Source organism: Miscanthus floridulus, chromosome 8 (genome assembly GCF_019320115.1).
Source record: "Miscanthus floridulus cultivar M001 chromosome 8, ASM1932011v1, whole genome shotgun sequence".
NCBI classification, from domain to species: domain Eukaryota; kingdom Viridiplantae; phylum Streptophyta; class Magnoliopsida; order Poales; family Poaceae; genus Miscanthus; species Miscanthus floridulus.
The window spans coordinates 26,025,832-26,097,920 of NC_089587.1; the positions used below are offsets into that span (position 1 = coordinate 26,025,832).

General features: G+C 44.4%; 2 protein-coding genes across 2 annotated transcripts; both read left to right on the forward strand.

Moving 5' to 3' along the window:
- Positions 1 to 20,827: 20,827 nt before the first annotated feature.
- On the forward strand, positions 20,828 to 28,467 carry LOC136476028 (aminopeptidase M1-A-like). Its single transcript, XM_066473693.1, is given in 21 exon segments — positions 20,828 to 21,184; positions 21,936 to 22,081; positions 22,155 to 22,257; positions 22,799 to 22,840; positions 22,842 to 22,986; positions 23,078 to 23,171; positions 23,732 to 23,885; positions 24,175 to 24,279; positions 24,361 to 24,477; positions 25,253 to 25,366; positions 25,749 to 25,931; positions 26,066 to 26,351; positions 26,441 to 26,562; positions 26,645 to 26,742; positions 26,827 to 26,977; positions 26,979 to 27,005; positions 27,079 to 27,193; positions 27,274 to 27,341; positions 27,523 to 27,600; positions 27,693 to 27,767; positions 27,859 to 28,467. Coding segments are annotated over 21 exon segments (2,640 nt in total). The 5' UTR covers positions 20,828 to 20,950; the 3' UTR covers positions 28,042 to 28,467.
- A 42,237-nt stretch (positions 28,468 to 70,704) lies between these two features.
- LOC136468741 (uncharacterized) lies at positions 70,705 to 71,415 on the forward strand. The gene has a single exon (XM_066467196.1). It carries the CDS (start codon positions 70,705 to 70,707, stop codon positions 71,413 to 71,415), a length of 711 nt encoding a protein of 236 aa, XP_066323293.1.
- Positions 71,416 to 72,089: the final 674 nt, after the last annotated feature.

Here is a 72,089-nt window from a genome sequence, read left to right on the forward strand (position 1 = left end):
CTCTAGGAGTCTTGGAGCATCCTTCAGCGAGTTGATAGGGATACCTACACTGCTACATATGCATGCCCCAGGTCCTTCTACAGTAGCTCCCATTGCCGTGACTACTCAGAGGCTCCCTTCTTCTGTTGCATCTTTAGATCCTACGACAGACATACCAGTAGCATCATAGGCTGCACCTGCCCCAGCTCAGACCTAGACCACTTCAGCGATGCTTCCTACCATAGAGGGTCAGTCAGTACAGAGCTCAGGGTCAGATGATGATGGCGCCCAGTTCTAGCTTGCTCCTCATACCTCAGCGCCTGGCTCGTCCGCTGTAGCCCCACCGACCGACCCTTAGGTTTTGGTGTTTGACGCCAAAGGGGGAGAGGGTTTGAGTATGTAGACTCAGGGGGAGCAACTTTTAGGGGGAGCCTAGTTAGCTATTAGTCTATTATAGACATTTGGAGTTTTACTTGTGTGATACACTATTACTATTATGCATTCGTGTCTTTACCTTCATGCATTAAACTATATCTATGTGATAGTGATATCTACGTGATTGTGATATATGACATGTGTGCTCTCTACTTCATAACTACTTATATGTCATATCACTTGTGTTATGCTCATTTGCCTTGCTTCCGCATTTATACTCCGATGCAAATGAGCTTTATTACTTGTACTCATGCTTATTTCATATCCTTTGAGTACATTATGTTGGCTTGGGTCATATAAGCTTGCCTAACTCTCTTGTTCTTATTGACAAAAGCTTATATGATCCAAGCATGATAAAAACCTCACTCTTTCACATACTCGAGGTGGTATTGTCATCAATCACTAAAAAGGGGGAGATTGAAAGCATCTAGGCCCCTAGTTGGATTTCGATGATCAATGACAATACAAGATTACTATGACTAACGTGTGTTTTGTAGAAGCAATTAAGTTAGGTCATGGTAATGGAGATCAATTGGGTAATCAAGGTGGTCATGCCCCTACGATGGAAATCATTTTAGTTTTCAAAGGATGGACGATAAGGTTAAGGATGACTAGTTCTAAGTGTCGATTGGAGTTGGAGAGACACTTAGAGTAGTTTAGGACTTTGTTTTTCCTTTGGCCATACTATTAAGGGGGGTATGAATAGGTAGCTTGACCTAAGTGAGTCTAGTGAGTTAGGTGCGGTGCACACTTGTTAAAACTAGCACTAGGTAGCTCTGTAATAGCCCTATGATCCTATGGATCAAACTTCATTCATATATAATCAAGAGTTGGAAGCGAATGGAGGGTCAAATGCTGACCGGACGCTGGCTTCGGTCGGATCGGACGCTGGCTGCAGGGTCTGGTCAGTTCATTTGACCAAGGAGATTGCGTCTGGCGCAACTGGACGCTGAGGGCCAGCATTCGGTCGACTCCAGTAAGGTTCTAGAAGAGAAAATCTATGACCGGACGCGTCCGATTAGTACTGACCGGACCCTAGGGGTTCAGCATCCGATCGAGTATAGTAAGGTTCCAGTGAGGGTTAAATGTGATTGAACGTGTCCGGTCAGTGATGATCGGATGCTGCCAGCATCCCGTCAACACTTAAATCACTGGTGTGTGGATTGAACTGACCAGAGTGTCTGGTCAAGTTGACCAAAGAGTCCGGTCACCCCGCAGAGGCACATAACGGTTCGTTTTTTAGCCCATGTTATAAATAGAAGCTCCACTCATGTGTGGAGTCACTTTTGCTCATTCCAACAGCTGAGAAACATGTTTGTGAGTGCCAAGAAGAGCAAGGTCCTAGTGAGGTGATTGAGATTTGAGAATCCAAGATAGTAGCCTCATTAGTGAATCAAGAGTAGCAAAGTGTGCATCCACCATTCTCATTAGGCTTCACGTGGTGAAGTGAGAGTTTATGCTTATTACTCTTGGTGATCGCCATCACCTAGAGGGCTTGGTGGTGATTAGGAGCTTGGTGATCACCCGGCAGAGCTTGTGGGTGACCCAACTCAAGTTGTGAGTGATTGTGGGTGATTCACCGCGATGGAGTGTCGAAGAATCAACCCATAGAGAGCACTTGATCCTTGCGCGGATCAAGGGGGAGCTACACCCTTGCGTGGGTGCTCCAACGAGGACTAGTGGGGAGTGGCGACTCTCCGATACCTCAGCAAAACATCGTCGTGTTCCTCTCTCTCTCTCTATTTACTTTGAGCATTTACTTTGAGCAATTCAATACTTGTTTTTACATTCATAAGATTGCCATGCTAGAGTAAGTTTGGAACATAGGTTGCAAGTCCTTTGTGCGTTAGATTAATAGAAACACTTTTTTAGGCACAAGGGGTTAATTGGGCTAACTGTAGGATTTAATTATTGCAAGAAAATTTAGAATTAGCCCAATTCACCCCCCTCTTGGGCATCTTGATCCTTTCAGTTAGAACACCTACCATCCAACAGAATTCAGAGTTGAGCGGACCTAAAGGAGATATTTGTGGGGAACTTCCAGGGCACATACAAGCGCCCTAGAAGCTCGTGGGACCTCAAAAACTACCGGCAGAAGGTCAGAGAAACCCTTCATGGGTACATCCAACGTTTCTCCTAGCAATGCATTGAGCTACCTAATGTCACCAATGTCGATGCTATAGGAGCTTTCCTATCTGGGACTACCTGTGAGTCTCTAGTCCATAAGCTTGGACGTAAGGGCCCATGAACCACCAAGGAACTCCTGGACATCACCACCAGCCATGCCTCTAGAGAAGAAGCGGTTAGAGCGATCTTTGATCATCTTGATGGCAAGGCGAGGTGGGACAAGGACATCGGCGAAGGTGCCTCCAATCATCCCGCAAAAAAGAAGAACAAAAAGCAATGGCACGAGGGCTCGCTTGTGGCCATCGCTGATCGAAAGGGTGGTCGGAAGCCCACGAAGGGCACTTTGAACCATTTCGAAAAGCTACTCGAGGGGCCATGCCCAAACCATGCTTTCCTGGTCAAGCATCTATACAAGGACTACAGCCTCATGTGGTGGTTCTTATCCGAAGGCTCCAACAAAGGGGACCACAGAAAGGACCCTGCCCCCACCACGGATGACGCTGAGGAGAAGGACGATGGTTTTCCGACATCTGATGGCTGCCTCATGATCTTCGAAGGATCGGAGGCCTACGACTCCAAGCACCACCAGAAGATCGCCCGCCGCAAGGTTTATACGACCAAACCGGCCACGCCGACCTTTCTCCGGTGGTCAGAATCCACCATAACCTTCGATCAGACCGACCACCTGGATGGTGTCCCGCATCTAGGGAGATATCCACTCGTGGTCGACCCGATCGTCAGCACGAAGCGGCTCACCAAAATACTGATGGATGGAGGCAGCGACCTCAACATCATGTATGTCAAGACGCACGACAAAATGAGCATCGATTGGACACGTGTCCACCCAACCAGAGCACCTTTCCACGACATCGTGCCCGGAAAGCAGGCCATGCCACTTGAGCAGATTGATCTGTCTGTTACCTTCGGGGATTCATCCAATTATAGGACGGAAACCCTCACCTTTGAGGTGGTCAGGTTCCCTAGAACCTACCATGCCATCCTAGGACGACCATGCTACATGAAGTTCATGGCCGTCCCCAACTATACCTACCTCAAGCTAAAGATACCGGGCCCCAACAGGGTCATCATTGTCAGCACCTCCTTCCAACGTGCCTATGAGTGTGAGATCGAATGCTGTGATCATGCCGCAATAATCGTCGCCTCCGGAGAGCTCGTTGCCATCAAGAAGGAGGTCACCAAAGAAGCACCCGACCCTAAGAAATCAACTGGGTCTTTCGAGCCTGCAGAGGGCTCTAAAGAAGTCCTCATAGATCCCGGGAGCACCAAGGGAAAAAATGGTGCGCATTGGTACCATGCTCTCCTTCAAATAGGAAAGCGCGCTCGTCGGCTTCCTCCACGCCAACAGAGACATCTTTGCTTGGAAACCCTCAAACATGCCTAGAATTTTGAGGGAAGTCACCAAGCACACCTTGAAGATCCACCCAGGCTCCAAACTGGTGAAACAACGACTGCATTGCTTCGACGAGGGGAAACACAGGACCATCGGTGAGAAAATCGCAAAGCTTTTGGCGGCTGAATTCATCAAGTGTACCACCCAGAGTGGTTAGCCATTCCTGTTCTTATACGAAAGAAGAGTGGGAAATGGAGGATGTGTATTAACTATACAGGTCTTAATAAGGCATGCCCAAAGGATCAGTTTCCTTTGTCGCGAATAGATCAAATAGTTAACTCTACCCCGGGATGCGAAACCCTCTACTTTCTTAATGCGTACTCTGGGTACCATCAAATCATGATGAAAGAGTCTGACCGGCTCACGACATCTTTCATCACCCCCTTTGGATCATTCTGCTACATCTCAATGTCGTTCGGTCTAAAGAACGCTGGGGCTACACACCAGCGTTGTATGCTCAAATGTTTTGGGGACCTCATTGGGCGGACCATTGAGGCCTATGTTGACGACATCGTGGTAAAGTCCAAACGGGCTAAGCATCTCGTTACTGATCTTGAGCAGACCTTTGCAAAACTCTGAGCAAATGACATCAAACTCAATCCTGAGAAGTGTGTTTTGGGGGTCCCAAGGGGCATGCTACTCGGTTTTGCTATGTTGTCTGCAATCTGGTGACTAACAAATGGTGGTTACTGTCAGATAACAACCATTCTTTTGGTTCAGCTCACTTGGGGTTCGATCCGACAGCCTCCTCGCACTTCCATGTGATTGAATATGGGAAGAAGAGGGCCGGTGAGTCCGTAGGTGTGAGCATCTACTCATCTAAGAGTGCAACATAGATGTTTAAGGAATCTGAATGGGGTGAGGGTATTGTACGCACATATTCGACAAGTGTGTTTCTTAATGGTTTTATGCACTGGCTGGAGTTGTCCCAGATAGTTGCTGTTGATAAGTAGGGAAAGACATGGAGGAAAATTCATAGGCCATGTGGTGAAGCAATCTCCATCCATGAAGCTCACGGTCAGTTGTGTTTTATGTACTGTTAGTTTGTTCAGGAAGTATCAACTTTCATTCTGGATCCTAGAAGACTATGTACTGATAACTAGATACTGAAGCATACGGTGACCATGCTAGAGATATTTGGACGGGACAATATTCAATTTGGTTACGTTGTTTGCGATGAGGACTGTAGAGTGATTGTAGTTCACCTATAATGGAATTTGATTTTCCTTGTTGGCGAGGACAAAAAACTGATCGCATATGACATGAACCTCAGAAAAGTTCTTGTCCTCCCTGCCTAGGTCGTGCGGCATTGTAGACCTACCTAGAGACTACATCCGAAAGGACCTCACTATCTTCCTTATGTTCCCTTGTTCATGGAGTCAGTAGGAGAGCAGTAAAGTTGCATATGCTATTCTTTCTTCAGGTAGAGAGTTGTTTTGATTCTATATATAGTCCAATTTTGCCTTGGTAACCAAAGCAATTGTATGTTGAATATTATTAATGTTGTTGCTTTTGTGCAGGTTGTGGAGTCTTAGTGCTTTTGAACAATTTTCCTGCAATGGCTAAGGGAGGAAGAAGAGGGGTTTCCATGGTGCACTGGCTACCAAGCTGAAGGAAGCTTTGCTTTGCAAGTAGGAGTGACAATCTAAAGGAATGGAGCACATCTACCTCATTTTTGTTATGTAAGTCTGTTGGGAGCAGAACGTTTATTCTCCTATCTATGTACCGCTTGTGTTAATTCTTGAGTTGACACAGTTGTTATGTTAGTGTCGCTTCTTATTATAAAAAGTAGTTCTTGTTGTGGACATGATGAATGGCGTGTAATGATTATATTTATATGGTGTGTGTTCAGTAAGTTATTAAAGCCCATCTGAATTAGTAAATAAATTGTGAAAATCGGATACAATTTTGTCACCGTCGGATGTAAGGGCCATTATTTATTTTGTCATCACCGCCGTAACACTCGCCGTTGGTGAAGCAGACGGACAACACCGCCGCTATTCGTCTCATTTTGCAGGGGTCAATAGTGTATCACCGTCGAATCGTACTGCAATGCGACGGTGACCATTACCAATGACTAGACAATTCATACGCTGAAGTGATGATGATGTCCACTGCGACACAGATGTGTCGGTCGCCAAAGCGATGGTGAACACACACTACACACAATCGGGTCATTGTGCAAGGCGACTATGATCCTGATCATTGGTCAAAACAGCGATGTTAGTGTACACCCACACAGGTGGGTCGTGGTACAATGTGACAGAAACAATGACCTGATCATGGACGGATCATAAGCCAACATGATGGTGTTAGTGTACACCAACATAGGTGGGTCATGCTCTAATGCGATAGAAACAACGACCTGATCACGGACGGATCATAAGCCAACACGACGGTGTTAGTGTATATCAACACAGCCAAGTCATGCTCTAATGCGACAGAAGTAAGGACCTTATCACGGACGGATCATAAACCAATACGATGGTGTAAGTGTACATCGTAGACGGTCTCAGATAGGGACGGTGATGACTACGACTATCACTATCGATAGCTTACTGCCGAGGTTGAAATTAGACTGCGATGGGGGTTACGACGTGGCTGTAAAAAGTGCGAGTGTAGTAGTGGGACGTCGTAGTCTCCCCTGTAAGTTCTACATACTGTAAGTACATAGTGAGCATCATCGGGTGCCAAAGTATTGAGCAGTGCAGCTAGACATTCCCAAGTATTGGGGGACCAGTATGTTACTGTTCGAGTACCAAGAGCATTTCTCGGGTAACGAGAATCTTCTTCAAGCATCAAGTGCGATGGTGGTACACCGTACATCAAGGGACATTGCCCCTAGCAACTATAAGTGCCTGACTCAGGTGGTACACCCCATATCGGGAAACGTAGTTTCCTGGGCGTAGCCCTCGGGATGTTGTTAACGCTGTGTTTGGGTGGTGTACCCAATAACCGGAAGCGTAGCTTCTAGGACATCATAGATGCCATGTTAGGGTAGAAATACCACTGTACTCGAGAAGTTGGTTCCCGACGTATTTCGATGTGTAAAAAGTGGTTGCGCATCATTAAGTCCTAGTCGTAAAACAATAATGAGGATGGGGTAGGTGCACCTCCATCGCCCGTGCGTCACTAAGCCAGATGATTTTTAGGGTGATCTGTCGCAGGTCGTTTGAGCACTAAGGTTGTCATGTTTTTCCTCAAGATCCGTCAATCAATGTGATACGAATTTTCATGAACCTAGTTAGTGCTAGAGTGAGGACGTTGTCCCAGAGCCCTGAGGCCAATATAGCAGTGTCTCGGTTCAGGGCACCACTGTGGGCGAGTAATGAACATGTGAGCAGCTGTCGGCAGTTGTGTGTTACTCTTTGAGCTAGTAACGGGTAGAATGAGTGAACGTCCGCTTCGCTGAAAGGAAGCGGCAGGGCAAAGCCAGACCAGTGGGGGCACATTATAAAACTCTTTTTCTAGATTTTAGGAGCTCGTACTTTGGTTACAGCCATGAGCCAACCATTTTTCTGGTTTCCCCTGAATAGGCACACATCCACTGAAATAAAGGTACTTCGAGCTCGTCCGGGTATTGGGAGATTTACATGACACCGAGTGTCAGAGGTTTTAGGATCAAACTGGTGACCCTCCCAAATACCCCCTGGCTCTAGAGGGGCAGGGTCGATAGCGAATGAATCGCTACCGCTTAGACCTATTGAGGGGGTGAGCCGGGCCGAGTACCCGATCCGAGTATCAGATCACTCGCCTGCACCGGCTTGAGTGATGGTACATCGAATTTTGGACCATGAGGCCCCACAATTTCTATGATTACGAAGATGGGTTCCTTCTCAGTGAAGCTGAAGTGTTGGTTTCGGTGGCCCATTTCCCCATGTATCTCTTAGGAGGCGTCCCTCTGGAAATTATGGGGACATGGCGTGGCCTCAACGATAGCACTGCCTAGAGAGATTATTGGAATTCCATTAGCCATGTGCATCCCCGGCCTATAAAAATAGAGGAAGTAGAGGAGGGTTAGTAAGCCTATATTGTAGATTTTATATTCTTACCTTCCGTCATCTGCCGTGGTTTCCCTCAAGCTTTTGTTCGTCATCCATGGCCGGCGACAGACATGCAAGGGTGGAGGCGAAGGAGGAAACCACTAGGAAGCGTGTGTTCTAGGGTCCCGTTCTTCTCCGCGAGGGCAGCGCTTAACGTCACAAATGAGGAGGCCGACGAGGCTAAGGCCATGACTACGAAGACTCAAGCAGAGCTCACCGGTAAGTTGGATTCCACCTTCGGGATTTACCTGATTTAGATGGGAGTGGTTCTGAGTCTTTCCTTTTTTTTCTCCCCAGGTGCTAGGGAGCAACTGGCTGCCACGCAAGCCAAGGTTGCGAAGTTGTGGTGGGCCCATGAAGATCTGGCTAGGCAGTTGGTGGAGGCTGCCCATGAGCGAGATACTATGGTTGCCTGGGCGCGTTCCTCCGCTGCCCTAGCATAGTCTAGCAGTGAGCGTCACTCAGCGCTTCATGACACAGCGATCGTCGCCATTATGATGGTGTTGTCGGCGAGGACAGACGTTCCTGATCGGCTCCGATGTCTCCCAACGCAGATCCAGAAGGTGGTGGCTCATGGAGTCCACCATGGGGGCACATGAGCCTTGATCATGGCTCATCTCCGTCTTAGTCATAAGACAGATCTGTGCGAGATGGTGCCTAGGTTCCCGATGGTAGACGAGATTCCCGACTTGCGTGGTCATAAGCCTTGATCACAATTATGCTGAGGTGATTGCCGCTATTGTCGATGTGGAGCAGGTCATCAGGGACGCCCCCTTTAGGAGTAGATTCTATACCTCTTTGTAACAGGTGTAACAAAGTTTAGATTTTGCAGTTATTCAATGTCTCTGCTAATCGGATTCTCTGTGCATGGCGATTGCGTGTGATAGTATGTAGCCCCCAAACTCTCGGGTGGGTCGGTGTGGCGCACCTGGGGGTTGGAGTCTCATCATAATCGTCATGAACCTAAGGGCTAGTTGGTGTCCTGAGACCGTCTTTTGACTCTGTGACAAGTATTGTCGTGCACGTATATCCCCCGAGCGGTTCGCTCAGGCATCATTTGACTAATTATTGTTGAACTCCAAGTGGCATGCTGATTGGTTAGCATAGCTGTGCCGTTATTGGCATCATGACCCATAGATATCTCATGATACTTTTAGGGTCGAGATGCTTGAAGGTGTTTGTCACGTAGGACCAAGGCTTTACTAAATCTTGGGAGAGAGCGTGAAGCTTTGGTTCATAGTGAGTTTCGACCAAATTCGGGTGGTTCACCTGACTTGTTTGGGGCAAAACAATATTGCCTGGAGCAAGTTCTTGTTCGGCATAGATTGCGCACCTTTTCATTTTCCGTTTTTCTTTGTCTTTAGCGTTTGATGCTAGTTTGAGCTTTTAGATTGACTACTTGGGGATTATTCAACCCGAACAAAATGTCCTGGTTGAGTCCACACAAGGTCTTGTTAAGTCACTTATACCATTTCAAGGCCTATAAGACTTTGATCAGTGGAAGAAAAGGGGAACATGTGTGCGGTCTATAGGATGGCCTCTGTAGTTCCACGATCATAACAACAGGTCAGTGTAACCTTTTATCATAACAACTACAGATGTTTGTAACCAGGTCAGTCTGATACAACCAGCCCCCGAGTCGTTTGGGGGTATCCTCCTCGAGGTGCCCGGGAGGTATCAATATACATTTGCATCAAATGGATATATGTGAATTCTCGTAGAATGTAATGCGACAAGAAAAACATGAAACAATAAAGGTGAATCAGACATAACTGATAGTTGTCGACTGTTGTCCTGATGCTTGCTGAGTTCTTGCTACCAGGGTGTGTCCTCAGGGGTAAGAGTCGCCATTGGACCCATCCTTGTGACCCTTCACCGTCCGTCTCGCTTGAGGGTAGCCTCTTTGTCGATGAGGGGAATCTGTTTAGGTTCCCTATCTCGAACAATGGATGAGTCAGGAGCGATCGGATCCTTCGATGGGCAAGAACATACCAAGACGACTGGTGCAGTCGTGCAGTTATGCGTGTAGGCTGGCTCATAGAGCCTTCTGATAGAGCTAGAGTACCCGATCTTTCAGTGAGTGGAGGATAACTACGATTTGGTGGGTGTCGACCCTCGCGATCCGACTACGACGAACAAGTCCATGGCGCCTTAGCAATCGCTGAACCAACTCCCGATGGTTATTGACCTTGCTGGTGCGAGATCAACCTGATCACGAAGATCAATTCCTGCATGCAATCGAAGAACAAGCAAGAATTTGAGGCGAGCAACCCTGAATATTACTCGAAGGTGGGGTTCTGAATTACACGAAGACGAAGCTTCGGAAGTAGCAATGGCTAACTTAAGCAAAACAAAACCCAAGCCAAAGAGGGGGCGCAGCCCTTGGCTAAATAGGGGGAGGAGGGAGGAAGGAGGACGCCCAGCCTGCCCACAAGGCAGGGAATAGGCGCCCAAACAGCCACACACCATCTCCTTGATTCCCTTTCCTGATTTAGATGGTGCAGCACCTTCCTAGTTATTTCTTGACAAAACTAAAAACACATAGGTGGCGCAGCACCTAGACATTATTCTGGGTAGGTTCATCATGAGCATAGATGGCGCATGCACTTAGGAAACTTCTGGTCCTTCATTCTTCAAAATCATCACGAAGTTTAATTCACGTGCACGAGCTCGAGTGATGGGTCCTGGTGGCGTGATGGGTCCTGGTGGCGCCTGTGCTGGTTCAGTTGGAGTAGCCATTCCCATGTCGGTATTGATGTCCTCATCATCCTCCCCTTCTTGAATCAAAGTCATCCTCGACGGCATCTCCTCACCCTCGCCCGCATATGGTTTCAAATCTGCAACATTAAAACTAGAGGAAACACCATAGTCTGCAGGCAGGTCAAGTATATAAGCATTATCATTGATTTTCTTTAACACCTTGAAGGGACCAGCAGCACGGGGCATCAGCTTAGACCTGCGCAAACTAGGAAAGCGATCCTTGCGCAAATGCAACCAAACCAAGTCACCAGGTTCAAAAGTAACAAGTTTACGTCCTTTACTACCAACAGCCTGATTTTTAGCATTAGTGTGCGCAATGTTCTGCTGTGTTTGCTCATGGATGTCCAACATTTGTTGAACACGTGCAATAGCATCGACATGTGGGGTGTCCAAAGGGTTAAAGGACAGCAAGTCAATTGGCGCCCGTGGAATGTAACCATAGACAACCTGAAAAGGGCACATTTTCGTGGAGGAATGTGTAGCACGATTGTAAGCAAACTCGACATGGGGCAAACAATCCTCCCAAAGTTTCAGATTCTTGTCTAACACAGCCCTAAGCATGGTAGATAAGGTTCTGTTCACAACCTCAGTTTGCCCATCTGTTTGTGGGTGACAAGTGGTGCTGAAAAGCAATTTAGTTCCTAGTTTATTCCAAAGAGATCTCCAAAAATGACTTAGGAACTTAGCATCGCGATCTAAGACTATTGTATTTGGAACACCATGTAAACGAATAATCTCGTGAAAGAACAACTCAGCAACGCTGCTAGCATCATCAGTTTTATGACATGGTATGAAGTGAGCCATTTTAGAGAATCGATCAACAACCACAAAGATACTATCCCTCCCCTTCTTAGTTCGAGGTAAGCCCAAAACAAAATCCATAGAAATATCTAGCCAAGGAGAAGTAGGGACAAGTAACGGCATATACAAACCGTGGTTGTTCAGGTGTGACTTAGCTTTCTGGCACGTGGTGCAGCGTGCAACAAAACGCTCCACGTCACGGAGCATCTGGGGCCAAAAGAAGTGCGCGGCCAAAATCTCCTGTGTCTTGTAAACGCCAAAGTGTCCCATGAGGCCGCCACCATGCGCTTCCTGCAACAGCAAAAGATGAACCGAGCTTGCGGGAATACATAGCTTGTTAGCGCGGAACAAAAACCCATCGGTTACATGGAATTTACCCCATGGTTTACCATCCTTGCAATGCAGCATGATGTCCTTAAAGCCAGGATCATCGGCGTATTGTTCTTTCACAGTTTGTAAACCAAAAATTTTAAAGTCTAACTGGGACAGCATGGTGTATCTACGCGACAAAGCATCAGCAATAATGTTGTCTTTCCCGTTCTTGTGTTTGATGATGTAAGGAAAAGACTCTATGAATTCGATCCACTTAGCATGCCGACGGTTCAGATTAGTTTGGCTACGAATATGTTTTAATGCCTCATGATCAGAATGAATTATAAACTCGCGAGGCCAAAGATAGTGCTGCCATGTTTGAAGTGTGCAAACCAAAGCAAAAAGCTCCTTATCATAAGTGGAATAATTCAGACTAGCACCGCTTAATTTTTCACTAAAGTAAGCAACTGGCTTGCCCGCTTGCAGCAAAACACCGCCTAACCCAATACCACTAGCATCGCATTCAAGTTCAAACATCTTATTGAAATCAGGTAGCTGTAGTAAGGGGGCATGTGTCAACTTATCTTTTAGAATGGTGAATGCCTCATCCTGTGCCACACCCCAGGAGAAAGGAACACCCTTCTTGGTGAGCTCATGCAACGGGGCGGCAATGGAGCTGAAGTCACGCACGAACCGTCGGTAGAAACCTACAAGCCCAAGAAAACTCCGAATCTGCGTAACTGTCGTTGGCGTGGGCCAGCTCTGGATGGCGTCAATCTTGCTGCTATCCACCTCAATGCCCTGCGGAGTAACAACATAGCCAAGAAACGAAACACGTTGTGTGCAGAAGTCGCACTTGTCCAAGTTACCAAACAAGCGGGCAGCGCGCAAAGCATCAAAAATAGCATGCAAATGTTCCAAATGCTCTTCCCTAGACTTGCTGTAAATCAGAATATCATCAAAATAAACAACCACAAACAAGCCTATGAAAGGCCTCAAAACTTCATTCATTAAGCGCATAAACGTGCTGGGAGCATTAGTCAGTCCAAACGGCATAACTAACCATTCATATAAGCCAAATTTTGTTTTAAAAGCCGTCTTCCATTCGTCCCCAAGTTTCATTCTAATCTGATGGTACCCGCTACGCAAATCTACCTTGGAGAATATAACAGCACCGCTAAGCTCGTCAAGCATATCATCAAGGCGAGGTATAGGATAACGATAATGAATTGTGATATTGTTAATCGCTCGACAATCTACACACATGCGCCAGGTACCATCTTTCTTTGGGACAAGTAGCACAGGAATAGAGCAAGGGCTAAGAGACTCACGAATGTAGCCTTTATCAAGTAGTGCTTGGACTTGGCGCTGAATCTCCTTTGTCTCATCAGGATTGGTACGGTACGGGGCGCGGTTTGGAAGCTGGGCGCCCGGGATGAGGTCGATCTGGTGCTCAATGCCACGAATGGGAGGAAGACCTGGTGGTAAGTCCTTCGGAAACACATCGGCAAAGTCCTACAAAAGCTTAGTAACAACAGGGGGTATATCCAAAGATGGTGCATCATCGAGTGAAACCAGCACATGAGAACATACAAGCGCATAGCAAGGCATCTTATCAACATGTAGTTCATCAAAATCAGCACGCGTAGCAAGTAAAACAGGAGCATGTAGCTTAATTTCTTTAGACGTGGCTGGTTGTTGTTGGCATTGTTTTAATGCTTTAGTAGCCCTAGCAATGTCATCTTTCACAATCTGTTCAGGGGTCATTGGATGAAGAATAATTTTCTTGCCCTTAAACAGTAATGAATAATGATTTGTGCGACCATGATGTAAACAATCAGTATCATATTGCCACGGCCTACCAAGCAACAATGAACATGCTTCCATAGGAACAACATCGCAATCAGTATAATCAGAATAAGAACCCATGGAGAAGTGAACACGAACCGAGCGTGTTACCTTGAGTTTGCCACCCTGGTTGAGCCATTGAATGTGGTAGGGATGTGGATGTGGACACGTTTGGAGAGACAACTTCTCCACCAGATCCAAACTTGCCAAATTGTTGCAACTACCGCCGTCAATGATGATGCGAATGGATTGTTCTTGCACAACGCCTTTGGTGTGGAACAAAGTGTGGCGCTGGTTCTGCTCAGGCTGTGCAACTTGTGTACTGAGGATTCGCTGCACAACAAGACTCTCATACTTGTCGGCGTCAGTGGCAGCCACGTGTTCTTCCACATGTCCTGAAACGTCAGCAGCAAGCATAGCATATATAGTTTCATCGGAATCACTAGCGGAAGAATACTCACCATCATCACATATAATCAACGTACGCTTGTTGGGGCAGTCCCGTATCATATGCCCATAACCTTTGCAACGATGGCATTGAATGTCCTTTGTGCGGTTAGTGGAAGAGGAGGCGCTCTTATTAACTGAAGGGGGCGCTGGAGGTGGAGCTGCTGCCTTGTGACGTGACGTACTACTAGGTGTATAGGGCGTCGTAGGGGTTGAATGGGTCAAAGTAGTGCGACCTGCAAAAGAGTTAGAATGGGTCCTTGCTCGTCGTCCCTGCACTTCACGTTCAGCTTTGCAAGCAAATGCAAACAAAGTAGTAATATCATCGTAGTGCTTATAATCAAGAATATCCTGAATTTCACGGTTCAAACCACCACGAAATCGTGCCATCGCAGCATCATTAGTCTCAACTAAACCACAACGAATCATGCCGGTTTGCAACTCCTGATAATACTCTTCTACAGATTTGGTTCCTTGCTGAAAACGCTGCATTTTATTAAGCAAGTCTCGGGCATAATAGGAAGGAACAAATCGGTGTCGCATGACAGTTTTTAATTGCTCCCAAGTTGTGGGAATGTTATTAGGGTGTTTGCTGCGATGCTCACGCCACCAAATTGATGCGAAATCTGTAAACTCACTAGTAGCAGCCCTAACTTGATATTGTGCAGGAACATCATGACAATGAAATTTCTGATCTACCGCAAGTTCCCAATCAAGATACGCACCCGGATCACATTTGCCATTAAATGAAGGAATTGTGAACTTAATCTTAGTAAATGAGTCATTTCGATTACGTACCACGCGCTCACCACAGCGGTTGCGGTGGCGCCCTCCATGGCGGTCCTGGTCGTCGATCTCGGTATCACCACCATAATCAAAGTCCGCACGTTGATCAGCAAGTTGTTGTACCAACTCATCAAGGCGTGTAGTGAGCGTGGCAAGGCTGGTGGCGTGGGCAGCTTGTGCTTGCTGCATCTCTGCAAGCGTAGCATTTGTGGCCATTTGAGCGTCCTGAAATTGACCCACTTACTCGTTGGCGATCCTAATCTCCTCTGCCAAGCCCTCCACATGCTCGTTCATCTTGCGATTAAAGTGGTGAATGATGCCTTTAGTGCGTGGGGAGTGAGGCATGGTGTCCTGGTCAGCTGGCTCCCCTGACATTGTTAGTGGAAAAGCAACGAACACAAAAACAAGTATGTGTCCTAAAGCTAATAGGAAGTGGTGCTGATCAAGGCACTCAAACTAAAGCTGTTATCAAACTCTTACCCGTTCTTACCAAGCTCGCAGGGGTGACTTGCAACCAGCGGTACAACCTTCCAAAGATTGAATGGAGCGATTGCCAGAGGACACAGAGCTTGATCGCTGTAGAAAATTTGTGGAGCTATGGGAAGGCTTCAATTTGTAGCAAGGAGTAGCACAAGCATTCAACAAAGGCAAAGTTGAATAATCACTCAAAGCTGGTGTTGTGCTGGTCCTAGGCTAGACCGTACTAGAGATGTGAGCCCACGCACAAAGATAGACACAGAATTGCAAGAACAAAGAGTAAAAGACAGCGAGTACACACCCTTGGCATCTCTTGTTTTTTTGTTGTTTTTTTTGTGTGCGGCTCTTTTTGCACCTTTTGCCTTTTGTTTTTTTTTGGTGCGGCTCTTGTTTTTGTTTTATGCACCTCTGGCCTTTTTCAGTTTGATGACACTGCCAACACGTTGCACAACTCAAAAAGGAAAACAAAAGGAAATCAGGAACTCTTTCCTTTCGTGTAGCCACAGACTGCCTGATCTCGCATGATCTCCTGTGATACGCCCAAAATGAATCGCAAGGCAAGTGAGTATCCGTTGGAAAGGGCACGAAATATGCTTTCCAAATTGTACCTAAACTTCCCAAACGGACTACGGATGCAACAACTAATGCCTGTGTCCTTGCCGAGATAAATCAAGACCCGAAATAAATTACTTTCCTTGTGTAGGTGGGAAATTGGCGTGCACAAGGGGGTCTATGACATGGGAAAGATTACAGGAGCATGGAGGACAAAGGAAAAGGAGGATCAAGTGCAAAGATGTGAACTAATACGTGACAGGAACTCAAAACTCTAATGGACTAGACGCCAAGACCAGCAACACGACACAGCGATGCAACCAAAAACTCAACAAAGCAGTAAACTGAATGAAAGATGCAAAGGCTCAAAAGGTCTTGGACAGTGGTTCTAACCTGAAACGTTTTTTGTTGGCTTTTCTGGTGGATGATAGGACGATGAACAAAACTACAAATAAAGGGATAGATCTCACCGAGCAACCTGAAATTTGATACCACTTGATAGAGCTGGAGTACCCGATCTTTCGGTGAGTGGAGGATAACTACGATTTGGTGGGTGTCGACCCTCGCGATCCGACTACGATGAACAAGTCCGTGGCGCCTTAGCAATCGTTGAACCAACTCCCGATGGTTATTGACCTTGCTGGTGTGAGATCAACCTGATCACGAAGATCAATTCCTGCATGCAATCGAAGAACAAGCAAGAATTTGAGGCGAGCAACCCTGAATATTACTCGAAGGTGGGGTTCTGAATTACACGAAGACGAAGCTTCGGAAGTAGCAATGGCTAACTTAAGCAAAACAAAACCCAAGCCAAAGAGGGGGCGCAGCCCTTGGCTAAATAGGGGGAGGAGGGAGGAAGGAGGACGCCCAGCCTGCCCACAAGGCAGGGAATAGGCGCCCAAACAGCCACACACCATCTCCTTGATTCCCTTTCCTGATTTAGATGGTGCAGCACCTTCCTGGTTATTTCTTGACAAAACTAAAAACACATAGGTGGCGCAGCACCTAGACATTATTCTGGGCAGGTTCATCATGAGCATAGATGGCGCATGCACTTAGGAAACTTCTGGTCATTCATTCTTCAAAATCATCACGAAGTTTAATTCACGTGCACGAGCTCGAGTGATGGGTCCTGGTGGCGTGATGGGTCCTGGTGGTGCCTGTGCTGGTTCAGTTGGAGTAGCCATTCCCGTGTCGGTATTGATGTCCTCATCACCTTCGACCTTGCTTGGCTTAGGGGTGCTGCCGGTTGTGCGAGCCCTCCCCTTGGGTGATCCGGCTTGACGATCTGTTGGCTAATGGGGGTTCCCTTCTCGTTGAGGGAGGGACGACAACCCCCTCTTACCCACGACCGTTGGTCGCCAGATGTGAGTGTGCAGCTTGAGTCGAGAGTAACCTGAAGTAGGGTCAGTGCTCGAGTAGTCAGCCATGCTGCCTTGTTACCCTTCCCAGTTATGGGAAAGGTCTTACCCTTTCATCGACAGAGACTATCCAAGTTTTGGCTGCTTGTCCGGTGATGATTCAGTATTGGTGTCCAACGTCTGCGGGATGGCTTCATTGCCGTCGCTGTCAGAGTCCGAGTTCTCGAGTAGCTGGTCACAGCCATAGAGAAAATGACAGAAGGCCTCAGGATTAATGGATCTAGAGACGTCGGCGTCGTCCCACCAATCTTGTTGATCGGGGGTGTCTTCAATGTTGTCACGGTCCGTCGGTTCCTACGGCTGGTGTTCCTCCATGGGAGGTTCGGTGGGTTCCACCGTAGCCTGCAAGAGTGTCTCACCGCAGGTTGTCATTGCGTGCCCCGTTCTTGTCAAAGATTGGGGGGCGTCATGTGAGGTATAGGTATCAGACCTGATGCGGAGTCGAGATCTGTGGTTTTGCTGATGTGAAAAGTGGTGACGACCTCACCTTCTCGTCCATCTTCGACGAAAAGATGAGCGTAACGCTTCAGGTATATTGCGAGGATGTCCAGTCTGGCGTCCACAGCCTCCTCTAGCCCGACGGCGAAAGCACGAATCTGGAGGGACTGCTCTCCTTCTTCGGTTGGCTCGGGTTCCTGAAGGCACAGGTCCCCGAATTGATCGGCGATGAAGTCAAGCTTGCCGAAGGTGATCCTCTTGCCCGGCTGCTCCTGCTCCGGTTTGTCGCTAATGTTGAAGATGACTCCCATATGAAAACACAACATTAGTCTGAACGCGAAAGGCCCCTACCTGGCGCGCCAACTATCGGATTGTTTTGCTCCGGCAATATCCAGCAACGTGATCATGTAGACGGAATCAGATGGTAGCACACGAGACACGGAGATTTATACTGGTTTGGAGCGTAGTGCGTGCTAAACCCTACTCCAGTGGTGCAGCTGCTCTTGTATTCGTATGCTCAATTACAGGGCTGTTGCTCCTAGCTACGAGATAGGTGAAATTGGTGGAAGATTGCATCCTGAGCCCGAGGTCCCTACCCTCCTTTATATAGGCAGGACAGGTAGGGTTAGAGAGAGGACGATCGAGCTAATAGATTGTGTTCCTAGTTTATTACAATAGATTGATCCAGTTATCGTCCAGATACACCCGTCTTGGTTTGCCTTGATCTCCACGTTGGTTGATCGCGTCAGCCCTTGTGGGCCTCCTCCTTGATGGCTGTTGGGCCGATAGTTTGGTGGTGGTCATATATACAGGCAATGCAGGTACCCCTAACCCATATCTCTGACAGCTGATAGCGGGGGCGGCTGCCCCACGTTGTCTATAGGGTGGCTGTGCCCTGACATAAGACGATTAAATATTCAACACATAGCTGGGTTACTATTGATATATTTTGCTAGCTAGCTAACGGTACATCTTTCCATAATGCTTGTTGAAGCAAAGAAACATTTAAACAAATGATGTTGTTTAGAAACTTCTCGAATTGGCGCTACTATCTCCCACTGCAACTATTAGTGTTGACAAAGCCATTTCCATAATGGGTTATGCATGTGAAGGTGAACGTACGCACCAAGGCCTTACTATGGTGATTATGGACAGGGCTGGCTCTGAGCGCGGGCGGGCCCCCGATCCCATTGGGCCCCATCCCAGGTATACCGTATATTACGTGGTTACTGCAGATAAGCACAACCTGACGGTCCTCATGCGAGCTAGTATTTTGCGAACTTGATTGGATACTGCAGATAAGCGCAACCATGCGCCTTATCCCTTGTGAGTTTTTTAGTTGTGATGCAAACATACACTAGCCCTTGTGATGCAAACGATTTAGAGACAGTAATAGTACTGGCTGTCTGGTGGGCCCTGAGCAACCATGCTAACTTGCTTTCTTCATCTTCTCCTATTAAACAAGACATGAAAGCCAGAACACTTTGCTAGCTTCCTTCACCATCTTCAAAGCGCACATGATTATGCATGCACACATAGTAAAGTAAAGCTTACCTGCTTCTTTTTTTTTTTTAAATATTTTGTACAAAATCTCATCAAACAGAGAAAAGAAAAAGTGAGCATGAGTAGATGAATTAATACAATCACGGAGAGATCTATACATAAGTTTTTTTATAAGAGTAATTCGTGATGGTTGACTGGTTGTTGTCGAGGAACTAGAGTATATACCATCATTAATGACTTCGCATCGAGAACGTTAGAATAAAATTTTAAGGTATTTTAATATATAAGAATTGTTTTTTTTTCTGAAGCGTTTATCATTAACAATGTATATACATAAGTGCTTAGTTCATGTGTACATAAGAGGCCCCTAAATTTTGGTTTTGCCCTGAGCCCCTAAAAACTCAGGGCCGGCCCTGATTATGGAGTTTTGGGGATCGATAAATACAGGTTTTACAATTAACATATCTTTTACAAAGAATAATATATTCGAGTTAGTGGCAATGATAATGGCCACAAGTGTCTTGTCTCCGAGATGTGGTTCCTTGAATACTCATAAGCATATTACTAGTCATTTTCTTTTCTAAGTCAGCAATGACAGCTATATGATACGTACATGTCTAAATATTCCACTATATTTCTAGTCAGCCATGACACTGGGGCCTGTTCGCTTGTCTGAATTCTGAAAGAATCTGGATGGTTTGGAGAAATGCTGAAAGAATTTGTCAGAAAAAACACGGTTCCAAATGAAAAAATAAGCGGATCAAGTCAGATTTAAGGACACGTGAACGGGGCTATATGTCTAAGCCCTTGTTTAGTTCGCGAAATTTGGAATTTGGAGCTACTGTAGCGCCTTCGTTTTTATTTGGCAAATAGTATCCAAACATTGACTAATTAGGCTTAAAACGTTCGTCTCGCAATTTCCCACCAAACTGCGCAATTAGTTTTTCTTTTCGTCTACATTTAATGCTCCATGTATGAGCCGCAAACATTCGATGTGACAGGTACTGTAATAACTTTTTAGACTTTGGGGTCCAACTAAACAAGACGTAAATACTAATTCATTCATTAGTTCCAAATACAAGTGGCTGGAGACAGCTGTCTATCGTGTCTCTAACAAGCCTCGGCGTAACCGGAGAAGACGTGCTTCACTAGTTGGTAGCCTCCATCCCCACGTCTCCTCCCTCAGCTCCAATCTCTATCTTCCCGCACGCGCGGCGTAGTTCAAAACAAAAATTCCCAGAAACAAGAAAATTAAAAGAAAAATCCGTTCACGACCACAGAGATCTGTTTGCTTTGCTCTCCTCTGCTGCGCGTCCGCCGCCCCCGGTCACAAGCAAATCCGTTGCGTTGCGCAGGGGTCCCCACCCCCCGAGTATAAATAAATAAAATAAAAAACATTATTATATATATAGAATCGTCCTTCCTCCGCGTAATCATCCAGATCACAGTCGCAAACCGCAAAGCGCTTAAAACCCCCCGACCCCCGTCCCCCGTTCCCTCGCCATACCGAGCGCTTCCTCAGCTTCAGTTTTATTCCTCCACTCACCTCCGAAGCTTCCATCCGAATCTCTGCCTCCTTCCTTCCTTCCGCTAGGCTGCGGCTGCGGGCGATGGCGGCGGAGCAGACCGCGGAGCAGTTCCGGGGCCAGGCGCGGCTGCCCCACTTCGCGACCCCGCGGCGGTACGACCTGCGCCTCACGCCCGACCTCGCCGCCTGCGCCTTCGCCGGCTCCGTGGCGGTGTCCCTCGCCGTCGCCGCGCCCACCCGCTTCCTCGTGCTCAACGCCGCCGAGCTCGACGTCGCGCCCGCGGGCGTCAGCTTCGCGCCGCAGGGCTCCGACCAGGTTGCGTGCTTGCTCGCTTGCCTTGCCTTTGCTCCCGCCCGCCCGTCGCTGTGCCTGTGCGCGGGTGTGTTTGATTGATCTGTTCGTGTAAGGTTAGGGGTTTAGAGAATTATTAGATGTTGTGGCGATCTTTTCGGAGGTGCCAGCTAGGATTCTTAGATGGAGTGTTTTTTTACCAGAATACCAGTCGCATAAGAACACTAAGTTTTGATCTGCTCAGAGCAATTTCACAGTTCAGCCATTGGTGACTGTCTGTTGGAGGGGGTCGGGGTTGGGGCCATGAGATCGCTGTCTTAAACTTAGTGTAGTTTTTTAGGGCTATAGCTACCTCGGAATTTCTTACAATTTGATTGATTGCAAGTTAAATCTACCTTAAAAATTGATTGAAATCCATAGATTTTGTGTTCAAACAATTTTAGATTACACTTGGAGCACGAATATAAATATAACTGTCAGTGAAGGTCTCAATACTCGTAGATGCCTCAGTGATATGGTTTAATACTTACGGCTGCTTGTATACTTGTTCAAGCATAAGAGTTTCCTGCAATCTTACAAGTATTCTCATTTTGAAACTGTACGCTGCATGTTTTAATCTCTGAGTGGGAATAGCACTTTTACACTTAGGATGGTTTGCAAAAAGGGCCATGTGTGGATGGTGATAGTCGTCTTGGAGGGTTTATGATGGTGTTTCTAACAATGCACTAGCACTTTGCTCTGCATTTATTCTAAATCATGTTATCATTTGAATCAGGTGCTGCAACCTTTGGAGGTTACCAACGTGCCAGAAGATGAGATCCTGATTATTTGCTTCAATGAGGTGCTTCCTCTTGGGGAGGGAACTTTGACCATTGCCTTCCAGGGAACTTTGAATGATAAGATGCATGGGTTCTACAGAAGGTAATCATTTTTCTAGTATTAAGTTGATTTGTAAATCAGGCGACATATTCACAATGCAACTTTTTGTTTATAGTGTGTATGAGCTCAATGGCGAGAAGAAAAACATGGCTGTAACACAGTTTGAACCAGCTGACGCAAGGCGCTGCTTCCCTTGTTGGGATGAGCCCGCTTTCAAGGTTTACTGCTTTGATCTCTTTCTCGACCAATATGTTTGCTTTTTATTTGCATTGCATGAGGAAATAGAACCCTGCATGGGGTTTATGGAGAGGCACCGTTCAAGCTTCACCACTTTGTCTTTCTATCTACTCCCTTCTATTCTTTATACTATCTTATTTTTGCTTTTGCTTCCATTGCATGAGGTAAGATGTGTATAGAGTCTTGCATGGTAATCATGAACAAGTTCAATTGATGCTAGTGTTAAGGATAAAACAGAGGTTTTATTCTCTACATGGACATATCTGTGCTCATGCAGATTGAGATTCTGTGTAGTTGTCCCTTTCATAAATTCTATAGATGATCTCAATTCATTTTAATCTGATTTGATGGTTAGGGTTATTGTATGATCTCATTCATTTTACCCTGATATCATGGTTAGGATTTAACTTAACTGGTTTAACCAGTGTTTAAAATGCGTAATTGGCACAGAAGAAACATTAATGGCTTTACATTACATGGCAAACACTATTTTATGTCTGACCTTTCCTTCTCTCCCTGCAGGCTGTGTTCAAAATTACTCTAGAAGTTCCTTCTGAGACCATTTGCTTTGTCAAATATGCCAGTCATTGAAGAGAAGATCAATGGTCCTACCAAAATAGTCTACTTCCAAGAATCTCCGATAATGTCTACATACCTAGTGGCTGTTATTGTTGGCATTTTTGACTATGTGGAAGATTTCACCACAGATGGTACTGTAACTTCTGTCACATTAACATCCAATTCCTTATCCTTCATCTTATGGCTGCCTCAAAAGTTGATTTGTTCTCCATTCCTTTGCAGGAACTAGGGTCCGTGTTTATACACAAGTTGGTAAGAGTGCGCAGGGGAAGTTTGCTCTAGAGGTTGCCTTGAAGACATTGGTCCTCTTTAAGGAGTAATTATCTCACATTCTTAGATATTTGAAAGATCGCCTACATTTTTGTTGCAGTGCTCATAGATGCATAGTTTATTTAATCCGATAATATTATTTTGGAATTTTGATACTGATCCTGGCCAAGATATTCTGCAAAGAATTGAGTTCTATAGGTTGATTGATTTGATTGCCATGTGTGTGAAATTGTGGATGCATTCCATTAGAGGCTCTATTTCTTGATGTCCAGTATAACTGTGGATGCGTTCCATTCCATTACGAGCTTAGTGAGTATTTACATGTTTCAATATTGATGATGCAGTGTAGATGTGATGTTGGCCTTCCCAAAATCAGACTGACGGTTTAAGGCCTTTCCAAATTTGTAAATGATGTTTCATGCTTTGATTATAAAAAAAATCAATGTTATGGCCCTTCCATACCCTCTCAAAGAACATCTGCTTCTTGTGAATTTGATGATCATTTGAGGCATCCGTGTCACATCCTCTGCTTGATTCACTGTCACACACAAAAGCTCTCTGTGTGGTATCAGGTAATGATGATTGATGAATTCTTTATGTTGGCAGGTATTTTGCTGTGCCATACCCCCTCCCCAAAATGGACATGATTGCTATTCCGGATTTTGCAGCTGGAGCCATGGAGAACTATGGCTTGGTTACATACCGTGAAACAGCATTGCTATTTGATGAAAGACACTCTGCAGCTGCCAATAAGCAACGGGTTGGTCACTATGAAATTGTATTTTTCAATTATTTGTACTAAGCTGGTTATGTGATTCACCATCTTAATTATGTATTTTCCCATGGTACCTGAAACCATTTGAATTGGGCAATAGTTGAGAATGCTGAACTTGATTACAGAACTAATTTCCTTTTACTAACCAATTTAATAATCATTAATGCAGAAGGATGTTATAGTATTTTGTAGTGGTTTGATTCAGATATGCAGTAGCTGTTTGATTGTCATGTGCTGTCACACCAACCTTATGATGATTTTTTTGCCTATCCAGGTTGCAGTTGTTGTAGCTCATGAATTAGCTCATCAATGGTTTGGAAATCTTGTCACAATGGAGTGGTGGACACATCTGTGGCTTAATGAGGGCTTTGCGACTTGGGTAATAAATTAGAACAAAAAAGTAATTGGAAACCTCCATATAGTTTTATGTTTCTCATATAATTTGTTCTTTCCACTGCAGGTGTCTTACTTAGCTGCAGATCAGTTCTTCCCTGAATGGAATGTTTGGACTCAGTTTCTAGAGGAATCTACAACAGGTTTCCAGTTGGATTCTCTTGCAGGTTCACATCCAATTGAGGTAACAATTTTTTTCCCTGCAATGTTATGACCATATCTGTAGGAATTTACAAATGTATATTCTACATTCTAAGTGGACTTGGAGGTCTGAGACATGGATGTGACCGTTGATTGCTTGTCTAATTTTACCAGTCCTAAATATAAATATGATTGGCTTTATATTTACTACACCTTTATTTTGTGGCAAAACATTGGTGTATCAGTGGATGCCTCTACTGACTACTGGGACTAAAGTTGGGATTACACCCATCATTATTTATGTTATAATGGATGTTTTGAATTGTGTTCTACTACCTCTTACCTGCTTGTCTCAAGGCTAACTTAGCCAAATTTTGGTTGTTATATGTTAGCAAAGTTATTAATTTGAATACGATTGAAGTATTTTGATGATGAAAATGATGTGTGGTTGTATAATGGCCAATTTTGATGCTATTGTATAATGGCCAATTTTGATGCTATTATGTAAGCTGAATATTTTTATGGGGCTGTAGCATATTTCCAATCAATCAAAATATCCTATTCTACTGGAGATGGGAGAATTGAAAAAAATGTCAACAAAGTCCCAGGTTTCTAGTGCTTTTATAAAGTGTGGTACAATATTTCTATTATCATTGTTCTAAAAATCGATAACCATTGTGGCATTGTCTGTAGAGACTTGGGGCACACTATGAAATACTGATAGTGCAGTTTAAATGGCAGAATAAAAATCAATGCATATTTAAAACTGGCACATATTGATGCACATTTCATGTGGCTTAATAATATATTATTTTCAGGTGGACATAAATCATGTTGATGAAATAGATGAGATATTTGATGCTATAAGCTATAGGAAAGGAGCTTCTGTCATTCGGATGCTGCAAAGCTATCTTGGGGCTGAGGTCTTTCAGGTTTGGTTTTCTTATTCATTACTTCTCTTCATTTTGTTTGTCAAGAAAAAAAATGCACAGTTAAAAAAAATAGTAGTATAATTGTGTGGCTGAATTATAATGTCACCTAGCCCCACTTGTGAAATGCCACTTAGTTTTTTTAATAATGGAGGCAATCTTTAGACTATGCACATAAGCTTGGGATATGTTTTTTCTTCCTAAATATATACTTAGACATTTGGGCGGCATGCTAGACATATTAATTGTACATTAATGCTATTCTTTGAGAACACATTATTGCAAAATGCACATAAATTTCATGTTGTTTGTCACTTGTCAATGAGGATATCTCAAATATATTTTCAGTGGTAACCAGAAGCTGTCCTTTTATTCTTTTTGCTAGAAATCTTTGGCCGCATACATCAAAAAATTTGCGTATTCAAATGCAAAGACAGAGGACTTATGGGCTGCCCTTGAAGAGGGGTCTGGTGAACCAGTTAGAACATTAATGCATTCATGGACAAAACAGCAAGGTTATCCTGTTGTCAGTGTGAAACTCAAGGATGGAAAGGTCCAGCTGGAGCAGGTATATTGTAGACCTTTCTGGAGACATGTTTGCGAAATCCTGTAAATTTGCAAGACCTTTTCTCCATTTGCAAAATCAAGTTTAGTTTCTGCTTTAGAGGCCTTCTGAAAATCTTTCGATCTTGTTTCTTGCAGACACAATTTCTTTCAAGTGGGTCCACAGGAGCTGGGCAATGGGTGGTTCCTGTCACACTATGTTGTTGTGCGTACTCACGCCAAGAGAAGTTCCTTTTTCATGGGAAACAAGAAGATTTTGATTTATCAGGGTTAGGGCTCACAGAATGCCAAAAGAAGTGTAGCTTCTGGATTAAACTTAATGTCAACCAGACCAGCTTCTATAGGGTGAGCTATGATGATGAACTTGCATCCCGACTTCGGTATGCAATTGAAACCAACAAATTGAGTGCAGCAGACAGATATGGTAAATTCTGCCAAAATCTTATTTCAAGTGAACCATTCTTACCCCGTCAAACTGGTCTTACATTGTTATTGTTTAAATTAAAAATACAGGTGTGCTTGATGATGCTTATGCCCTCTGTATGGCTGGCAAACAAAAGCTAGTCTCCTTGTTGCAGTTGATTTCTGTGTACAAGGATGAGACTGAGTATACTGTGCTTGCACACGTAATCACGGTAATATTCTCTCTACCTGAAAAGTCCTTTTCACATACTTAGTTTTTTTTTCCTTAGCAATTTAAACCATTTGTCTCTGTAGACGAGTCTGCACATTGCCGAGATGATGGCTGTTGCTGCTCCAGAGGAGTTGGTTAATCTGAAGAAGTTCCTAATTGATTTCCTGGAGCCATTTGCGCTGTAAGTATATTGCTCTATTTATTCTGGAATGGGAATAACATTTTATACTGAGATCTTGCCTAACATTTCAGAAATTGTTTGTAGGAAACTTGGCTGGGATGCTAAGAGTGGTGAGGGCCACCTGAATGCTTTGTTAAGAGGCACACTATTAACTGCTCTTGCAGAACTTGGCCATGAGACTACCATAAATGAAGCTTTTCGTCGATTTAATGTCTTTCTGGAAGACAGAGAGACACCAGCTCCTCCCTCCAGATGTTAGAAAGGTTAGCATCTTAACGGAATAGCTAACTACTAAATGGTCCACAGCCCAGTTATTGATCCTGTTTTGTTTTGTAGGCTGCATATGTTGCTTTGATGCAGACAGTGAGCAAATCGAACAAAACTGGCTACGAATCACTATTGAAGATATATAGAGAAACTGATCTAAGCCAGGAGAAAGTTCGTGTGTTAGGCAAGTGAACATTTTTCTTTTGCCATTCGAAGGTGAGCTTGTTTTTCTGGGATCTCATGAAATTTCTGACCCTTCTGTAGGTTCTTTGGCATCATGCCCTGACCCTGATGTTGTCCGTGAAGCATTGAATTTCATATTGTCACCTGAGGTAATAAACATGCCATAATTCTTCAATTTTACATTTATATGCTAATTATTATTTGTGCTATTGGTTTACTATTGCATGAGTTCAGGTGGCCATGTGTGTTCCACATGATATGGTTAAACTTTGTTTCATCTTACTGGTCTCATGTTGCATTGCACGGTCTCATGTTGTATTGCACACGCAGGTGAGGAATCAGGACGCAATATTTTTGCTAAGAGGGGTGAGTTCAGGGGCACACGAAGTCGCATGGCAATGGCTGAAGGTATTCACTTGTGACTTTATTCTCTCTCTCTCTCTCTCTCTCTCTATATATATATATATATATATATATATATGCTAACTCTATAATTTCAGGAAAACTGGGACTACATATTGGGAGCCTACTCTGGAACTTTGCTCACCTATTTCGTCAACATAACCGTCTCGCCAGTACGTTGCATAACCTATCTGCATCCCGTCTCGTTTATAAGCCCATTTACATTTTATTACTTTTCTGACACATCATGAAACATGGTTTCAGCTGGCCACTGATGAACATGGTGATGAGGCGGAGGAGTTCTTCAAGAGTAGGACCAAGGCGAACATTGCGAGGACTGTGAAGCAGAGCATCGAGAGAGTAAGGATCAATGCCCAATGGGTCAAGAACATCAAGGCTGAGGCTGACCTCGGCAGTGTTCTCAAGAAGCTGGCTCACAAGCACTGATCAGAGACGGTCACTTCTGTGTGCCGAGATGTAACTTGTGCTCTGGAACAAGTGGATTAATAAAGCCGAGGACCGAGCGTAGCTCGGATGGCCTGCTCGCCAGGTGTGCCAGCGGCCGGGTTGAGTTCGAACCCAGGGTTCGACACTCGCGTGTCTCACGGGGTTTTTCTCCTTTAATAAATTTGCAGGTTCTGTATCTCCAGCCTCACGTGTGGATGTGCCACAATGGTTAGGGTGACGTATCTATCACGTACAAAGTCAGATTGACTTTCGGATATCTTTTAGCCATGTGCAGTCTCTTCGTGTGGGTGTAGGTCTAGCGTACGCACTAGGTGGATGTGTGCGTGTGGTGATGTGAGTTGATGTGTACGTTCAGATACTACTCGAAGCACCAAAAAGTGAATTAATAAAGGGTACTTTCGTTTGTGTGTCGTCCTGAGCCGTAGATTCCTACAGACTATTCGGTGCGAAAGTTACCATGAGTACATGATAGATATGCGTCGACTTCATCGATTATTTCTTGATGAGGCCCGTATCGCCCATGTTGCACAGGAGCAACGATAAATTTGTTCCAATAGCTGACTGCGAGTTGACTTCCAAATGTGCACTTCGTCATTGTTTTAGGGTTTGACTCCATTATTATTTTGCAGCACAATGTATTATTTACATGTATAAAACCTTAAAATACAAATATATTTTTACAATAAACATGAATATGAAATGTACTTATAATTTCACTATGGGCTGGTCGAAATAACCAGAATTTGGATGTTTGAAAAAAAATTGCACAATAGCTGACTGCGAGTTGACTTCCAAATGTTGCACTTCGTCATTGTTTTAGGGTTTGACTCCATTATTATTTTGCAGCATAATGTATTATTTACATGTATAAAACCTTAAATGACCTTAAAATACAAATATATTTTTTACAATTCACATGAATATGAAATGTACTTATATTTTAACCAGAGTTTGGATGTTTCAAAAAAAAATGCACAATACAATTGGACGGCACTTACATGCTAAGCACGGCAGAAGGAAGCGGCATGGACACCAGGAGGCAATGTTCGTGATAACACTGTCAGGGTGCTGCACGAGCGCCACAATCGGAGAAAGAGAACGCTAGACTGTAGACATACTTCCTCTTAACATTCTCCCTCTGTTCCAAAACACGAAAATGATAGATGTTATAGGAATGTGCTCAAATAGCAATGTTGTAGCTAGAAGACCAAAGTGTCCCTATAAGAAAGAGACATAGGAATAGATATGTATTGAGAACGAGATATGTATATTGCAAAAAGAGAAAGATGTATTGAGAAGCCAGAATGTCAAGTATTTTGTTAATGCTATAATGTCAACTATTTTGAGACTGTAAGTATTTATCCATTATTTTTAGAGGAAAATGGTGTTCTTGTCCCTTACACAGATGTGCAATTGTGATTTTACTCTCGTTTTTCTAACTTTGTGATTTTGCCATTAACTGTTCACAAGTCAACGCTATTTTGCCCCTGGTCAACACGAATTTGCCCCTGTTTTTTCCGTTGACCAGGGGCAAAATCGAGTTGACTTGTGAACAGTTAAGGGCAAAATCACAAAGTTAGAAAAATGAGGGCAAAATCACAATTGCACATCAAAGTAGGGGCAAGAACACAAGAGGCCCTTATTTTTAATAGCTACTTCCTCGGTTCTAAATTATAAGTCGCTTTAACTTTTTTGATAATTCATTTTGCTATGCATCTAGATAAATAATATATCTAGATACATAGTAAAATAGATGAACACAAATAGTCAAAGCGACTTAAAATTTGGAACGGAGGGAGTAGTAATTAAAATTAACATGTGAAGATCTAAGATACGGCTAATATGACGGGCAATGGCAGAGTTGGCAAAAATCCACACCTAGAGCTACAATCTAAGCTGCCTAACTAATCTATAATAGGTCCTCATATTGATAGTTCATATAAACTGTCGGGTTCATAAACCCGGGGTCCATCGGGGATCGGCTTCCACGCCAAGGGATGGCCCAAACAGACAGCACGCAACTCATGGGCCAGCCCAAGGGTCTAAAACAATAGGCCAAAAGGGCGGTCTAGTCACCGACCGGAAGGTTTGGCCGAAAAAGAACGGTGCCCGCTCGTCGACTACTTCGGCCCACTTCTCTGACCGGAGCGCTCACGTCAGACTCTAGCCACCTCCGGACGGTCTCTCCGAATGGAAGGCCTGGCCCAAAGCACTACTTCCGACTCCGACCCCGCATCTTCGACTGGGGTTCGTAGAAACCCTGCTCACCGCTCTTCTCCGACTGGCACAGAGCCGACTGGAGCCATCCGATCGGGGACGCCCGCTCGGAAAGGACCAGGGGACAAACGGAGAAGACAAGCCAGGGTGCACAAAGTCAAACCACGATACCAGGGACCATACCCTGTACGCCTGTAGGAACAGTACTCTGCAACTGCTCTGACACAAATAGTATTGTAGGCGCCGACATTTCCCTCTACAGTATTGTAGGCGCCATTGACTCCCATACGGTAAGACCTCCCACATGCCTCCGAGCATCGATAGTGTAGTGGGCGCCAAGATTTACTGTACCAGACGAACATGGTAAGACTCCTCACATGCCTCTAGGCATCAACAGTATTTGCAGGTACCAACATCTGCCATTCCTGAAGAAGGCAATGCAACCTCCCACTTGCATCTGGCATTCTACAGTGACATCAACAGTGTTGTGGACGCCTACCATTATCTTGTACCCATCGGCGTGGGCAACAAGGCTTAGAAGCGTTCGTACTCTGTCCCTCTCACCTATAAGGCCATCCCCTCCCAATAGACCAAGTTAACCCAAGTTGATTCAAGCTCAGTCCCTTCTGATTCATTAGATCGAGTTCACTAGCTCACAACCACATAACCGCCAGGTTCAAACCTCAAGCACACGCTTGAACACTTAGCTCGTAGCGGAGTTCCTGTCGCCCTCGGCCCTTCCGACCAGACCTCTTGTACACCCCATCTTTCTTTTTCTCGTTTGTAACCCCACTGCAGACTTCGAGCACCTGGGCTCAGAAATAAAATCACCGACCAACTCAAACTGGACGTAGGGCACGTTGCTTGAACTAGCATAAGCCCTGTGTCATTGAGTGCTAGGCCACCTCCGATCACAACATACAGCAAAACTATAAATATTCACTAGTTGGTCACTTTCTGTACCGATAGTTGGCGCCGTCCGTGGGGAAGACGTTGTATGTTCAACACTTTTTGATCATCGGATGGCCCACTTTTCTGCCACCCCTGCCGTGGCGGGCTCGAGTGACACAATTCGCTTCGGCTCGCTGGAGTTTCCCGCACTCTCGCCTATTGGGATGTGGGTTCCACCCGTCTTTCAGCCATCCCAGGCCTTCCTCTTCGGAAGCCTGGACTTCATCGACGACCGGCTTGGCGTACTACACCTCTGTGAGGAGGCTCATGTTCCGGCACCCATTGGAGGGGCGCCCTCCATCGACTCCGGGACGCACGACTTCAACGATGCGGCATCTGCGCTTCATTCCAAGCAAACTCTCTACTCAAACCCCACCGTAAGTAATATGTGTACTGTTATTTACTCTTTATTTACTATCTCCCACTGATCATCCAGAGGGACTGTATCACCCACACCACAAACACTGTACGATCGGTTCCCCTATGGTCTCGCGTCCTCTGTGGATGCGTACGCTCGGGGGCTCCGAAGGATGCTGGCGCCATCCCCCCTCGCATCCGAATTTGTGGGAATGGCAGGCTACGCTCCTGCCGCTTTCCACGAACTCCTAGATGACGAGGACGAGAGCGACGGTTCTAGCATCGACGACGTGGCACCCCACCACCGTCCATCCTAAGAGTACGCTATGGTGGACGCTCTGGGACAGCCACCGGTGGTTATGGAGTCTGCACAGACTCACACCCCTTCGGACCTATGTGCGGGGGCCCTCTCATCTGTGCAAGCGCACGCCGAGGAATTACGACAACGGCGGCATAATCAGCCACTGCCTATGCCGGCGCAGTCGGTACAACGCGTTGTGCCCCACGCGCATGGCCCAACGGGTGGCGCTCGGGGTCGCGCTCGCCAAGTCCAACACGACATCATGAACGAGGGGAACGATCTCCCACAATTCGCTTGGGCTGGCCAGAACATCGCTGCTGCGGCAATGCTTCTACGCGGCGTTCCCGAGCCTGTCGACCCCTAGGAGTGGGCAGTCTACCGAAACCTCTGGGTTCTAGTAGAAGCTGCCACCGTTCAATAGGCGGAAAGCTCCACGTCGCGACTCCGCGTCGCGTCCTCTCTCCCCACCGGAGGAACGAGGACGCGCCAGACGAATCGCTCCATTCGCTCACCGCTACAGCCATCAGGCGTGGCTCGGGGGGCGGCAGCCACGCCTCGGTCCGACCTGGCGCCTACTCCACACTGACCGCTGGTACATGAGCGGCCCGATCCATACTAGGACGCTCGTAGCATCGTCAGCAACCGGCATCGAGCACGACACGATGATGGTGTCCACCGTATGGCGGCAGGCGACATGGATCTCGACCGAACCATCGAGGGGAGTAGTGAAACGTGCCCCAGGTGCGGTCGCCGGCTAGATGACCGGAGCCCCAGCCCTAAGGGCCCGGGACCATGAGCCTTCAGCCGACGTATCTGGAGAGCACTGTTCCCACAGCGTTTCCAACCACCCGCCAACATCACCAAATACACTAGGGAGATAAACCCAGGCACTTGGCTTGAAGACTTCCAGCTCACCTATCGGGCCAGAGTGGATGATGACTATTTCATCATTCAGTATCTTCCCATTTGCATGGGGGAACATGTTCGGGCATGGCTTGAATTTCTCCCGCACGATAGCATCCACGACTGGGCATACCTCAAGAGGGTCTTCATCGGGAACTTCCAGGGATGTACGTCCACCCTAGAAACTCCTGGGACCTCAAGAGCTGCCAGTAGGAGCCTAGTGAGTCCGTGCGGGACTACATCCGTAGGTTCTCCCAACAATGCAACTCCCTCCCTGATGTCGTCGACGTAAACGTCATCATCACATTCCTCTTTGGGATGAACTGCGAGTCCCTGATCCACAAGCTTGGCTGTCTGAAACCCCATACCACCAGCGACCTGCTCGACGTCGCCACTAACCACGCCCCTGGCAAGGAGGCGGTCGGAGCGGTCTTCAGTGGAGGCTGGGACAAAGTGAAAGCTCTAGTTTGGTTTTGGTAAATTGATGAAACCCTATGTGCTAACCTAGTTTATCAAGTGATCATGAGATAGGTAGCACATTCCAAGTGGTGAAGCAAATGAAGATCATGACATGAAGATGGCGATGCCATGGTGATGATCAAGCGCTTGGACTTGAAAAGAAAAAAGAGAAAAACAAAAGGCTCAAGGCAAAGGTATAATTTATAGGAGCCATTTTGTTTTGGTGATCGAGACACTTAGTGAGTGTGATCACATTTAGGTTTGATAGCCATACTATTAAGAGGGGTGAAACTCATATCGAAATGCGGTTATCAAAGTGCCACTAGATGCTCTAACTCATTGCATATGTATTTAGGATCTAGTAGAGTGCTAACACCCTTGAAAATATTTGTGAAAATATGCTAACACATGTGCACAAGGTGATACACTTGGTGGTTGGCACATTTGAACAAGGGTGAAGAAGATAGAGGTGAAAAGGAGTTAGTCACACTGGTCACGCAGTGACCGGACGCTGGCCTTAGTTGGACCGGTGCGTCCGGTCAATAGAAGCTGCAAAGTTGCTGGCGTCGGTCTTTGACCGGACGCTGGGATACTGAGTGACCGGACGCTGAAGGGGTGCATCCAGTCCTGCTGATGTGGTAACACATAGAGTTGAAGGTGACTGACCGAACACTGGCTGTGTCCGGTCGTGAAAAGTCGTCTCTAGATGCTTACTGGAAACGACCGGACACTGGGTTCAACGTCCGGTCACTTTGAGCTACTGCGTCTGATCATCACTTGATCGTTGAGATCGGGCGATCAACATTTGAAGAGAGGGGACACATGGCACGCATCACGTGACCAGACGCTGAGGTCTAGTGTCCGATCAATATGACCAGAGCATCTGGTCACCCCGTGTTGTGCCTAGTGAAGGGGTACAATAGCTCTATTTCGTGGGGGCTTCTATTTAAGCCCCATGGTCAGCTCAAGCTCACTCTCTTGGCCATTTGCATTGACATACCAACTCTTGTGAGCTTAGCCAAAGCCCCCCCACCCATCTCCATCATAGATTCAACATCTTTGTGAGATTGGGAGAGAATCCAAGTGTATTACTTGAGTGTTTGCATCTAGAGGCACTTGGTGTTCATGTTTCACTATGGGATTCTCTTGTTACTCTTGGTGGTTGCTGCCACCTAGATGGCTTGGAGCAGCGAGGATCATCGAGCGGAGGGTGGTGATTGTCTTCGGCTCCGATCATGATGATTGTGAGGGGTTCTTGACCTTTCCCCTATGGAGAGCCAAAAGGTACTCTAATGGATTGCTCATGGCTCGTGTGATCCTCATCTTGTGTTGGTTGTGTGGCACCCTATTGAGGGTTTGGCATGTGATGCCAATTAGCGCGTGAACCTCCAAGTGAGTGAATCGCCACAACGAGGAGTAGCTTGCAGGCAAGCAAGTGAACCTCGGTAAAAATCATTGTGTTCATCATTTGATTCCAAGGTGATTGGTCTTCATTGGTATTCATTCTTGTGATTGATTGGCTCCTTCCTCGACACGGCGGTATAAACAATTTGCTCACTCTCTTTACATTACCGCAAACTAGTTGTCAAGCTCTTTAGTGTAACTAGTTGTGAGAGCTTGTTAGTTTGGTTGGTGTCTCTTTAGTTAGCCTTTAAGAGCACACTAACATAGTGTAGTGACATAGCTATTGTGTGGATAGAAACTATATCAACTAGAATTATGGTAGGTGGCTTGCATTTTTGGTAGGCTAGCACAACACTTGCTTTGCCTCATAATTGTCTAACCGGTTTGCTAAGTATTGTTGTAGAAATTTCTATTAGTCTATTCACCCCCCCCCTCTAGCCATTAGGACCTTTCAAGTGGTATCAGAGCCGAGGTCACCGTGATTTGAGGCTTAACAACCTTCGATGTAAAAATGGCTCAAATCAACAACACCAAGAAGCCACCCCAATTTGATGGCATAAATTATCCTTATTGGAAGTCAAAGATGATCACACATATCAAGTCAATCAATAGAAAGGTGTGGAAGGTGGTAGAAACCAAAAATGAGATTGAAGATCTGGAGAATCCCACCACGGCCAAAGAAGTGCTTCTCCAAAACAATGATATTGCTCTAAGTGCCATTCATGATGCAATTGATGAGAGAACATTTGAGCAAATCAAGAATATTGAGATGGCTCATGAGGCTTGGAAGAAGTTGAAAGAATCATTTGAGGACACTCAAGCTGTGAAGGGTGCAAAGGCATACATTCTCAAAGAGAAGTTTGCAAGCTTCTAGATGAAGGAGGATGAGAGTGTGCCGGAGATGTTCCATAGGCTTCAAGTGCTTGTCAATGATCTCAAAGCACTTAGAGAAGAGGTGAAGGACAAGGACTTCTCCCATAAGTTCTTGAGATGTTTACCTTCAAGATTTGGCATATTGGTCACTATTCTAGTGAGAAGTGGTTTGGACACCATGGCACCAAACCAAGTGTTGGGAGATATAATGACCAATGATACATATAGAGATGATGATGAGAAGGAAGAAAAGAAGGAGAAGAAAGATGAGAAGAAGAAGAGCATGACATTCAAGGCCACATCATCCAAGGGCAAGGCAAAGCAAGATACATCAAGTGAAGATGATGGCTCATGGGAGGATGTGATGATGAGAAGATGGCTCTCTTTGTAAAGAAATTTGTCAAGTTCATGATGAAGAAGGGCTACCATGCTAGAAGAAAGAAGTCTTCATCCAAGAACAAAGAAGAATCAAGAAGGTACTTCAAGTGTGGAAGCAAAGATCATCTTGTTGCTTAATGTCCATACAATAGCGACAATGATGATGACAACAAGAAGAACAAGAAGAAGGACAAGAAGGGAAAAAAAGAGAAGAAGGACAAGATGACCTTCAAGAAGAAGAAGGGTGGTTCATATGTGGTCACTTGGGATAGTGATGCTTCCTCAAGTGATGATGATAGTGATGATGACAAGACCACCAAGAAGAAGGCACTTGCAAGCATTGCTATCAATGAGAAGCCTTCTCTCTTCGACACTCCATCATGCTTCATGGCTAAGGCCACTAAGGTACAAACTTGTGATGATGGAAGTGATGATGAACATGATAATGAAAATGATAGTGATAGTGATGATGATGAACCTACTAAAGATGAATTATATGACATGCTAGAAGATGCTAAAGAACACTTTGATATTAAGAGAAGGGAATGCAAGAGCTTGAATAAGGAGGTAAAAGCCCTTAAGCAAGCCCTTGATGAGCTCAAGGCAACTCATGAGAGGCTAGAGGAAGCCCATGAGAAGCTTGGCAAGACTCACAAAAAGCTTGAAAAGGCTCATTACTCTTTGCTTGATGAGCAAAATAAAAAGAAGCATGTTAAAACTTGCAATGTAGGTTTAACTTGTGATATAATTAAAGAATCATTATCTATGCCTATCATTGTTCCTCCCACTAACCCTTCTTGTAGTACTTCTACTTCCTCCTCATCTAGTAGTGATGGTCTCATTTGTGATACCTCACTAATGGTTGAGAATGAGAACCTCAAGAAGAAGGTCAACAAGCTCACTCACACCTTGGCTAAAGCCTATGGTGGTGAGGACCGCTTGCTTATGTGTTTGGGTAGCCAAAGAGCTTCTCTCTATAAAGAGGGATTAGGCTATACTCCAAGAAAGGCAAGGCGGCCTTTGCTCCTCACAAGACTAGTTTTGTGAAGAACAATGATCAGTTTTGCACTAGTTGCAAGCAAGTTGGTTATAAAGAGCATGGATGCAAAAATAAGAGCAAAAATGCTAATGTATCCTCCATTAAGCTTGATTGTTTTTTATATGCTTACAAAGGGTGCAAATGGTGTAAAGGCTAAGTTCATTGGTAAACCATGGATGGGCTCAAAGAAGAAAGCCATTTGGGTACCAAATATCTTAGTAACTAACCTTCAAGGACCCAAGCAAGTTTGGGTACCTAAAAGGAATTGATCTTCTTTTGTAGGTCAATTATAAAGCCGGAGGAAGGCATTAGGTTCTTGATAGTGGGTGCACTCAACACATGACTGGTGATGCAAGAATGTTCAACTCAATCAACACCAATGGCAATGATGGTTATGATAGTATCACATTTGGTGACAATGGCAAAGGCAAGGTCAAAGGGCTTGAGAAGATTGCAATATCCAATGACATGAGCATATCTAATGTGTTGCTAGTAGAGAGTTTGAACTTAAATTTGCTATCTGTGGCTCAATTGTGTGATCTTGGATTCAAATGCATATTTAGGGTAGATGATGTAGAGATCATAAGTGTAGATGGCTCTAATTTGATCTTCAAAGGCTTTAGATATGAGAATCTATACTTGGTTGATTTCAATGCTAGTGAAGCTAGATTATCTACATGCTTGTTTACTAAGTCTAGCATGAGCTGGTTATGGCATAGAAGGCTTGGTCATGTTGGAATGAAACAATTGAATAGATTGGTTAAGCATGACTTGGTTAGAGGCTTAAAAGATGTTGTGTTTGAGAAGGATAAGCTTTGTAGCTCTTGTCAAGCCGGCAAACAAGTTGAAAACACCCATCCTAAGAAAAGCATGATGAGCACTAGTAAAGCATTTGAGTTATTGCATATGGACTTATTTGGGCCAACACAATACACTAGCATTGGTGGAAATAAATATGGCTTTGTGATAGTGGATGATTACACTAGATACACATGGGTATTCTTTCTAGTGGACAAAAGTTATGTGTTTGCAACATTCAAATCATTTGTCAAGGGCATTCACAATGAGTTTGAAACAACCATCAAGAGAGTAAGAAGTGACAATGGTAGTGAGTTCAAGAACACTAGAATTGATGAGTTGTATGATGAATTTGGAATTAGACACCAATTCTTGGCTAAATACACTCCATAATCAAATGGCCTTATTGAGAGGAAGAATAGAACACTCATTGATATGGCAATGTCTATGCTTAGTGAGTACAATGTGAGTCAATTCTTTTGGGCTGAAGCTATCAACATGGCTTGCTATTATAGCAACCGCCTCTATTGTCACCCATTGAAAGAGAAGACACCATATGAGCTCTTGAATGGTAGAAAGTCCAACATTGCATATTTTTGGATCTTTGGTTGTAAATGCTATATCTTGAAGAAAGGCACTAGATTGGGCAAGTTTGACAAGAAATATGATGAAGGATTCCTACTTGGCTACTCCACCACAAGCAAAGCATATAGAGTTTGGAATTTAGAAAGTGGTACTCTTGAGGAAGTTCATGATGTTGAATTTGATAAAACTAAGGGTTCACAAGTAGAGAATGAGAACTTGGAAGATGTTAGAGTCATTCAACTTTCAAATGCCATGAAGAACATGAATGTTGGTGAATTGAGGCCTAGGCAAGTGAATGATGATGAAGATGATCAAGTGCAAGTGCTCTCTAACTCAAATGTGCAAGATGATACAAATCAAGCTAGTACAAGTGGCTCTTATGAAAATAAACAAGATCAAATGACTAGTACATCATCTCAACCCAATGATCAAGCAAGTACAAGCAATCAAGTTCCAATACTCCAACCAATAAATATTGCAAGGGATCATCCATTGGACACTATCATTGGTGATATTTCAAGAGGTGTACAAACAAGATCAAGATTGGCTTTATTTTGTGAACATTTCTCATTTGTGTCATCCATTGAACCAAAAAAAGATAGAGAAGCATTGAAGGATGTTGATTGGGTGAATGCTATGCATGAAGAATTAAATAACTTCACCAGAAATCAAGTATGCGAATTAGTAGAGAGACCAAAGGGACACAATGTAATTGGAATCAAATGGGTCTTTAGAAACAAGCAAGATCAAGATGGGATAGTAGTAAGGAACAAAGCAAGATTGGTAGTATAAGGATATACACAAGTTGAAGGTCTTGACTTTGGAGAAACATATGCCCCGGTTGCTAGATTGGAAGCAATTAGAATCTTGCTAGCCTATGCTTGTGCCCATAACATCAAGCTCTATCAAATGGATATTAAGAGTGTATTTCTCAATGGTTACATCAATGAAGAAGTATATGTTGAGCAACCTTCCGGTTTTAAAGATGACAAGAAGCCTGACCATATGTACAAGTTGAAGAAGGCATTGTATGGCTTGAAGCAAGCACCTAAAGCATGGTATGAGAGATTGAGGGACTTCCTACTGTCTAAAGGGTTCATGATAGGCAAGGTTGACACCACTCTTTTTATCAAAGAAGATTGGAAAAGATTTATTTGTGTTGCAAATATATATTGATGACATCATATTTGGATCAACCAATCAAGACTTTTGTGAAGAGTTTGGAAAGATGATGGCTAATGAGTTTGAGATGTCTATGATTGGAGAGTTGAGTTACTTACTTGGTCTTCAAATCAAGCAATTGAAGAATGGTACATTTGTAAGTCAAGGCAAGTATATCAAGGTGTTTACACCAGAATTTGGAAGGAGGGTCTCAGAAGCTCAAGAGCTCCCAAAATCATGTCAGTAAGGAAATGATTGTGTGTGGATCAAAACCAGCTGGTTCGGATGCAGCACTAGAATCGACTTTCTTCAAATAGCGCCAGCAGATAACGACAGAGGCTATGATCGGCGCTGGGACAAGACATGCTGGACTCTACAAGAAGGGAAAGATTAGAGTCTAAGTTATCTTAAATTAGGAATGTTTTCATTATGCCAAAGATTGTATTGAGTCGTACTCGAATAGGGTTCATTTTAGGCTCTGGGTATAAATACCAAACCCCAGCTATTGTAAAAGAACAACAATCAATCAAATACATGTCAAATACTTTTTTCGGCTCTGGCCACCCCTTAGAGTAGTAGTAGAGTAGATCTCAGTGAGTTCTTTAGCGAGTATGGCTGCATCGATCTGGTCGACCTCCACTGCTTGTCTGTAAGTACCGTCATGGTTTATACCTCTGTTCGTATGGCTGCATCGATCCGGTCGACCCCCACTGTGACTCTAGTATAGGCTAGTTATCGACTCTTGTCTAATTCAAGTATGTCCTGTGTGATTCTGTCTCACACCCCACTGCTTGAATTAGATCAAGGTCAAGTTATCGGCTCTACCTTAGTATGACAGTCTTTGGTAGATTCATTAAGTTACCGATATTGCTTATTGCTTTCATCGTTTATCTAATTACAGCAATATCACTCTGCCCAATTGAGATTGATCTGGATTGGACTTATATCTTGTTTAACTCATCATTTGCTAATTTAAAGTTGATCTAATCTACACCTTAAACGATAAATTATGTTTTTATCGGCTGTTTCACATCAATCTTAATCATGCATAGCGTGTGGTTAAGGCATGTCTGATCTCGAGTAGATCTATTGGTTAATAAAAACTGTTCCATGGCCCGCCATCACGGCCTGTGGGATTCTGCCTCTCACCCCACTGTTGGCACCATGGAGTGGGGATCGTTAGTTGGTAGACCCATTCCTAAGGAGGCATGACCTTAACTATGCGCTATGCCTGAATCGGCTATTTACCCGATATCGAGTGCTTTCACAAACAGTTTACATTACGAGATCATTGAAGTAGAGATAAGTTGAAAGATATGTTAGCCCCATGATCTTATTATTGTATTACGACCTACATGATTCTACCTCATGCCCCACTAATATTAGTAATGAGTTAGGGTCATCGAGTCTATTGTTGTTACTACGGCCTGCATGATTCTACCTCATGCCCCACTGGTCATGGCGATGGATGAGATCTAACATGTTCATTAGATTTATCTTTATTAAATTGTTAAGTGGTGTTGAATTATCTCTTTATATAAAAAGGAGTTCGATTACTTGTAATCACTGGCTCAGTATAAACCGATCATCATTGATATCTTATTGCCATTGATTAATATTTGCTTAAATAATATTTATCTTGAATGATAACCGATTCTTCTTATACAACTCCATGAGCTTTAATCGATTTATTCTTATGAATATGCCGGAATCGACTATTTAGTCGATCTCCTCTCATATCGGCTCTCAGAGCCGCACATTCGGAACTGTTTGGCAACACCGGCACGTTCCGCCCTTAATTACTGATGAGCTTTCACTCCTTGTCAATTACAGGGTCAAATTGACTGGCACGTCTCGGGAGGATTGTGCAGGATCGACCACCCTTGCGCTGAAGCTAGGCGGATCTGCTCTATCGAGCGGACCCTTCCAGCTTGCTGCGTGTGTCCTTGGCACGAAGATGAAAATTCTGTATCGACACATGTTTCTGGCATGCCCGGTGGGACCCCACAATCGTCATGGCGGCTCACAACAACGACAACATCCTTATGGTACATTATGAAGACCTACCTGATGAAGATAAGGATACCATCAGCAAAGCTACAGAAGAATTTTAGAAGAAGTGTTTGTTGTCCTATACGAAAACACGTGACAACACAATTATTTAGAAATTTCCACTACCAAGAGTTCTACTACACTGGCAAACAGATACAATCGAAGCTGAAGACAGACATTTCTTTATAGAAGCCATAGACAAATCTGTTCGTGATGCGATATCAAGCCGTAATGAAGCTTTCGTTGACGCATTTCACAACGCCATGAAAGAGGCGATTCATGGAATTCTAGTTGGTCAGGTTGGATTGACTTGTTACAACATTCTAGATCCATCGACTCAAGGGACTAATCAAGTCGGTACCAGCCATCAAGAAGCAGCACCAGCTGATAATGGTGACATCCAGACACTTCAAGGTTCATCTAAACAAACTCCAGGTACTACTACGAATCAGATACAATACAATCCTGGACCATCAATATAGCATGTGCAACAGCCGACGGGGCAAGGTCAGAATCAGGTGATCAATTTTGGCACATTAGGCCACATACCATCGTCGACTCAAAAAATAGCACCATCAATTCAAAGGATCCGTAGAGATATAGATCCTTATGTCTATAATCAGAGACTTCAAGCAGCGAGCTAGCAAAGGACCCAACAGATTGAGATTCCATAAGGCTATCACTATGACACAGATTATAACTGTAACACCCTAGGTGTTTAGGCTTCCACTAATTGCATTTCATTTCATAAACATATGCATCATCTATGTCATCATTGCCATTGTTACTAAAACATGCATATGCAACATTTGCAACTGTGTATGTTTCCTGCTTGATTGTTGTGAATAGTATTGGTGTAATCTGTGAATGCAACATAAATTTCTCACATCTTGAAGCATGGCAAAATGGTAGTAATGTGACAAGTATAGGATAACAACCAGGTCATGCAACATGTGAAACATTGTATTGAAACATATGAATGAATTGCTTGTTTTAATTGCTGTATCACATGTGATCATTAGAAGTGGTATAACAACTTTGTAAAGTGGTTGATCATGGTCTAATACACCTTAACTACACTTAGGGTAATTGTTTGGACATTGTTCATGTGGACCAAAATGACCAAATTGCCCTTTAGGAGAGGTTTGACTTTTAATGACCCTTAGAGTGACACTGTTTGACTGATTCAAAAGACCAACTTGGAAGCTTTGCATGGCTGTACACTCTTTACAAAAGTTGTAGCTAATTTATTAAGGAACAAAAGTTGTTTTATGATCATCTCATGAAAATGGCTAGAACATGCTCAAACATGGCCCACAAGTCAGAAATACATGCTGATTTCAACACTGAAAAATATGCTAAGTCTTAACTGCATTTCAGTTGCATCGAGCTCACTTTGGCTTCATGTAACTTCGGATCCATGGCGTGTTAGGTGTTGGTCATTGAAAAGAATTTGTAGAGGGAAGATAGGTCTACAACTTTGATGTTCAATTCTTCCACTAACTCGTCACGGATTAGGAGTAAATCATCGTCGAATACGCGCTGTCAGGCGTCGGCTTTAGCACTGAATCGCGTTTTTCAGAAAACCTTCAGTACTGCCGTGGCCGACCGGTTCAGAAAACAGACGCCGTGTGTCCGCCACTCGTCGCCGGACTCCTGCTCGCGCTGGCCACGCGCCGTGCGCATCCTGGCGTCGTAGCCGCGCCTTGAAGCCACCTCACGCCTGCCCGAACGCACTCGCCCTTCCCATTTCGCATTCCTCGCCTCCCACCGTGCGCTGCAAGAGAGCGTAGCCGTCCGCCATTGCTCCGCCTTCGCCCCGCTCGCTCGCCACCATGAAAGCGCGTTGCCCTGTTCGTTAGCAGTTGCGCCATGACCTACTCCACCTCCTCCACCTCACAGCTGCGTCAATTAGACTTGGGTAAGGTCGCTGTGACCTTTCTGACACCGCTGCTCCATGGCCGTGCCGGTGACCTCACCGTGGCCAGCACAGCACCGTTCCCCTCCTCCATTCTTAGCTCGCGTTTAGCCTTCTCCATCACGAGTAGCTGCTTGGGTATAAATGCTACCACCAATGCTGGTCCAGCCGCGCCGGGACACGGCCGAGCGCCGCCGTGCGCCATGGCCGAGTCGCCGAGCTCCGTGGCCGGAGCACCTAAGGACCGCTAGAGCTTCAGATTTGTAGGTCAATCGACGCGTGGGAACTTAGGGAGCACGCCGGTGTTGTCCAATTCGCCGGAGGAGTCGCCGTCAGCGAGTTCCCCCATCACCGCGCCGGCGGAACCGTCTCCCCTGTCTTCGTCTCGCTGACGGGTGGGGTCAGCTGACGCCCGGGCCCCGCACGTCAGTCGCCAAGCTCAGGCGGGAGCCCAGCCTGGGCCGCTTGCGCCGTTGTCTTGGTCCGCGCCAGTGCGCTTCGCGGGCCGCCGTTTCTTGGGCTGGCCCAGTAGCGGTTAGGATTTCTATTTTGTTTTGTTTATTTTTGTTTTCACAGATTTGTATGCATGATTCAAAAATATGTATTTCCTAGTTGGTAGATCCAAATGCTATGGTTCTAATTTTGTTGAGTTCCTAGTAATGTCTAGTATTTAATAAAAATATTATATGAGCACATGTTTCAGAAAGTTTGGGTGAATTAAATAGGACTTTGAAATGTGTTTTTAGATGCCTGCAAACTTGTTTGAATTTTAACTTGAGTTTCTGTAGTCCAAAAATTATGAAATTTTGTGGGTCATCTATTTTTGCTTAGTAGAAGGTATGGTTAAAATTTCAGAGCTAGTTCATGTGTGGTTTTTGAGTTATAGAATTTCTTTTTATTAATGGATGGATCTTGTGTGAATTTTCATAAATTTTCTATAGATCCAGTAAAAGTAAAATTTGGTGAGTAAGGTTCTTATGCTAGAATGATGTTAGTAAAAATGTGAAATCTATTGCTTGACACTTTTCATTAGGGTTTCCTAATTATGCTCAAATTAGACATGTCATCTGTTATTTTGGATACAGCAAGTTATGTTTGCCCAATGGCTTTGAAATTTTTATGGTAGTCTATGTGCAGCATGAGACAGCTACTGTAATTTTTGTAGATTTTTATGAATAGTTTTACTATATATTGCTTAAATCACCTAATTAACTAAATAAATTGGAAAAGGATATTAAATAATTTATTTAGAAGTTGACACTATACTTTCTGATGTTTCTTAGGTATGAAAAACAAGTTGGTAAACTTGGTTTGATCAAAGTATGCTTTTGCACAATCATTAAATAATTAAGTTAGTAACCCTGTCATTTCTGGACAGATTCTAGGTTTACTGGAATTTGATTTAGTTAACTTAAGAATCATGCTTTGGTGTTTACAAATGTTTTGTAGAGAATTTCATAAGCTTTCCAGAATATCCTCATACAAGTCATTTGGATTTATATAACTCTGGTTATGATTGAATTAAGTAACTACTGGTTTGCATATGAAGCTTTAACTGTTATTTTAAGTATGTCTTTACTATTTCTAAGTTTGTGGTAATGTTCCTAGGTGTTAGGCCTTTAACTGAAGATGAGCATCTTTATCTTAGGTTATGCAAGTTAGGTACGTTGATCTTGTTCTCCAAGTTAAAGTTAGATACATGCTTAAAGTGATTTGAATAGAGCCATTTTACTCGGTAAACGAGTGTCCAGTGATGTTTTCGTTAAACATTTACTGTAATTCATTCATCATGAGCATCATGTCATTCCTTATGCATCCATGATATTCATCTCGTGCATCGGCATGCAATAGGTGTACCGGAAGGAGTGACCCTGCTGGAATTCGAGGAACCGAGCGAGCAGCAGCAGCCGACACCGGAGGTTCAGGAGGAGCAACCTTCAGGAGAAGTGCCAGACGAGGTCGCCGTTGAGTGCCCGGACCACCGTCCTTGCAACTTTGTGAAAGGCAAGCCCCGGAGCATATTAAGCCTCCTAATTTCCGAAATACAGTTACTGTATTATTATTACATATATTGTTGCATTAAGTTTAGGTGTTGGATGCAAACACTTGCTGCATTGGTTACCCATTCCTTGTCCAGATATTGTTACCCTGAATCCTATGTAGCTCAGGCTCGTGTAGTGCTTAGCCCTGCTTAAACGCGGTAGAAGTCGGGTGATTTCCTGTCACCTGCGAGATATAGGAAGATACATGTGGCACGGTTGGCTATATTTGCTATCGTGGAAAAGAACCAGTCTTAATTTGAAATGAAGACCGGACGGAGGCTTGCCGGTTTGCAGTGACTCCGTCTGTGTCGCTTAAGGACTGATTCTTGGAGCCTTTCCTGTTCATGTTGAACGCATGCCTCTCTCTTAGTTGGCCGTGTCCGATGACCGACCGCGAAGCCGAGTAGCTCAACTCAGGCCGGGAGTCGATAAGTATAAAGTACGCCTCGGAAGGGAGCCATAGGCGTGAGTCCAAGGGCAGGTGATTTAAAAGTCCTGATCGTCCTGGCAGAAGGGTAATCCCTGAGAGCACTGGCGCTGATCGAACCCGCGAATTTGGTTCCTGAGTTGTACCAAAGGTAACCCACGGCTACCCTTGCTAAGTATGCCAGGGTGAGAGTTAGGAATACCCCCTCAGCTGAGTTGTAATTCGATTCGAGTCGCCGTCTCTCCCGGTTAGTGAGAACTTGACGGGCTTATCTCCAATGTAGATACACTTCATAACTTAATGGTTCGGAAATGATGATATGATGATGACAGCCTTATTATACCTGCTATGGTTAATATTGTTTGCTCCTAATAAGTGAGTGCTTGAGTACAGGTGCTAATCTAGTGGACAGGTAAATAATGATAAGCTTGATGCTAAGTTTAAATTGGTTACTATAATCGCAAGCTCTTTTATGCAACTGTGTTAAGCTAGCCCACCTGAAAAGCCTTGCATGATCCTTGGTGTCCCTTATTTCTGATTTTTGTCGGGTAAGTCTAGCTGAGTACCTTCTCGTACTCAGGGTTTATCTCCCACCTGTTGCAGATGACCAGTTCTACTTTGGTTGCTACAAGTACTGCCTTCTCCTAGCAGGGGATGAAGACTAGACCGTTGGGCACGGTCTCTACTAGTTCTCATACCTGATAATGCTTTTGTGGGACATGACTCAGACTTGGCAATGTAATTGAAAACTATGATGTTTGTACCAAACTATGTTGCTTCCGCACACTCAAACTTGGTTTGTAATATTCTATTTCAACTCTGATGGATGTAATCCGAATGCTACTTGTGAAATGTTGTAACGGATGATGTGTTGTGTTGAATCACTACGATCTTGGTTTGTATGTCGAAAGTTGGTTGAAATCCTTCGTGATTTCTGAACTACCAGGATTATGGGAGCTTAAGTACAAGAATTTGATCGCTTCGGTGATTGTTTTTGTACTTACGTTCTTATGATTTGGTCAGTTCTGTTACAGCTGGCATCAGAGCAAGATTTGACACTAAACACGTCATTTGTGTATTTAAAACAAAAGTATTTGTGAAAATCCTAAATTAAATACTAAGTATTGCCAGTGGTCATATCCCTTATGCCCAAATAAGGACTCTTAGGTGGCTTATTAAAGTACTAACTTGGGGGTTACTGCTTGTTTCTGTTTTGTCATCCATACGGCATGCTATTGTATGGATGCCATCCGCTTGGGTGGTAATGTATGGATCAAAATACCTCTACGCTTTGGTAAGTGGGAGTTGTGAGAGCATGATCGTCCAACCGTCGGTCTAGGGGAGAGTAGTTGTGGTTGCTCGCATACTTACATGTTCGATCATGTATCTATGAGAGTACTTAATTGTGGGTATCTCTGACGGGTAGCTGTGATACTAGAGTATATACATCAGGGGATGTATGTATGAAAGTATTTAGTTTACTGCTTACTTTACATGCCTTTTGGGGAAATTATTGGACTGAAATGAAATTTTCTGCAGGTACACTAACAACGTATCGTTGTAGATCAACTAGCTACCGTATACGAGAGAACGTATGTATGCCACCGTATATTTCGCTAGCCTTTAAATTTTTCTAGGTTTGTGAAGACGTACGGATCGTGCATGCATTATGTTCAAGCATACATGGCATTCTGCATTATTCCCTCCCTTAAAATTTGAATGTCCCGACTAATTAAATTTCGTATCCCTTAAATGATTCTCCTCTTACGTTGTAACTTTTTGCTACAGATGGCGCGCACGAAACTCACTGCTCGCAAGTCCGCTGGAGGTAGGGTGCCTCGTCACCGTTTAGCTCCTCATGAGCCCCGTCCTGAGCCTACTGAGGAGGAAAGGCTGAGGACAGAGCTGGCCCGGGTGACTGCTGAGAGGAATGCGGCTCAGCACCGTTTGAAGCAAGTAACACAGGAAAGGGACCAAGAGACCCTTGAGGTTCAGAGGTTGACAGTTGCTCACCGCAACTGTGAACGCATGTTGATTCACGTGATGAACCAACGGAATGAAGCCTGGCACGAAGAGAATGTGTTGAGAGCGTGACAGATGGAGCTAGAGCAGCAGTTGGCAGTTGCCGAGGAGTACAATGACAATCTCCATGAGGAGGTTCACCTGTTACACAATCAGCTTCACCCTCTCCTGCCACCTGATGATGAGGATGAGATGGGTTCTGGTGTCATCATGGCTGAAGGTGATGATGACATGGAGGTCAATGGACCTGAGGACGTTCCACCTGATGAGGAGGAAGATGAGGAGTTAGAGCCTGCTAGTGATGAAGATGGAGGAGAGATCTTCGACACTGACTCCGAGGACGATGCGTAGTTTAGCTTACTACTTAGCTAATGTGCTAGATCTAGTCTTTTGTTGATCCTCATGCATGAACCAGTAGCTTTGTATCGAGTTAATCGTTGGGATGTAATATCGAACCCTATGTTACCTTGATGTAAGTTTGGAACCACTATGACTTGGATGTAACCTATCAAACGTGTTGTGCTCCACGTATGTGAGCTTTTGCTGAATTTCGTCTTTGCGGTCTATGGATCTCGTTGTTGGTTAAGTTCATCGCATTTATGTGTCAATTGATGCGCTTGATGAGTTGTGTGATTGTGATGAACGATTGTGCCTCTGTCGATTATAGAAATGCATTCTCTCCAATGAAATCAGTTTGGCATAATTATATAATTCATCTACAAAAATTTCCACATCGTCAGTGCTCATTGGCTATACCTTTTGCAGATGGCTTATAACCTTCGTCGCGGTCGTAGCATGGGAGATGAGGAACAACCACCTCCTCCACCGCCCACACCAGCTGAGCTAATGCAGACAGTCGTGGAAAGTCAGCGCATGCTAGCTGAGGCTATGCGCCAGATGGCTAACCGTGAGGATCGGCATGTCCGCTAGGGACCCGAGCCGAACCAGTACAGCAGCTTTAAGGACTTCATGGACACAAAGCCTCCTATCTTTCGTGAGGCAGAAGAACCCTTACAAGCGGATGAATGGTTGAGCACGATAGAGCAAAGGTTTGGATTGCTCCGTTTGACTGAAGGCATGAAGGCTTCGTATGCAGGACACTAGCTCCAAGGCCCTGCAGGCATATGGTGGACCCATCACAGGACCACCTTCCCTACTAACGTTGAGATCATTTGGAACCAGTTCCAGGCAGCCTTCAGGGGACACTTTATCCCTCCTGGTCTCATGGCCATTAAGCATACTGAGTTTATGAAACTCACCCAAGGCAACAAGAGTCTCAATGAGTACCTTCAGGCATTCAACAACCTGGCAAGATATGCTCCCGAGTTCGTCGATACCGACGCCAAGAGAATAGCTAGCTTCAAGAGGGGACTTTCCCCAAAACTGATGAAGTCAATGGGCAACTGCAAGTGTGTCACCTTCAATGAGTTTATCAGTGACACTCTGACTCAGGAGAACAATGACAAGATATATGCTGCTTCCAAGAACCGTAAAAGGAACTTTGAGGCTGGTGCTTCCTAGTCCAAGGCTCCAATGGTATCTAAGGCCCCGTACCGTCCACCCAATGCTAATGTCCGGTACCGCCCACCTCAGAAGAAGAACTAAGCTAAAATCGGTTTCCGCAAGGGGTATACAATTTCCTTGCCGAAGAATACCTCAGGGCAGGGTAGCTCCAATGTTCCACTAGCAAACAGGCCGTGCTGGAACTATAACTAGCCTGGTCATTGGGCAAACAGATGTCCCCATCCTCCCAAGAATGCTCAAGGAAACATCCGTCAGGGGCGTGTTCACTATACTACAGTGGAGGAAATTCCTGCTGGTGAAGTGGTCACCGCTGGTAAGTTTCTTGTTAATGATCACCCTACAGTTGTGCTCTTTGATTCGGGTGCTTTGCATTCCTTTATGAGCTCTACTTTTGCATCTGAGCATAATATGAATGTGATTACAATTGTCAAGGGTGGTTATTGTATTAGTGCTGCTGGAAGTAATATCCTGACTAACCAAGTAGTTAAAGATGTAAAGATTGAGATTGGGGATCGAGAGTTCCTTACGGATCTTGTAGTTCTACCAGGGGTAGGAATTGATATAATCCTAGGAATGAAGTGGATGAGCGGGAATAGAGTGTTAATCGATACCTCAACCCGTGTGGTAATGTTGAGGGATCCTGTGGATAAGAAAGGTTTTCTAGTGCAGTTACCTCATGATATCTCTATCCACAATACAGCCAATGTTACCCTAGCCAAAGCCATTAAGGATCTACCAGTTGTCTGTGAGTTTCTAGATGTCTTTCCTGATGACTTGCCTGGATTACCTCCGGACCGTGATGTAGAATTCAAGATAGAACTCATTCCGGGTACGGCTCCTATTTCTCGAAGGCCCTATAGAATGCCGCCCAATGAGTTGGCTGAGCTGAAGAGTCAGTTGAATGAGCTATTGAAAAAATGTTTGATTCGACCTAGTTCTTCTCCTTGGGGTTGTCCGGCTATATTTGTGAAGAAGAAGGACGACTCTCTGCGTATGTGCGTGGATTATCGTCCCCTAAATGCTGTTACTATCAAGAACAAATACCCTCTTCCTCGCATCGATATTCTATTTGATCAGCTCTCCAAGGCTAAGGTATTCTCCAAGATCGATTTGAGGTCTGGCTACCATCAGATCAAAATTCGTCCTGAAGATATACCTAAGACAGCTTTCTCTACTCGTTATGGCTTGTTCGAATACCTCGTCATGTCATTTGGGTTGACCAATGCTCCAACACACTTTATGTACCTGATGAATTCTGTATTCATGTCAGAATTGGACAAATTTGTCATCGTGTTCATTGATGATATCCTGGTATATTCTCAGAATGAAGAAGAGCATGCTGGACATCTGAGAATTATTTTAACTCGGTTACGTGACAACCAGCTTTATGCTAAGTTCAGCAAGTGCGAGTTCTGGTTGAACAAGATACCTTTTCTAGGTCATGTGTTATCTGGTGATGGAATTTCGGTTGACCCTACTAAGGTGCAAGAAGTCATTGAGTGGAAGGCACCTACTACGGTCACTGAAGTCCAAAGTTTCTTGGGTTTGGCTGGCTATTATCGTCGCTTTATCCTGGATTTCTCAAAAATCGCCAAGCCCATGACTCGACTACTGCAAAAGGATGAGAAGTTTTTGTGGACTCCGAAGTGTGAAGAGGCTTTCCACACTTTGCGGACCTTACTAACCTCTGCTCCTGTATTAGCACAACCTGACATCGAGAAGCCTTTTGATGTCTACTGTGACGCATGTGGCACCGGTTTGGGGTGTGTTCTTATGCAGGAGGGCTGAGTAATTGCTTATGCTTCACGCCAGCTTCGAAAGCATGAAGTCAACTATCCTACCCATGACTTAGAGCTAGCCACAGTTGTTCATGCCCTGAAGATTTGGAGACATTACTTGCTGGGTAATGTGTGCAACATCTACACTGACCATAAAAGCCTCAAGTACATTTTTACTCAACCCGAGTTGAATATGCGTCAACGACGATGGTTAGAATTAATCAAAGACTACAACCTTCAAGTGCACTACCATCCTGGTAAGGCAAATGTGGTTGCTGATGCCTTAAGCAGAAAGGCCCATTGCAATTCCTTGGTTAGTGAAGACTTTCATCTGGCACACCTCCTTCATCCTGTAGTACTCCACAATATCATTGTGGATTGCTCTCTTAGAAGTCGAATTATCGAACTCCAGAAGACGGATGTGGGTGTATTTCACATCAAGCGGAAGATGAAAGAGAAAGAGACCAAGCACTTTAGGGTCGATGACAAGGGAATTCTCTGGTTTAATGATAGGCTTGTGGTACCCAAAGATAAAGAACTTAGAAATCAAATCATGGATGAAGCCCATTCTTCTAAATTGTCCATCCATCCCGGTAGCAGTAAAATGTATCAAGATCTCAAGCTGTATTATTGGTGGACCAAGATGAAGAAAGAAATCGTAGCTTACATGGCTAGGTGTGATAACTGTTGCAGAGTCAAGGCTATTCACATAAGGCCCGGACTATTGCAGCCACTCTCTATTCCTAGCTGGAAGTGGGAAGAAATTAGCATGGATTTTATTGTTGGACTACCCACTACCAAAAAGTGTTGTGATTCCATCTGGGTTATCGTAGATCGTCTAACTAAATCTGCTCACTTTATTCCGGTCAAGTCCTCATAATTATGCTGAGATTTATTTTCAACAAGTGGTATGTCTCCATGGTGTACCCAAATCCATTGTTTCTGATAGAGGACCTCAGTTCACGGCTCGTTTTTGGGAGTGCTTACATCAGAATCTTGGCACTCATCTAATCCGCAGTTCTGCCTATCATCCACAAACATCAGGACAGACTGAGCATGTTAATCAAATTCTTGAAGACATGCTTAGAGCTTGTCTTATCTCTTGCAAAGGCTCTTGGGAAGACTGGTTACCTCTTGCTAAATTCTCTTATAATAATAGTTATCAAGAGAGTATCAAAATGGCTCCTTTTGAAGCTCTTTATGGCCGCAAGTGTAGAACTCCGTTGAACTGGGTGGAACCCGGAGAAAGAAGATTCTATGGTATTGATTTTGTAAAAGAAGCCGAAGAGCAAGTCCGAACTATACAGAAGAATATGACTGCCGCACAGGCTAGACAAAAGAGCTATGCTGACAAAAGAAGAAAACCTATTGAGTTTGAAGTAGGTGATCATGTTTATCCCCTATGAAAGAAGTCAAGCGTTTTGGAATTAAAAGGAAGCTTGAGCCTCGATATGTTGGACCCTACCACATTATCGAGAAAAGTGGAAGAGTAGCATATAAGCTCGATCTACCACGTGAGATGGGAGCTATATTCCCGGTATTCCATGTGTCCCAGCTGAAGAAGTGTCTTCGTATTCCCGAGGAAAGAATAGCAACAAGGAAAGTCAACTTGAAATCTGATCTTTCTTATGAGGAAAAGCCCGTGCAAGTCCTGGATACTCAAGAAAGAGTGACTCGTACACGAGTAGTTAAATTATACAAGGTAGTTTGGAGTAATCATAGTGAACGGGATGCAACCTGGGAGCGGGAAGATTATTTAAAGGAAAACTATCCAGCTTTCTATACTGATTGGTACACTTTCCAAATCTCGGGACAAGATTTTTTCTTAGGGGGGAGGGCTGTAACACCCTAGGTGTTTAGGCTTCCACTAATTGCATTTCATTTCATAAACATATGCATCATCTATGTCATCATTGCCATTGTTACTAAAACATGCATATGCAACATTTTCAACTGTGTATGTTTCCTGCTTGATTGTTGTGAATAGTATTGGTGTAATCTGTGAATGCAACATAAATTTCTCACATCTTGAAGCATGGCAAAATGGTAGTAATGTGACAAGTATAGGATAACAACCAGGTCATGCAACATGTGAAACATTATATTGAAACATATGAATGAATTGCTTGTTTTAATTGCTGTATCACATGTGATCATTAGAAGTGGTATAACAACTTTGTAAAGTGGTTGATCATGGTCTAATACACCTTAACTACACTTAGGGTAATTGTTTGGACATTGTTCATGTGGACCAAAATGACCAAATTGCCCTTTAGGAGAGGTTTGACTTTTAATGACCCTTAGAGTGACACTGTTTGACTGATTCAAAAGACCAACTTGGAAGCTTTGCATGGCTGTACACTCTTTACAAAAGTTGTAGCTAATTTATTAAGGAACAAAAGTTGTTTTATGATCATCTCATGAAAATGGCTAGAACATGCTCAAACATGGCCCACAAGTCAGAAATACATGCTGATTTCAACACTGAAAAATATGCTAAGTCTTAACTGCATTTCAGTTGCATCGAGCTCACTTTGGCTTCATGTAACTTCGGATCCATGGTGTGTTAGGTGTTGGTCATTGAAAAGAATTTGTAGAGGGAAGATAGGTCTACAACTTTGATGTTCAATTCTTCCACTAACTCATCATGGATTAGGAGTAAATCATCGTCGAATACGCGCTGTCAGGCGTCGGCTTTAGCACTGAATCGCATTTTTTAGAAAACCTTCAGTACCGCCGTGGCCGACCGGTTCAGAAAACAGACGCCGCGTGTCCGCCACTCGTCGCCGGACTCCTGCTCACGCTAGCCACGCGCCGTGCGCATCCTGGCATCGCAGCCGCGCCTTGAAGCCACCTCGCGCCTGCCCGAACGCACTCGCCCTTCCCATTTCGCATTCCTCGCCTCCCACCGTGCGCTGCAAGAGAGCGCAGCCATCCGCCATTGCTCCGCCTTCGCCCTGCTCGCTCGCCACCGTGAAAGCGCGTTGCCCTGTTCGTCAGCAGCTGCGCTGTGACCTACTCCACCTCCTCCACCTCACAGCTGCGTCAATTAGACTTGGGTAAGGTCGCTATGACCTTTCTGACACCGCTGCGCCATGGCCGCGCCGGTGACCTCACCGTGGCCAGCACAGCACCGTTCCCCTCCTCCATTCTTAGCTCGCGTTTAGCCTTCTCCATCACGAGTAGCTGCTTGGGTATAAATGCTAGCACCAATGCTGGTCCAGCCGCACCGGGACATGGCCGAGCGCCGCCGTGCGCCATGGCCGAGTCGCCGAGCTCTGTGGCCGGAGCACCTAAGGACCGCTAGAGCTTCGGATTTGTAGGTCAATCGATGCGTGGGAACTTGGGGAGCACGCCGGTGTTGTCCAATTCGCCGGAGGAGTCGCCGTCGGCGAGTTCCCCCGTCGCCGCGCCGGCAGAACCGTCTCCCCTGTCTTCGTCTCGCTGACGGGTGGGGTCAGCTGACGCCCGGGCCCCGCACGTCAGTCGCCAAGCTCAGGCGGGAGCCCAGCCAGGGCCGCTTGTGCCTTTGTCTTGGTCCGCGCCAGTGCGCTTCGCGGGCCGCCGTTTCTTGGGCTGGCCCAGTAGCGGTTAGGATTTCTATTTTGTTTTGTTTATTTTTGTTTTCACAGATTTGTATGCATGATTCAAAAATATGTATTTCCTAGTTGGTAGATCCAAATGCTATGGTTCTAATTTTGTTGAGTTCCTAGTAATGTCTAGTATTTAATAAAAATATTATATGAGCACATGTTTCAGAAAGTTTGGGTGAATTAAATAGGACTTTGAAATGTGTTTTTAGATGCCTGCAAACTTGTTTGAATTTTAACTTGAGTTTCTGTTTTCCAAAAATTATGAAATTTTGTGGGTCATCTATTTTTGCTTAGTAGAAGGTATGGTTAAAATTTCAGAGCTAGTTCATGTGTGGTTTTTGAGTTATAGAATTTCTTTTTCTTAATGGATGGATCTTGTGTGAATTTTCATAAATTTTCTATAGATCCAGTAAAAGTAAAATTTGGTGAGTAAGGTTCTTATGCTAGAATGATGTTAGTAAAAATGTGAAATCTGTTGCTTGACACTTTTCATTAGGGTTTCCTAATTATGCTCAAATTAGACATGCCATCTGTTATTTTGGATACAGCAAGTTATGTTTGCCCAATGGCTTTGAAATTTTTATGGTAGTCTATGTGCAGCATGATACAGCTACTGTAATTTTTGTAGATTTTTATGAATAGTTTTACTATATATTGCTTAAATCACCTAATTAACTAAATAAATTGGAAAAGGATATTAAATAATTTATTTAGAAGTTGACACTATACTTTCTGATGTTTCCTAGGTATGAAAAACAAGTTGGTAAACTTGGTTTGATCAAAGTATGCTTTTGCACAATCATTAAATAATTAAGTTAGTAACCCTGTCATTTCTGGACAGATTCTAGGTTTACTGGAATTTGATTTAGTTAACTTAAGAATCATGCTTTGGTGTTTACAAATGTTTTGTAGAGAATTTCATAAGCTTTCCAGAATGTCCTCATACAAGTCATTTGGATTTATATAACTCTGGTTATGATTGAATTAAGTAACTACTGGTTTGCATATGAAGCTTTAACTGTTATTTTAAGTATGTCTTTACTATTTCTAAGTTTGTGGTAATGTTCCTAGGTGTTAGGCCTTTAACTGAAGATGAGCATCTTTATCTTAGGTTATGCAAGTTAGGTACGTTGATCTTGTTCTCCAAGTTAAAGTTTGATACATGCTTAAAGTGATTTGAATAGAGCCATTTTACTCGGTAAACGAGTGTCCAGTGATGTTTTCGTTAAACATTTACTGTAATTCATTCATCATGAGCATCATATCATTCCTTATGCATCCATGATATTCATCTCGTGCATCGGCATGCAATAGGTGTACCGGAAGGAGTGACCCTGCTGGAATTCGAGGAACCGAGCGAGCAGCAGCAGCCGACACCGGAGGTTCAGGAGGAGCAGCCTTCAGGAGAAGTGCCAGACGAGGTCGCCGTTGAGTGCCCGGACCACCGTCCTTGCAACTTTGTGAAAGGCAAGCCCCGGAGCATATTAAGCCTCCTAATTTCCGAAATACAGTTACTGTATTATTATTACATATATTGTTGCATTAAGTTTAGGTGTTGGATGCAAACACTTGCTGCATTGGTTACCCATTCCTTGTCCAGATATTGTTACCCTGAATCCTATGTAGCTCAGGCTCGTGTAGTGCTTAGCCCTGCTTAAACGCGGTAGAAGTCGGGTGATTTCCTGTCACCTGCGAGATATAGGAAGATACATGTGGCACGGTTGGCTATATTTGCTATCGTGGAAAAGAACCAGTCTTAATTTGAAATGAAGACCGGACGGAGGCTTGCCGGTTTGCAGTGACTCCGTCTGTGTCGCTTAAGGACTGATTCTTGGAGCCTTTCCTGTTCATGTTGAACGCATGCCTCTCTCTTAGTTGGCCGTGTCCGATGACCGACCGCGAAGCCGAGTAGCTCAACTCAGGCCGGGAGTCGATAAGTATAAAGTACGCCTCGGAAGGGAGCCATAGGCGTGAGTCCAAGGGCAGGTGATTTAAAAGTCCTGATCGTCCTGGCAGAAGGGTAATCCCTGAGAGCACTGGCGCTGATCGAACCCGCGAATTTGGTTCCTGAGTTGTACCAAAGGTAACCCACGGCTACCCTTGCTAAGTATGCCAGGGTGAGAGTTAGGAATACCCCCTCAGCTGAGTTGTAATTCGATTCGAGTCGCCGTCTCTCCCGGTTAGTGAGAACTTGACGGGCTTATCTCCAATGTAGATACACTTCATAACTTAATGGTTCGGAAATGATGATATGATGATGACAGCCTTATTATACCTGCTATGGTTAATATTGTTTGCTCCTAATAAGTGAGTGCTTGAGTACAGGTGCTAATCTAGTGGACAGGTAAATAATGATAAGCTTGATGCTAAGTTTAAATTGGTTACTATAATCGCAAGCTCTTTTATGCAACTGTGTTAAGCTAGCCCACCTGAAAAGCCTTGCATGATCCTTGGTGTCCCTTATTTCTGATTTTTGTCGGGTAAGTCTAGCTGAGTACCTTCTCGTACTCAGGGTTTATCTCCCACCTGTTGCAGATGACCAGTTCTACTTTGGTTGCTGCAAGTACTGCCTTCTCCTAGCAGGGGATGAAGACTAGACCGTTGGGCACGGTCTCTACTAGTTCTCGTACCTGATAATGCTTTTGTGGGACATGACTCAGACTTGGCAATGTAATTGAAAACTATGATGTTTGTACCAAACTATATTGCTTCCGCACACTCAAACTTGGTTTGTAATATTCTATTTCAACTCTGATGGATGTAATCCGAATGCTACTTGTGAAATGTTGTAATGGATGATGTGTTGTGTTGAATCACTACGATCTTGGTTTGTATGTCGAAAGTTGGTTGAAATCCTTCGTGATTTCCGGACTACCGGGATTAAGGGAGCTTAAGTATAAGAATTTGATCGCTTCGGTGATTGTTTTTGTACTTACGTTCTTATGATTTGGTCAGTTCTATTACAATAACACCCTCCACATGATGCCAAATCCAGGATATCAAGGCACACGGGATTTCAATCCACAGATGGGTCAGCAAGTACCGAGAAACCCAAATCCGCAAGCCGACGAGTTGCTGTTGAAGGTGGCTGAGATGATGAAGAATCAGTTCGGTCTGAAGCCAAAGGGGCTGACCTTTTCGTATAAACGTCCATATCTAGAATGGTATGATTTGGTCGCTCTTCCTATAAATTACAGGCTCCCAGAGTTCGCCAAGTTCATCGGTCAAGACAGTACAAGCATAGTAGAACATGTCAGTCGGTATCTTACACAATTGGGCGAAGCGTCAGTTGAGGATGCCCATCGAGTTTGTTTCTTCTCCTTATCCCTATTAGGGCCAGCCTTCACTTGGTTTTTGTCACTACCAGTCAACTTCATTGCCAATTGGGATGACCTAGAAAAGAAGTTTTATACATATTTTTACACTGGGACTGGAGAAAAGAAGATAACCGATTCGACAACCATGAGACAGAGGACTAATGAATCAGGCATTGAGTTTCTTCAGAGATTCCGAGAGACTAGGAACTTGTGCTTCTCATTGAACTTGGCCGATGATCAGCTAGCTGCTTTAGCTGTCCAAGGAATGTTGCTAATGTGGAAAGAAAAGCTGCTAGGACAAGAATTTGACAACTTGGGTCAATTGGCTCAACGAGTAGCAACGCTCAATAGCCAATTCCAGAGTATGTGCAGAGATACCCGATTCCAAAAGAGTACCACCATAGCTGAAGCTTATGACCCATACTCAGCAGATGATGGCTATGAAGATGAAGAAGAGGAGGTTGTTGCAGCTGAATGGAATTGGGCCAAGAAGACAGTAATGGTGCCAAATCCTTGGGGAAGAGGAGTCGATGAGGGCTATGACTTTGATGTCATAAAATCAGACAAGCTCTTTGACTTCTTACTTGAGAAGGGCCAGATCAAATTGCTGGACAATCATGTTATGTTGCCCCCCAAACAGTTGAAGAATAAGAAGTTCTGCAAGTTTTATAATGCTACTTCTCATTCCACCAATGAATGTAGAATTTTTCGGCAGCATATACAGAGGGCTATTCAGCAAGGGAGGCTCAAGTTTGCTACACCTCGAAAGATGAAGGTGGATGATAATCCTTTCCTAGGAGATCAAATATGGTTGGTGTTGGGCTATTCAAAGAAAAAACTAAGGTCCTAACATCGGCCAAATCAAGAGAAGCTAGAACAGTTGATCCCAAGATACAAATATCAGCTGATGAATACAAAGAGATTAGAAAATGTTGTAATCAGCAGAGGAGCCGATATGAACAAGGGGAAACATCAAAGGATGGAGCGACAAAGCCATGAGTCACATCTTAGATCTTGTTAAACAAGTGGCAGCAACAGAAGAAAAAAGATTATCAATGATGGTTAGAGGATCAAGAATACCAGCGTCAACTGGAAGAAGAGAGGTATGAAAGGAAGCAAGCCGAATCGCACTGGAATTGTCCTTTCTTCAGATACTGCTGGAACAAAGGTTTGAAATTGCCTACCAGATATAACTGTCCAGAATACAACAATCAATATTGGGAGTTTAGGCAATCTTAAGTCAATCGCTAGTCTATCCATGCCCAGGATGCATATCATCATAACAACATGGATCGGCACTTAAAAAATAAAGGTATTCATGATTGGCTGGGAAAAAGAGTTGTTGACCAAGACTAGGCTGATCATGAAGAAGGAAGCAACCAGAGGGAACATGTTTGGCAGGAAGGCCAATGGTGCCCCAGAGGTTTAACAAGAAGCCAGAAGAGAAGAGTGCAACGCCTAAGGAATAAGGAGATAGAACAGGCTCAGCCATCCGGTAAAACTCAAGTGTGGCGTACCAAGCAAATAGCTGATAAGAAACAACCATCGGCTAATATCCAAATGGCTTTTCTGTTGCCATCAAAATTCAGAGCTTCAGCAGATCAGGAAGTTTACTCAGACTTCGATGAATCAGAGTACGAAGAGATGGTTGCCAAGTTGATGGTTACACACCAAGCGATATTTGATAAGCCAGTCAAACATCGACACTTGAAGGCTTTATACATAAAAGGTTTTGTTGATGGGAAGCCGATGAATAAAATGTTAGTGGACGGAGGTGCTTCTATCAATCTTATGCCTTACACTACTTTTTGTAAGCTTGGTAAGGGACTAGGAGATTTGCTTGAGACTGACATGATGCTTAGAGACTTCGGAGGGAATACATCTAAGACCCGGGGGACAATAAACGTTGAGTTGGCAATCGGGAGTAAAACTCTACTCACCACGTTCTTTGTCATCGATGGAAAAGGCTCATACAGTTTACTCCTCGGCCGTGACTGGATTCATGCAAACTGTTGCATGCCATCAACCATGCATCAATGTTTGATTCAATGGCATGGGGATGATGTCGAGGTGGTTCACGCTGATGAGTCTGTGAGCATCGCAACAGGCGATCCAGTGTTTTGGGAATTAGGAGACTTCGAATGCCTTTCTGGCAAAACATGGGAAGGAGGCTTCATCAGGATTAATAATGAAGGCCAATAGCCGGTTCAAGCAATCGGCTCTGAAAGTTTGTTTTAATCAATAATCATGGCATCGCGTCGGCCATTGAGTTAAGGAAAATAAACATTGAGTCTTGGAAATGGGTTTAGGCCGACGTATGTGAATGCTGAATTAAAGTGTAAGTGCGATTCAGAGCTATTGGATTTCTTAAGAGAAGTTCTATTTCACTTAATAGGATGCTTGACTTGGATTGATCGGCCGTTTGATCTTTGGAATGAAAAATGCATGAAGAGATGTTATCCTGATATCTGAATTTGATAGCTGATTCGTTCTCGGCTCCAATAGCTGGTACCGGAAGGGTATCGCCTCTAGTTCAAAAAGTAAAAATTTTCAAAGATAATAAAAGCCGATACGATATGTATCGCCTACAGAGCAAAAAACAAAAAGCAAAAATAGTCATACGCAAGGATGTCACACTAAAGCACAATCATAAAGGAACATGAGTCTTCATTCATCGGTTTTTTCTAAATACAAACTAGTCAAAGACCTTGTTCACCACATCCTAAGCGGGTGTGATGTCCATGATGGCCTCTACCGCTACGGTGAAATCTTCTATCAGATCTTCATGTCCCTTAGGGCCATCGTCGGTCGGGAAGCCAACCTCCATGGTGTGGATATCATGCCCGGTTTGGACCTACGCCGTAGCTAGCGCCACCGACACGCCGTGATGAACGCCGTGAAGGGCAATCTCCTAGACATGGACCGGGATGTCTTGGAGATGAGCGTCAATGAGGGAACTCCTGGCATTGACGGCATCCATGGCCGCATTCGCCACCAATTGAAGAGACTCCACTTGCATCGGTTGGGCTAGCGATTGCAGAAGAATTCCAAGACGAAGACAACGAAAACCAGAATGGAAACATTCATGGAGCTCATCTTACCTACTACCACGGTGTCAGACTCAGCTAGCCGTGCTTAGACGGTGCTGGTCTCCTCCTCTGTCGCATTAAGAGAAGCTTGGAGGACTCCTAGACGAATCTCCAGTTGGCCGTTGTTCCAAATCACCTCAGAATAGTGGTCCTTGGCCGCCCTCCATTCTTGGGAGAAGCGTCGGGCATCATCATCGTCATACGAGCTAGAAGAACCCAATGATGAAGCCAGCACAGAAGATGCAGCATCAGCGGGATTATCAGTCTTGGGAAAAGGGTGAAGGCTATCATTCACAATGAGCTTATAAGCAAGTCGGAATAGGTCATCATCATGAACAGGGGTTGCCAATCTTACCTTATGCGTCGGAGACGCTAGTTCATCGACATGTCTTTTGCCGGGATCTCCTCTGCCACGCGCTTACCTCGATTACCTTTGCCGACCATGAGGAATGATTGAATCTATAGAAAAGAGGAATGGAACCGTTGCAAGGTTTTGGCAGATAGAAGAAAGCAAAGGAATAGTTGCAGATAGAGAGGCGTTTGAATCCAAAGGCCTCGGTTGGTATTTGAAAACATGAAGCGAATATGCGGACGCCTCAGGACGCACAAAAGGCAACAATAATTGATAGAAGGCGAATCCCCACTCCACGAATGTCAAAATATGGTGCCATATAACTGAGGATAGGAGATCGAAGGGCTCTCTTGACAAAAGCCATGTTTTCAGACCTAAGTGGGATTGAGATCGGGAGTCTAGAATCGGTTATTTGTAAAAGAATCGGCTCTTTTGTTGAAGCAGAGGTGGTCAATCGACTGTAGTGATTCTTTAAACCTCCCACCTATTCGAATGCCCCTTGGCCAAAGGGGTTTCGCAGTCAAACAAACTCCTCTGAGCATGTTTCACCTTCAGGACCTGATCTTCAAAAATGAAAAAGGGAGACAAGACTCTGGGGAAGGCTGAGAATAGGTTGTCCTTGATAACCAAGAGCAGAGGAGCTAATATGACCGCCTTATGGACTTACACATAAATACAATGCAGTCTTTCTTTGGGAAGTTCAAACTGGATCAAGGCGTGTTACGTTGCAAAATGATTTATCAAGCCGAAGTCTACTAGATTTTTGTGATGGATGACTTTAACGACTTGAGGTGCCTTTAGATGCATGCTCTTTAAAAACACTAAAGCCAATAAACTAAGGATTGTAAGGTATTATGATTAAAAGGTCAAGATCAAGCAATTTTCTGAAGAAGACTTAGTCTGGAAAATAAAGTCGCCGATCAAGTCAGGGAACAGCAGGTTCGGCGGAAGGTTAGCCAACTGGGAAGGACCTTATCGGATCAAATGTTATGCGCTTGGTGATACTTGTAGATACTAAGAAGAGAAAGAAAATTCTGTAGAGCGATCAAATGGGAAATATTTGAAGAAATATTACGCTAGCATTTGGATTGATACTTAACAACCGATTTGCTCGATCGTTAGTTCAGTAGCCGATACTGGAAGGGTATCATTGCTAGCGAGAAAGTAAACCCAAAGAGGTGAAAGCCGATACAATGCGTATCGATTATGCTGACAGAGTGATGCGTGTAATGTGGAATATAAAACAAAGGAGAAATCACTCAAGACGAAGAAATTGTTTGCTAAATACCACCTATTATAAGTTATGGGCCGGAAGACACTTTGTCTACTATATCATCGGCCAGGGTGTTGAAGGCCATGGAGTCAGCGGTGCTAAGAAAATTCTTAGTCAAACGCTCATGATCCCCAGGGTGCACCGCATCTGGAAAACCATGAGGAAGAAGCCGAAGATTATGGCCAGAACGAGCCTCTGCGGCAGCCAACGCCATGGCAACACCATGACGAACGCCATGAAAAGCGACCTCCCTAATGTGATTTGGGATGTCATATAGGCGAACTATTGGGACGGCACCTCTAGCGTTGACAAATCCTGCTGCGTACTCCACAGCTAGTTGAAGGCTCTCCAGTTGAGCGGACAAATCTGAAAAGTTCAAAAGGGAGATGATCAGAATCCTGAAGGTGAAGTTGAAAGGAAACAAAGGTTATGATATTTCACCCATGATTCTGGCCTCGGCTTGGGCCAATTTATCATCCACTGAATCAACCATGGGAGGCGATCGACATCGAGCCATGGCCAAGGTTGATTCTACGAGAGAAAGACATTCGATAAGACTCTGGCCGTGGCTGTCAATGGTGGTGAGCAGGTCATCATTGCCGATCCACCACCCCGAATAGCAAGGAAGCTGGCAATAAGCTATTAACAAGGAAGACCCCAGAGGCCGAACAGAGTCGGCCCTATGACCTGAGGCAGTGGGTGCATCATGGGCTGCACCCTCTCAACGATGGAGGCGCTGGTATGATGTTACAGATCCATCGAGAGCCCCCTTAGCAGACCTCTTGCTAGTTTCCATGATCTCAAGCTTACAGGAAAAATAGGGACTATATTGAGGATGCGAAGGGATTGAGATGAAGTAGATTGTTGCTCGACCTTTAGCCATGGCCTGTATATATAGACCGGGAAGGCAAAATCAGTTTCACCAGAGATATGAAATTGAAATCAGAGACAGAAATAGATCAACACAACAGGAATTCAGGGGATGGATAATGGAAAGGTAACAGATTCGAACTTATCACTTCCCTAAGTTATGAAGCATCGTGGGACGGATACAAAGAATTTACATGGACCAAAGATCAACCCACCAATGCTTCTTTTGGATTGAAGAAAGTTTAGATCCCCACAAGGATGAGGATCATCATAAACCAAGTCACATCAGCCCATTAATAAGATTATGCCAAAGAAAGGGAAAGACCGCCTGACTAGCAGATACCCACAGGTTTCTCGGTGACTAGAGAAACCGCTGGAAAGAAGCTTGCGGTCCTCCCAATAGGCATTTGATGGAACAAACAAGGGAAAAGTGTCCACAGATTCTAGCCCTTGCAAACACTAGAACAACTCTGTGAGCATGGTGAGAAGATGCAGGCGTGTCACAAGACTTCTTCTAGCCGCAGCAACTAATCCTCTTGTTCGACAAGGTGCTAGAATGGGCGACACAATCACCCTATGCACAAGAATTCTTCTAACTGCTCAAGATCTTTATCGTAAAGGGATAGGCCATGGAGGGTCCAGCGGAGTTGGGAGCACTCGAAAAGACGGATGGGAGAAAAACATGGCTAAAGTGTCGAGTTGCTCTCGCCAGGGTCAGACGAGCATTTTATTGCCGGTCCAGGAAGATGAATACAAATGCCCATGAAACAGTGGTGCTCTTGCAAAAGTTTTGAGGCATAGGCTTGTGAATAGACGCAAGCGGCAACAAATGGTGGACCCTAGATCAAGGTTCTCTACCCGTGACTATAGACCAATCAGGGATGCAGATAGGATAATTTTGGAATAAAATTACTTTTATCCTAAAATTGGGGGGCATATGTTTACACCAGAATTTGGAAGGAGGATCTCAGAAGCTCGAGAGCTCCCAAAATCATGTCAGCAAGGAATCGATTGCGTGCGGATCGAAACCAGCTGATTCAGATGTAGCACTAGAATCAGCTTTCTTCAAATAGCGCCAGCAGATAATGACAGAGGCTATGATCGGTGCTAGGACGAGACATGCTGGACTCTACAAGAAGGGAAAGATTAGAGTCCAAGTTATCTTAAATTAGGAATGTTTTCATTATGCCAAAGATTGTATTGAGTCGTACTCGAATAGGGTTCGTTTTAGGCTCCGGGTATAAATACCAAACCCCGGCTATTGTAAAAGAACAACAATCAATCAAATACAAGTTAATTACTTTTTTCGGCTCTGTCCACCCCTTAGGAGTAGGAGTAGAGTAGATCTCGGTGAGTTCTTCAGCGAGTATGGCTGCATCGATCCAGTCGACCTCCACTGCTTGTCTGTAAGTACCGTCATGGTTTATACCTCTATTCGTATGGCTGCATCGATCCGATCGACCCCCACTATGACTCTGGTATAGGCTAGTTATCGACTCTTGTCTAATTCAAGTATGATCTATGTGATTCTGCCTCACACCCCACTGCTTGAGTTAGATCAAGGTCAAGTTATCGGCTCTACCTTAGTATGGCAGTCTTTGGTAGATTCATTAAGTTACCGATATTGCTTATTACTTTCATCGTTTATCTAATTACAGCAATATCACTCTGTCCGATTGAGATTGATCTGGATCGGCCTTATATCTTGTTTAACTCATCGTTTGCTAATTTAAAGTTGATCTAATCTACACCTTAAATGATGAATTATGTTTTTATCGGCTGTTTTACATCAATCTTAATCGTGCGTAGCGTGCGGTTAAGGCATGTCCAATCTCAAGTAGATCTATTGGTTAATGAAAACCGTTCCATGGCCCGTCATCACGGCCTATGGGATTCTGCCTCTCACCCCACTATTGGCACCATGGAGTGGGGATCGTTAGTTGGTAGACCTGTTCCTAAGGAGGCATGACCTTAACTGTGCGCTATGCCTAAATTGGTTGTTTAGCCGATATCGAGTGCTTTCATGAATAGTTCACATTACAAGATCATTGAAGTAGAGATAAGTTGAAAGATATGTTAGCCCCATGATCTTATTATTGTATTACGGACTGCATGATTCTGCCTCATGCCCCACTGATATTAGTAATGAGTTAGGGTCGTCGAGTCTATTGTTGTTACTACGGCCTGCATGATTCTGCCTAATGCCCCACTAGTCATGGTGATGGATGAGATCTAACATGTTCATTAGATTTATCTTTATTAAATGGTTAAGTGGTGTTGAATTGTCTCTTTATATAAAAAGGAGTTCGGTTACTTGTAATCATTGGCTCAGTATAAACCGATCATCATTGATATCTTATTGCCATTGATTAATTTTTGCTTAAATAATATTTATCCTGAATGATAACCGATTCTTCTTATACGACCCCATGAGCTTTAATCGATTTATTCTTATGAATATGCTGGAATCGACTATTTAGTCGATCTCCTCTCATATTGGCTCTCAGAGCCGCACATTCGAAACTGTCTGGCAACACCGACATGTTCTGCCCTTAATTACTGATGAGCTTTCTCCCCTTGTCAATTGTAGGGTCAAATTGACTGGCATGTCTCGGGAGTATTACGTAGGATCGACCACCCTTGCGCTGAAGCTAGGCGGATCTGGTCCATCGAGCAGATCCTTCTGGCTTGCTGCGTGTGTCCTCGGCACGGAGATGAAAATTCTATGTTGACACAAGGACATGATCAAGAAGTTTGGCATGAGTGATAGCAAAGCCATTAGCATACCAATAGGAACAAATGGTAACTTGGATAATGGTGCAAGTGGCAATATGGTGGATCAAAAATTGTATCGGTCTATGATTGGAAGCCTACTCTATGTGACCGTATCAAGGCCGGATGTCATGTTTAGTGTATGCATGTGTGTAAGATTTCAAGCTTCACCAAGAGAAAGTCATTTGAAGGCTACAAAGAGAATATTGAGGTACTTGAAGCATACATCAAATGTTGGTTTGTGGTATCCCAAAGGAGCAAAGTTTGAGCTAGTTGGTTACTCCGACTTGGATTATGCGGGATGTAAGGTTGAAAGAAAGAGAACCTCAAGCACATGTCAATTGTTGGGAAGATCACTTGTTTCATGGTCATCAAAGAAGCAAAATAGTGTTACATTATCAACCGCCGAAGCCGAATACATATCCGTCGGTAGTTGTTGTGCACAAATACTTTGGATGAAGGCCACTTTGAGTGATTTTGGAATCAAGTTCAAGAAAGTGCCATTGCTATGTGACAATGATAGTGCAATCAAGTTAACCAACAATCTGGTTCAACATGCAAGAACAAAGCGCATTGATGTCCGCCACCATTTCATAAGAGATTACCAACAAAAAGGGGACATTTGCATTGAGAGTGTAGGCACCGAAGATCAACTTGCCGATACATTCACCAAGCCATTGGATGAGAAAAGGTTTTGCAAGCTAAGGAATGAGTTGAACATATTGGATTTCTCAAATATGTGTTGATGCACCCCCACTTATATGACATGCCTCTCCTTCGAGCAATCCAGGGTAAAAGTTGATTGACATGGCATACATCCTTGCTAAGGACATATTTAGTGCATTTAGACATCTTTCACATTTAATAGGCTCATTCATGAAAATCAAATAAATTTGATGATTGTATGATAACACTATTGCTTCTATGCTTATTTTGATCTAGTGGTAGCATATGACATGTTTGTGGGCTTGTAAACCTAATGTTTGATCTAGAAAATGAGCTATAAGTGTTTAACTCAATATGGTACAAGATAACCCTTATTTGGAGGTGTGAAGAAGCTTGTCCTTGGATCAAACCGAGTTAAATATCTTTGGCAAATGATCTAGATTGAACCAAATTTGGGAAAATGATCCTCACCCCATTGATTGACATTGATAATCCTAACCTATCTATAATTTAAGCCTTTGTGGTCATTGATGACAAAGGGGAGAAAAACAAAGATATTAGTGATATTAGTACATGGAGAGAGAAACAAAAGATATATTAGTGTACTAAGATGGTGAAAAGACAACAAAGGGGGAGACCTTGACATAGGGGGAGAGATATGACAAAGAAAAGGAATCAATTAAAATTTTGAGCACACAAGTAGGGGGGCAAGCTCATGAATTGGTATGGTGCATTTGAATGTGAATTTCATATGTTTGATTCCATGGCACAAGTTTTAAATTTCAATATCCATGCTTGTGTGGTATATGCTTGTTGTAGGTTTGAATGATAAAATGAAAATCTAGCATGTATAGTTTATCTAATGATTTCATTTCCAAGTGTTTTCAAGTGGTATTGAGCTAACCATGGTGCTAAGGATGGTATAATGGTGCACTTCGATTGGTATCACGCTTCAAAGGTCCATCTTTTATACCTTAGCATCATTTGGTAGACATTAACTCCTATATTTTCTATATGTGCAAGCTACAATCCAAACTCTTAGCGCATATGTAGGGGGAGCAATTGCTACCATATGGAGTTCATAAAACTTATCCATATCCTTTTACACATAGTGAATATGCTTGGGCAAGCAACATGGATTCAATTAAATTTCAATTCATATCTTTGTGAAAGGGTTGTCATCAATTACAAAAAAGGGAGAGATTAAAAGCTCTAGTTTGATTTTGGTAAATTGATGAAACCCTATGTGCTAACCTAGTTTATCAAGTGATCATGAGATAGGTAGCACATTCCAAGTGGTGAAGCAAATGAAGATCGTGACATGAAGATGGCGATGCCATGGTGATGATCAAGCGCTTGGACTTGAAAAGAAAAAAGAGAAAAATAAAAGGCTCAAGGCAAAGGTATAATTTGTAGGAGCCATTTTGTTTTGGTGATCGAGACACTTAGTGAGTGTGATCACATTTAGGTTTGATAGCCATACTATTAAGAGGGGTGAAACTCATATCGAAATGCGGTTATCAAAGTGCCACTAGATGCTCTAACTCATTGCATATGCATTTAGGATCTAGTAGAGTGCTAACACCCTTGAAAATGTTTATGAAAATATGCTAACACATGTGCACAAGGTGATACACTTGGTGGTTGGTACATTTGAGCAAGGGTGAAGAAGATAGAGGTGAAAAGGAGTTAGTCACACTAGTCACGCAGTGACCGGATGCTGGCCTCGGTTGGACCGGTGCGTCCGGTCAGTAGAAGCTGCAAAGTTGCTGGCATAGGTCTCTGACCGGATGCTGGGACACTGAGTGACCGGATGCTGAAGGGGTGCATCCGGTCCTGCTGACATGGCAACACACAGTGTTGAAGGTGACTGATCGAATGCTGGCTGTGTTCGGTCAAGCATGACCGGACGCATCCGGCCGTGAAAAGTCGTCTCTGGATGCTTACTGAAAATGACCGCATGCTAGGGTTCAGTGTCCGGTCACTTTGAGCTGCTACATTTGGTCATCACTTGACCATTGAGATCGGGTGATCAACATTTGAAGAGAGGGGACACGTGGCACGCATCGCGTGATCGGACGCTGAGGTCCAGCGTTCGGTCAATATGACCGGAGTGTCCAGTCACCCCATGTTGTGCCCAGTGAAGGGGTACAACGGCTCTATTTTGTGGGGGCTTCTATTTAAGCCCCATGGCTAGCTCAAGCTCACTCTCTTAGCCATTTGCATTGACATAGCAACCTTGTGAGCTTAGCCAAAGCCCTCCCACTCATCTTCATCATAGATTCAACATCTTTGTGAGATTGGGAGAGAATCCAAGTGCATTGCTTGAGTGTTCGCATCTAGAGGCACTTGGTGTTCGTGTTTTACTATGGGATTCGCTTGTTACTCTTGGTGGTTGCCACCACCTAGGCGGCTTAGAGCAGTGAGGATCATTGAGTGGAGGGTGGTGATTGTCTCTGGCTCCGATTGTGGTGATTGTGAGGGGTTCTTAACCTTTCCTCGGCGGAGAGACAAAAGGTACTCTAGTGGATTGCTCGTGGCTCATGTGATCCTCATCTTGCATTGGTTGTGCGGCATCCTATTGAGGGTTTGGCGTGTGATGCCAATTAGCGCGTGAACCTCCAAGTGAGTGAATCGCCACAACGAGGAGTAGCTTGTAGGCAAGCAAGTGAATCTCGATAAAAAATCATTGTGTTCATCATTTGATTCTAAGGTGATTGGTCTTCATTGGTATTCATTCTTGTGATTAATTGGCTCCTTCCTCGACATGGCGGTATAAACAATTTGCTCACTCTCTTTATATTACCGCAAACTAGTTGTCAAGCTCTTTAGTGTAGTTAGTTATGAGAGCTTGTTAGTTTGGTTGGTGTGTCTCTTTAGTTAGCCTTTGAGAGCACACTAACTTAGTGTAGTGACATAGCTATTATGTGGATAGAAACTATATCAACTAGAATTGTGGTAGGTGGCTTGCATTTTTGGTAGGCTAGCGCAACACTTGCTTCGCCTCATAATTGTCTAACCGGTTTGCTAAGTGTTGTTGTAGAAATTCCTATTAGGCTATTCACCCCCCTCTAGCCATTAGGACCTTTCACAAAGGCAAGGCCAAATGCGTGGACCAAGATGAGGGCCCCTCCACGCAGAGGGGCAAGAAGAACAAAAAGGATCGGCGCCGATCGGACAACACCACGATAGTCGTCTTGGCTGATCGCACGAGCAAGCAGCCTCAATAGGGGCTACCTAACCACTTCAACAAACTCATGGATAGTCTATGCACCAACCACGCCTACCCCATCAAACACCTCTATAAGGACTGCGAGGTCCTCAAACGTTTACTCCGATAGGCCGGTGGGCCAAAGGAGGGAGACGGCAAAGAGGCAGCAGCCAAGAAAGGAGGCACGGTAGGCAAGGACGAAGACGGCTTCCCTAAACCTGAGGAGTGCATCATGATCTTTGGTGGGTCTGACACCATCTGGATGAAACGCTAGCACAAGATGCGCTATAGGGAGGCATGCACCACCAAGATGGCCGTCCCCTCCTTCCTCAGCTGGTCAGAATCGCCGATCACCTTCGATCAGAGGGACCATCCCTCCCATGTCGCAAGACCAGGATGCTATCCACTCATCATCGACCCTATCATCCACAAGAAGTGCCTCACCAAGGTGCTGATGGATGGAGGTAGTGGCCTCAACACTCTCTACATCGACACCCTCAACGCCATGTGCATTCCCCAGTCGGAACTCTGCCTAGTGGGCTCTTCCTTCCATGGGGTGATCCTAGGAGCACAGGCATACCCACTCGGGCAGATCGATCTGCCCATCACATTTGGCAAACGAGCCAACTTCCGCTCGGAGGTCCTGACCTTCGAAGTGGCGGACTTTCTAGGGTCCTACCCTACTATCGTGAGGCATCCATGCTACGCCAAATTCATGGCGATCTCCAACTACACCTACCTCAAGCTAAAGATGCCAAGACCAAACGGCGTCATCACTGTAAGTAGTGCCTTCTCGCACGCCTTCACATGTGACCACAAGCATTTTGAGCTCGCCACCACGGTCGTCAACTCGTTCGAGCTCCTATGGCTTGGGGAGTCATCAGCCCCAGCAGTCCTAGACTGCCACAAACCGACCTCCTTGACGGCCTTCCGCCCGCTCGAGGAAACAAAGGCGGTGGGTATCGACCCCACCAACCCAACTAAGACAGTGCGGATCGGGACCCAGCACCCGGCCAAATAGGAATGTGAGCTCGTCGACTTCCTACGTGCCAATTACGATGTCTTCACATGGCAGCCTTCTGTCATGCCGGGCATACCATGGGAGGTCACCGAGCACGCGCTACGCCTCATCCCAGGCTTGAAGCCCACCAAGCAGTGCCTACATCGCTTCGATGACGAGAGACACATGGCAATAGGCGAAGAGATCGCCAAACTCCTAGCAGCCGGATTCATCAGAGAGGTATTCCACTTCGACTGGCTTGCCAATCCCGTTCTTGTTAAAAAGAAGACTGGGAAGTGGAGAATGTGCGTTGATTACAATGGCCTCGACAAAGCGTGCTCGAAGGATCACTTTCCTTTGCCTCGCATAGACCAGATAGTCAACTCCACCTCGGGTTGCGAGATCCTCTCCTTTCTAGATGCCTACTCAGGCTATCACCAGATCGCGATGAAAGAATCCGATCAGCTCACAACTTCGTTCATCACCCCATACGGTTTGTACTGCTATGTGACCATGCCTTTTGGCCTAAAGAACGCTGGCGCCACCTACCAAAGGTGCATGCAGCAATGCTTCACCGACCAAATCGACCCGCTCGATCAACCTGATCAAGCCAAGCGGCCAAAACCAACAATCGCCGTCTATGTTGATGACATAGTGGTCAAAACAGCTCAGGCTTGCGACCTGATCGCAAACTT

What these genes read in the sequence shown, in the direction of transcription:
- LOC136468741 (XM_066467196.1), top strand. Translation starts at nt 70,705, where the DNA reads ATGGCCGTCCCCTCCTTCCTCAGCTGGTCAGAATCGCCGATCACCTTC.